Source organism: Ornithorhynchus anatinus, chromosome 13 (genome assembly GCF_004115215.2).
Source record: "Ornithorhynchus anatinus isolate Pmale09 chromosome 13, mOrnAna1.pri.v4, whole genome shotgun sequence".
Classification (NCBI taxonomy): domain Eukaryota; kingdom Metazoa; phylum Chordata; class Mammalia; order Monotremata; family Ornithorhynchidae; genus Ornithorhynchus; species Ornithorhynchus anatinus.
In genome coordinates, this window is record NC_041740.1 from 4,273,594 (window position 1) to 4,345,682 (window position 72,089).

A 72,089-nucleotide genomic window follows, 5' to 3' on the forward strand; every position below is an offset into this window, starting at 1 on the left:
ATCCCATTGGAATAGTTCTGGAAATGAATGTTCTTTTAGGATCCTTTTTTATTAGGCTCTCTTTCCCACCTATCATCACTTGACAATAAGGAAAGATATGGAATCTTTATTTGCCAGGTGAAATAATGCTGAAATAATGCTACTCTGATGAATAAGTCATTAAGATTGGTTGTCAACACAAATAGCTGAGAGATCATCGCGGAGCAAAGTACCGAAGGAAAGGTTTTCAGGGAAAATTTCTAGGAACCATTTTCTAACCTGAACAAAGTGTAAAGGAATAAAATTCAAGGGTTTTAAAAATGAGTTAAAATCTCAGTTTTGCTCTCGGCGGGTCACAGCACTTTCTGAATAGCATTTCTTTCTTTGGAAAGTTTCATTTTTTCAATCTGGCAAACTTGTGCTGCGGAGCTTTTTTCCTTTTCTTTTTTTAAGTTTCCTAACTCAGCTTCAAATAACATGATTTTAAAAAATCCCTTCCTTGCAAGTAGAAATATCGCATGAAAAAGAACTAGTCTATAAGATTAAAGAAAGGCTAAAGTAGAGGAGATCTCATGTCATTTAGAATCATTACCTTGTATTGGACAAATAGTCAGCACTTAACCAATACCGTAGTCATCATCATAAAAACTTTAAGTCCTATTGTCTTTTTTTAGGCGTTCCATCCATCATTTTTTTTAATGTTATTTGTTAAGCGCTTATTACGTGCCAGGCACTGTGCTAAGCACTGGGGGAGATCCGAGGTAACCAGGTTGGACACCGTCTTTGTCCCACATGGGGCTCAGTGCTGTAATCCCCATTTTATGGATGAGGTAACTATAGCACAGAGAAGCTGAGGTACAGAGAATTTAAATGACTTGCCCAGGGTCACACAGCAAAGTGAGCAGAGACTAGAACCCAGGCCCATGCTCCATTCATTCATTCATTTATTCATTCAATCGTATTTATTGAGGGCTTACTGTGCGGAGCACTGTACTAAACTCTCTATCCACTAGGCCATACTGCTTCCCATCATCCGTCACCCAGCCATCATCATCAAAAAGATCTAATGTGTAGCTACCTTGCAAAGAATACTGTAAAAGGTGTTTGGGGATATTCAGAGAAAAATTAGAGATTGTCATAGCCTTACATATTTGGAATTTTTAAGCTATGTGCTCTGTACTAAGTGCCGGAGTAGATACAAGTTAATCAGGTCGGACACAGTCCATGTCCCACATGGGGCTCACAGTCTTCATCCCCATTTCACAAATGAGGTAACTGAGGCACAGAGATGTTAAGTGACTTCTCCAACGTCACACGGCCAAAACGTGGCAGAGCCAGGATTAGAACCCAGGTTCTTCTGATTCCCAGGCCCGGGCTCTATCCACTAGGCCACTCAAGGCTTTTCTAAGAAGCTGAAGGAGTTCACAATCCAAGGAGGATGACAAATGTAGAGACAATTGGGAGTTTGACATTGTATACTCAAAATTCAACATTTAAATACACCTAAGAAAAAGTGTGGACACAAAGGCAACCAGTGCTGAATTGTCCTAGACAGGGGTTAAACCAGCTGAAAACTGAACCGCCTCATCTATAACTGGATGAATGGCTAGCCTCATGTGGGGTGGTAAGTTAGACCCCCTTACAATAATAATAATAATGTTGGTATTTGTTAAGTACTTACTATGTGCAGAGCACTGTTCTAAGTGCTGGGGGAGATACAGGGTAATCAGGTTGTCCCACGTGAGGCTCACGGTCTTAATCCCCATTGTGCAGATGAGGTAACTGAGGCACAGAGAAGTTAAGTGACTTGCCCACAGTCACACAGCTGACAAGTGGCAGAGGTGACCCGGCTGGGACTAAAACACGTGTCCTCAGCAGGGCTGGGATCCAGGGGGATGCTACTGGGCCTTTTTTTTCTTCTATCATTAAAACCCACAAGAAAGGAAATGCAAGTTGGGTGTAGCTTTCTTTCACCATCTCTGTGGTGATATTCTCCCCCATCCTTTTCCTCCCCCACAGAACAATGTGGTATAATTGGACCTGATTACTTTTTGATGTGGTGATTGTGGATTCAGCACATCAAAATGTTCTAGGCTCTTTCTACACCAAGGTAGTCTCTGAATGCCTTGGTAGCATTGCAGGGTAACTTGATCCCCTGGGGTGTAATTTGAGAATATCTGTCACTGAGGTTGTTGTGAGGCTGGGTTCTTCCACTGAAGAGATAGTTGTGTATGCCATTAGGATGCTCCAGATACCCACGTACCCTTTAATTTTGCATTAAATGAATTTATTCATTCGGTGTTTGTGGGGCTTCAAGTGCTCATCTAAATTTATCTGTGAAAATGTGATCTATTTCAGATTACAGATCGCTTAACCTGCTATTTACATTGCCCAAACCAATATATTTGAAATAAAAGTGAATGAATGGATGAATGAATAAAATAGGCATTTGGAGAAGAACTTAATTTTATGGAACTTCTCATCGGGAATGATGGATGAGCCTCAATTCTGAGACTTCAGGACTGAGAACTTGATTCTGGTGCTAGAAGCCTGTCCGGCACCACTCGCCCGTTCTCATCTTGCCAGTCACTGGGGCACGGAGTGCAACGAGATAGTGGATGCATAGAGTCGCAGCACATCGCAAAGTGCGTATGAGGTCTCCATCCATGTTAATCAGCAACCGGAATTAGAACCCAGGTCTTCTAATTCCCAGAGTAGTGCTCGGTCCCCTGCACAAAGAACAAGGCTGAGACAATCATGTACGAGGGTTAGAGAGGAAGCCAAAAGAGAGCAGTAAGTGCACACTAAGCAGAGAGTAAGCCTTTAATAAATAGCACCGATTGATTATCGGAAAAAGGAAAGGGAAAAGGAAAAGTACTGAGGACCAGAGGGATGGGAGGATGGGATCGGTGTCCTAAGCAAAGAAAGGGAAATGGATGGCAGTTGAACCAGGAGGGGATTGGAAAGAACGTAGCCTAGTGGATAGAGTACGGGCCTGGGAGTCAGAAGGACCCGGATTCTAATCACCGCTCCGTCACTTTGTCTGCTGTATGACCTTGGGCAAATCGCTTAACTTCTCTGTGCCTCAGTTCCCTCATCTGTAAAATGGAGATTAAGACTGTAAGCAACCTGACTAGCTTATATCTACCTCAGTGCTCAGTACAGTGCCTGGCACACTGTAAGCACTTAACAAATATTAAAAAAAGAGAGAAGAAAGAAAAAGAGGGCAGGGATGGATATTTATTGCTGCCATCCTCCTCATTCAGGATGTGTCAATGGGTTTCTTACTGGACGGCTTGGGATGGTGGGACTCCTGGTAGTAGGACCTGGGTCATGGTGGCTCTCGTGGGGCAGATATAAAGGTTCTCCCTGGCACTGCCATGGCAGTCAGATATCTCCTGGGTGAACTTCTGCCGGGCATTGTGAGCCCGTCATTGGGCAGGGATTGTCTCTGTTGCCAAATTGTCCATTCCAAGCGCTTAGTACAGTGCTCTGCACATAGTGAGCACTCAATAAATACTATTGAATGAATGAATTAGTGGCTGTACTGGAATCCTTTGGGAATTGGCCATTCCAGACAGGGTCATTATTGTGCAAAGAGAAACGGAAGCCTTTTTCTTCACCCATTCCTTTCCTGTGGAGCTCTTGAGGAGCTTGCCACAAAGGCTGTTGGGTGACTGCCTGCCCCTGAGCTGAAAGAGGAATCCTGAAGGGTTTTCAGCAGGAGGGATCCAACCCCCAAATTCGTGGCCTTCTCACCCAACGCACAATGTCTGGTCACGCTAATTTTCCTCATAAGGAAAATGACCCTCCTGGTCCTGGTGCCCATCCCCTTGATTCTATTTATCGTGATTATGTTGTCTTGTTTTTGTCTGTCTCCCCGATTAGACTGTGAGCCCGTCATTGGGCAGGGATTGTCTCTATCTGTTGCCGAACTGTAATTATAATAATAATAATAATAATGACATTTGTTAAGTGCTTACTATGTGCAAAGCACTGTTTTATGCGCTGGGGGGATACAGGGTGATCAGGTTGTCCCATGTGGGGCTCATAGTTTTCATCCCCATTTTACAGATGAGGGAACTGAGGCATTGAGAAGTGAAGTGACTTGCCCAAAGTCACCCAGCTGGCAAGCGGCAGAGTTGGGATTAGAACCCATGACCTCTGACTCCCAAGCCCGGGCTCTTCCCACTGAGCCACACTACACATTCCAAGCGCTTAGTACAGTGCTCTGCACAGAGTAAGTGCTCAATAAATACTATTGAATTAATGAATTTTCCAACCCGGTGAATCATCCTCCATAGCTGCATGGGCAACTGAAGTACGCACTATAATAATCTAACAGTGGCACTGGTTAAGCGCTTACTCTGTGCAAAGCAATATTCTAAGCGCTGGGACGGCCTGCGAACAAGGGCTTAGTACAGTGCTCTGCACACAGTAAGCGCTCAATAAATACGACCGAAGGAATGAATTGAATGAACCACCAGGTAAGGTGGTGTATGGTTGACAGGCCGCTCCCTGGGCCTCCCCCGTCACCTTTCCATGGATCTCAGCGTGGCTCAGTGGAAAGAGTACGGACTAGGGAGTCAGAGGTCATAGGTTCAAATCCCGGCTCCGCTGCTTGTCAGCTGTGTGACTTTGGGCAAGTCACTTAACTTCTCTGTGCCTCAGTTCCCTCATCTGTAAAATGGGGATTAAGACTGTGAGCCCCACGTGGGACAACCTGATGACCTTGTGTCTACCCCAACGCTGAGAATAGTGCTTGGCACATAGTAAGTGCTTAACAAATACCAGCATTATTATTATTATTAGTATTATTATTATTAATCGGGGGAGACAGGCAAGAACAATGGCAATAAATAGAATCAAGGGGATGAACATCTCAATAAAACGATAGCAAATAAATAGAATCAAGGCGATGGACATTTCATTCATTCATTCATTCAATAGTATTTATGGAGAGCTTACTATGTGCAGAGCACTGGACTAAGCGCTTGGAATGGACAAATCGGTAACAGAGAGAGACAGTCCCTGCCCTTCGACGGGCTTACAGTCTAATCGGGGGAGACAGACAAGAACAATGGTAATAAATAGAATCAAGGGGATGAACATCTCATTAAAACGATAGCAAATAAATAAAATCAAGGCGATGTACATTTCATTCATTCAATAGTATTTATTGAGCGCTTACTATGTGCAGAGCACTGTACTAAGCGCTTGGAATGGCCAAATCGGTAACAGAGACAGTCCCTGCCCTTCGACGGGCCTACAGTCTAATCGGGGGAGACAGACAAGAACAGTGGCAATAAATAGAATCAAGGGGATGAACATCTCATTAAAACGATAGCAAATAAATAGAATCAAGGCGATGGACATTTCATTAACAAAATAAAATTGGTTAATGAATTTGGAATTTGTGGAGGTGGCACCCATCCCAGCCGAAACGGGGGACTTCCAGAGACAACAAAACAGAGTCATTTGGATCAAGAGCTGCTCTCCTGGTCCAAACCATAGCCTCCCTGCCGACGCTACAGGGGGTTAGGGTGCTGAGGGGACTGTGGGCAGAGTGCCCGCACTCAAGATGGCGGCGCAGGCCTCGCCTCCTTCTCCTTCTCCTCCTCCCCCCCCCCCCGCGGGGGTCACGTGGTGCCGGCGCACTGCATCCGGGCCCTCGGAGCCGCCCGTGGCGGGGCAGAGGAGGGACCGGCGGTGGCTGCTGCGAGGAGCGCTCCGTCCCCGGCGGCTTCGGAGCCTCCCGAGCATGGCGAGCTCCCTGCCCCCCTGTGTGGTAGATTGTGGCACCGGGTAAGAGTCGCTTTCCTGTCCCTCCACCCTCCCCGGACCCCTCCATCCCCTGCCCAAGGCCTCCTCCACCTTGCCCCTGGCCTCCCCCTGCCCCTCCAGCCGCTGCCCGTCCTTCCCTTCCCGATTCAATCCTCTTCCCCGCTGTCCAGCCTCACAGTGGGCGGCTCAGGCCACCCCCCTGCAGTCCCTTGCCCCCGTTTCAGCCCTTCCCTCCCTCCCACCTGGGGAGGAGAAGGGAGCATCCCCCCCCCCCCCCGCCTTAATCGTGCCCTTGGCTCCAGGTTCCAAGCGCTCAGCCCAGTGCTTCGCACACATCAGCGCTCAGTGATTCTATTTATTTATCCTTGTTTAAATGAGATGTTCTTCCCCTTGATTCTATTTAATGCCATTGTTCTTGTCTGTCCGTCTCCCCCGATTAGACTGTAAGCCCGTCAAAGGGCAGGGACTGTATCTGTTAACGATTTGTCCATTCCAAGCGCTTAGTACAGTGCTCTGCACATAGTAAGCGCTCAATAAATACTATTGAATGAATGAATGACTACCACTGCATGAACCCCCCAGTCCCTGCCACCTCTCCATCCTTCCCTCCTCCGCTCCCCATCTCCCCCTCCTCACCTTGTCAGCCACGAATGAATTCTTCAGCTCTTCCCTGCCCAGGCCAACCAGAAGGGTTAAAAAAATGAATTGGATTCATTCGTTCGTATTGATTGAGCGCTTACTATATGCAGAGCACTGTACTAAGCGCTTGGAATGGACAAGTCGGCAACAGATAGAGACCATCCCTGCCCAATGACGGGCTCACAGTCTAACTTGGGGAGACAGATGGACAAAAACATGACTCGAATTCTGGATTTATAAAACAGCTGATTGATTTATAAAACCATTTATTGATTGGCACAGTGGTTGGCGTGTCTTCCTTCTTCCGTCTCCATCCCTGTTATCCAGTTGTGTAAAATGGGTAATTTTTATTTTTGCCAACACCCTTTCCTTGGATACTTGGAGGGGCCTTGGACTTCCTCGGGCAAACCTACCTTCATTGGGCAGGGATTTGCTCTATCTGTTGCCAAATTGTACAATCCAAGCGCTTAGTACAGTGGTCTGCACAGAGTAAGCACTCAGTAAATACTATTGAATGAATGAACCTGTGGTCTTTTCACCTTCAGCTCTTCATCCCATTTAATAATGTTGGTATTTGTTAAGCCCTTACTATGTGCAGAGCACTCTTCTAAGCGCTGGGGTAGATACAGGGTAATCAGGTTGTCCTACATGAGGCTCATAGTCTCAATCCCCATTTTAAAGATGAGGGAACAGAGGCACAGAGAAGTTAAGTGACTTGCCCACAGTCACACAGCTGACTGACAAGTGGCAGAGCTGGGATTCGAACCCACAACCTGACTCCCAAGCCTGGGCTCTTTCCATTGAGCCACGCCACTTCTCCTTTCCCTCCCCACCATTTCCCTCCTCACCATTCTTCTCCCTATGCAGTAAAGCATTTGCCCCTAGCCAGTCTTCACCTGTCCTGCTCTTTCTCACATCCTGTGTGACTGATTAAGCCTTTTCTATTCACAGCTCGATATTCACCCTCAATTGATCACCCCTCCCTCCACCGCCCTGACTCCTCTTCGTTCCTTCATCCAACCTTCACTGGTGCGGAATTGAACTGCGGTTACATTTTTGCACACCTCACCGTTGTTAAAAGCTTCTTTCGACTTCGGTGGCGGTGGTAAAAATAGCATACTTCATTTCTTGAAGTCTCTAAATTGGAGAAGAGCTTATTCTTTGGTCAGGGGAATGCACTTCTGGAGGTGTGATTGTTTTCTCCTAAAATAGCACAGTTAAGATGATACCATGATGATGCAAGAGACTTCTTCCTTTAGCTGCTGCTAGCAGAGGAGGTATTGGACAACGTGATAGGGGTTGGGAAGGTTAGAGATGATACTTATAAAAAGTAAAGTCGATTCAATTTGTTGATAAAATGTCAACTTCCATACTAAGGCATCTGTAGGCCTGAATTTGGAGGAATTCTTATCTCAAATTACTTAAATTTTTTAGCGTTAAAGTTTATCTAAAAGGGATTTTTATTTTCATTTTTAGTCACACAATACGCCTTCAGAAATTCACCATGGCCGTTATTATTTTCAGAAGAAAAATCCCTTTTGGCACTGTTTTCTTATCCAACATTTTAGGTGTGTTTTTAAATTGGATTATGTGATCGCCAGTCCATCCAATTAAATCTTCATTTCCTGTAGCCACTGAAACCATCCACACCAGAACACTCCATCTTTTCCTCAGAAAAATACTTCAGCAAATTTAGTAGTAGGAGATTGAGGGACTCTCCCTCTCTCTAGACGTTAATTTGATATTTCAACCTAACTCTTAATCGCTATTGTTATCAAGCTGTATTGAAGGAAAAAAGTATTGCCACCTGCACTTTTTTTTTTCAGACTAATTCTTGGTATCTTTTCTTACTGGCAGTCCAACTACTGTATGTCAGGTGGAGAAAACCAGATGGCCCATTTTCCATAATAATTGTTTTTTCTTACTGTGTATAAATTTTGTGTTTGAATTTTTGACTTTTGTTGTATCTCTAAAATTCATTTCTGGGAATCGTAATAAGGTATTTAGCCCCATCTCCAGTGTGATACTTGTTGGCAAAAATTATGGCGTGCGTGTGTTAGACTCAGTTTCTGTTGGTGGTACATGATCCTGATCTCTTGACCTTTCCCAGTATTTGAAGAGATGAATTAGATCTTGTTCCAGAAGATGGCTTTGATGGAAGGACATCCAACTAGATAAAAGAAGTGATTTCAAAGGAGTATATGGTATATCTTCTGTGTTTTTTTTTAAATGGCGTGTCTTCTTTGTTAGATTGTAAGCTCATCGTGGGCAGGGTTCATGTCACTTTGTCTATATTTCCCAATCGCCTAGTATAGTGCATGACACTAAGAGGATGCTCAATAAATGTTACTATAATAATGCTAACTACTATTAGAGTCAAGAGGAAAAGGGCACAGAAAAGCACCAGGTACTCCTAGGATCCGTAATTCAATCAAACAATAGTATTTTTTGAGGACCTACTAACAAACATGAATAATTTCCCCAAATTATCTTCAGATTGCCTCCTCTGAATCACTCTGGCATTAATTCACCCACTTATTCACCCACCTATTGTCTGGGTATTGTGACCAAATCAGAATAATTATTTGGTCTTTAATTTTTCTGTTTGTTTTCAGAACATTGGCATGGATGAGAAGTTGGCTTAAAAATAAAAATCTATCAATAAGGAAAGAAAGAAAGACAGATAGAGGTTCTCGGGTTCTGCAGTTCATTGAAACCACATTTAAAGAAGTTCAGCTTTGGCATCAAAATAGTAATTAATTAACTGAGCCCCCATGAAGTCACCTTCTGCTCAAGGCACATGGTTGTGGGAGGAATCCCAATTGTGCATAAATATGTTGAGTTGACAGCATTCATAACTCCTCCTGACTTTGCAGGATTAAAAAAATCAAGATGCTACTCCTCTTGCAAGGCAATGGCATTTAACGAGAAGAGTAAAATAATTTAGAGGTGGTTGGAATTTTAGAGGGAAGGAGGCATAGGTGGGTAGCCACAGGCATCCTCCTTGGGGTGGTATTCCGGCATGACTTTTAGCTACTGCTGACCTGCTATCGTGTGTGACTAGCTCAAGGGCGTGGGATGGCCTAACCCTAGTTTTGGGGGATCCTGGAACTTGGGAGAGCTCAGTTCTGCTGAGGCTGTTCTTATTAAAAGATTATATTCTTCAGTGTCAACAATTAAAGGCATCCAGACTGTTCAGGTACTCCTAATTATCAGGAGCATTCATTGCCTCCATGTTAGCTTCACTTAGAGATTTTCTTTAAAATCATTGTGCAGCTGTTGATCCAGATCTTCTTGAACATAAGCAAAAGTTGGGGAGAAAATTATTGAAATAAGTACTCAGTTTTGGGAAAAGTGTTGATTTTTGTGCAGATGGGAAGAGGCTTGGGTTTTCTGCTTTCTGAATCTAGATCAGTAGTTCTGGTTATCATTCATTCATTCAATAGTATTTATTGAGCGCTTACTATGTGCAGAGCACTGTACTAAGCGCTTGGGATGAACAAGTCGGCAACAGAGACAGTCCCTGCCGTTTGACGGGCTTACAGTCTAATCGGGGGAGACGGACAGACAAGAACAATCTTTGTGTTGGAGAGAAGTTCAGAGGCATTGCCATCTCTGGGAGTAAAATATAAAATGATTTCCTTGGTCAGATTTTTGATTCTTCATTATCTGTGGATAATTTAGCCAGTTTATTGTTTATGTCCACTATTTTTCTGGCTTCTTCTTGGCTATTTCAGACCTCATTAATGTCTCAATCAGAGCCTGCACAAGGGAAATGGAAAGGTGAACTTTTGGTCAATCATTTTCTCTACTTCTCAGCATTTGAAGAGTCAAAGGTTTGTAGAGCGGTTGTAGTCTTTGCCTCAAAGAGGGTTTTCAATGATCCATCGAATCCCCGTTCCCTCCTCAGTGTTTGGGAGCTAGCTCTAACTTCCTAATGCTAGGCCATGAGACATCTAGGTTTATTATGTAGTTCCCTTTATCTCAAAAAATGAACATTAATACTTGTCATTAAGATGGTCCTAACCAAGAAGAAGAAAAGGTGGTTTTTCTGCTCATTTTTATCCGAGGATTCTTCCTGTCATTTGTTAGAGCTCAAGGGATTTTCATGTTTTCCTCTCTCTATCCTCTTGACACCACCCCACACAGCAGCTGCCTTCTTTGTCACTGAGAGAGAGATTAACATTGAAACTCCAATAGAAGAAATCTTCTGTTTAGAGTGGCTTACTCTTTACCATCCGATTGTGCTCTGAGATCTTAGGTCACTGGCAGCGAGGTTTGAAGTCTAAATATTTCTTGATTCCTTCAACAATGTTCTGATAGAATAAATTTGAAGGGTGGACAATCTAATCTGTGTTTTTGTTTCCTTTCCATTACAAAGCCCTGTAAATACACCCCTCCACCAAACAAAATGAAACCCATATCTTGGAAGATGGGGCATGGAATGTACAAGCTTCAGTATAAAATTACCATGTGTCGGGGTTATTGAACAACTATATTGTCCCTGAATTGGTAGCCAGATCATATAAGATGTCACATTGTTATTTTTCTAATTTTTTTCTCTACTCTTTGAGTGGGAGCTGAGACCTTCCTGAGGTAGAAGGGGAGACCAATTTGATTTTTCACGGAATGTGGATATGAAAGGGAACATGTAGAGATTGCTTTTGTCAGGATTGTCAAATCAGCAAAGGCAATATATTATTGAGCTAATTTCCTTTTCATGGGCTCCATTCTTTTAGTGTTTTTTTTTTAAATTTTGGATTGTCACCTGCCTTTCACTCTTCTTCTCTTGTCATTTCATTTCTCCTAAACTCTTCTCCCAGTTCCATTGTTGTGGTGCTCTTGATAGTGCTATTCTGTGGGCCATTTGGAGTGTTTTTCCCCACTGACCCCTTAACTTTTTAGCCTGAAGTTGCTCAAGCTAATATTGTTCTTTTGGAAAGGGAGCAATAGCCTCTGAAAGATGGAAGATTAAAAGTCAGTCTTGAAACTCTTCTTTTAAATTATCCTATTTTAAATATACAGTTTCTTATCTAACACAAATTTCATTGTTAAAATACCTTAACTAGTAAATCACTGAATCAGAGGACGCCCTACTAATGACATTATCTGTAGAAAAAACACAGGACTTGGAGTCTGGAGATGTGGATTTTAGTCCTATCTCTGCCTCTGGCCTGCTGGCCTGCAAGCAAGTCATTTACGCTATCTGGGCCTCAGTTTTCTCATCTGTAAAACTGGAATAAAATGGACTGTGAGTCATTTGTGGGACAGGGACTGTGTTGGATCTAATAATTGATCTAACTCAGGATTTAGTGAATAATACATATTACAATCATTTTAATAATGGACATTGTGAGTATTCAAAGCAGCAATATGATTAAAGGGCTCGTATTTTTTAAAAAGAAATTAAATATTAGCATAGAGATTATGAAGGGGTATTTGAATAGGGTAAGCTCATTGTCGGCAGTGAACGGGTCTACCACTTCTGTTATATTGTACTCACCCAAGCACTTCGCTCAGTGTTCTATATCCAGAAAGTGCTCAATAAATGCAACTGATTAGTGAATATTTCAGGGATGGTGAGGATGATAATGTAAAGGAAGAATAGTGAAAGCGATATGTAAAAATGATAATGTAAGTGCAAGTTTTAGAAAATTTTTTTGTGAATGTGAGATTGTGCAGTGTTCTTTCAAGAAAGAAACATTCTCTTAATGTGAAACTCCTTGAGATATTGTAGAGAAAGCATTAGAAAGTTTTTAAGGGAGCAACCTCACATTAAACTAAAAAGTTTCTGTTCAGTATTTATGATTTAAAAATCAGTATGCGTGTATAATTAACGGCATTTGCATTGTTGACTTCTTGTAGGTTCCGCAATTGTGGACTTTTGTCTTATTCTGAGGGGTGAGATTTTCTTATATGACCACATCTTTCAGAATAAACTTTCTCAAAGTAAGGTTTGTCTCCGACTGCAACATTACCTGTCTTGTGAGCGGCATTTGAGAAAATCTCACTTGCATTAAGAATGGTTCAGCTCCATTTAGTGTACTTCAAGTTCCCATTTGAAACCCTTGGAAACATCAAACTGTCATTTCCTTAGCTTTCACCACCCTCCCACACCACGGTTCATTATAAAATGCTACGAGTAATCCTATTAATCATAAAATGAGTCAGTTTCGTGAAAGACTCAATCCATTTAGAAACTGTGATCAACGCTTCTTGGAAGCCCTTGCTGATCCATAAGGCACACCAAAACGGAAGCCACAGTTTCTTTACATTGACAAAGTGATTTCCAAAATATTTTCTATCTCCATGTTTTTTTCATTCAAGAAATATGTCAAAAAAAGGAGATTGGTAGCTCTCTATTCAAAATGGGGCTTGAAATATTGAGAAGTGGCATAGCCTAGTGGAAAGAGCACAGGCTCGGGAGTCAGAGGAGCTGGGTTCTAATCCTGGCTCTGCCACTTGTCTGCTGTGTGACCTTGGGCAAATCACTTAACTGCTCTGTGACTCATCTGTAAAATGGGGATCGAGACCATGAGCTCCACTGGGGACATTGTGTCCAACCTAATTAGCTTGGACCTATTGGCACATAGTAAGCGCTTAACAGATACCATAAAAAATATTGAGTAGCTGGGAAGATGATGCAGTGAAAGCAGGGATCCACTTTCCTTGGGTGAAAAGCAGACTTCGAACTTTTGATAGGAAAAATTCAGGAGGATAATTTCATCCTTATTTGGATGTAGTGGAAGGGGCTGGCTTCTTCCTGGATGAGTAAAATCAGGAGGGGGTGATCGTTTCTGCTTCCCCTCCACCAAGCTGTGACCCCGTGCCAGCATCATTGAAAGCCAGAGATGGGACAGAATGACTGAAGGGGCTCCGAAGCCTGCCCCACCTGCAGAGATCCGTAATAATAATAATAAATTTGTGTGATTTATTAAGCGCTTACTCTGTGCCAGGCAGTGAACTTAGTGCTGGGGTAGATAGAAGGTGATCGGGTTAGACACGGTCCCTGTCTCACTTGGGGCTCACAGTCTACTTTTTTCAGATGGAAATAACTGAGGCACAGAGAAATGAAATGACTCGCCGAAGGGTCTCACAGCAGATAAGTGGCAGAGCTGGGATTAGAACTCAGGTCCTTCTGACTCCCAGGCCACGTGCTCCCACTCCTCTGCTTTCTGGGGGGGCTCGTGGTGGAGGCGAAGTTGACACAGTGAGAGAAGGAGTGGCTTCTTGGACCCCCAGCGTATAATACTACTGCCCTTGAAATATTTAGTGCAGTTCATCTTAAAATCAGTCAGTGTGGTATTTATTAAGGGCTTCTTTGCGTGCAGAGCACTGGACTAAATGTTTGAAATTCATGTGGAGAAGCAGCTGGGTCTAGTGGAAAGAGCGTGGGCCTGGAAGTCAGAAGCTCTAGGTTGTAATCCCAGCTCTGTCCTGTGCCTGCTGTGTGACCTTGGACAAGTCATTGAACTTCTCAGTGCCTCCGTTTCCTCACCTACAAAGTGGGAATTCACTATCTGTTCTCCCTCTGCTTAGACTGTGAGCCTGATGAAGGACAGGGAGTGGGTAGACCTGAGCATTTCGCATCTACCCAAGAGCTTAGTACAGGGCTTGGCACATAGTAAGTGCTTATCTAATACTACAGTTGTTATTATCTTGAAATCACTTGTAAGAGGAAATTGCTTGGGTACAATTAGATGCTTTTGTTGTTAAGAAAAAATTAAATCATTCCAAACATTACACAAAGCTCCATTATTAATTACAGTGATCCTTAGAAGAGCAAGGGATTAACCTTTTCCATTTGCCTATTGCCTGCTAATCTCTCAGCTCCAGGAGATAGTTCCTTTTTTTCTGTGAGGCAAATGAACATTTCACAAATGGAGCAGATAATGTTTTTGCTTTTGTCTTAGTCTAGACTCTTGGAATCCACTTTACAAAAAGGTTTGTCAGAAAAATGGAAATGAGCCAGAAAGTAAATATTCCCATTACACATTCCAAGAGCTGCTAATATTTGATTCTGCACATATGCAAGGAACTTTTGAAGGGCATTTGTAGAATTGTTTTGATAGTCAAATGGTCCAGGATAAGATTCAAGGACTTTGTGAAATGAGTGAATTCTAGTTAAGATATAATTCAGAAATGAGGAAGAAAATGTGTGGTGACTTGGTTTTATGATTCCGCATAACTCAGTTTTAGACGTGTAAACCCTAACAAATTGCCAGTAATTATATATTTTTTTAGGATTGACAGGTGAGGGGTAGTGTTAAGGGCTTGCAGATTATGTGATGAAAGGTACTGGATAGGTGTGGAGTAGAGTATTCTTGTCTGACCCCTGTTGATGACTTTGTGCTTTTAGGTATACCAAGCTTGGCTACGCGGGCAACACTGAACCCCAGTTCATTATACCGTCATGTAAGTAGAAGCTTTGAATTCTGACTAAGAAAGTGATGCTTATGTGATCATTCTGAGTGGTCAGATCTTTACTCATGTATGAGACAATTCATTTACTTGTCCATTTCCTCATAAAGACTCTTTTAGTTGCTGATATTTTGTTTGAAATTCGTAACTCAATCAATCAGTGGTATTTATTGTTTATCAAGTGCTTAGAAGAGTGCAATACACCAGAGTCGGTAGGCATGATCCCTCTCCACAAGGGAAGTAGTGTGGCTTAGTGGGAAGAGCTTAGGCTTGGGAAACAGAATTTGGATTCTATTCCCAGCTCCATCATGTACCTGCTGCGTGACCTTGGGCAAGTCATTTAACTTCTCCATGTCTCAGTTCCCTTATTTACAGAATGGGGATTCAGGATCTGTTCTCTGGCCTACTTAGAATCTGAGCCCAGTGTGGGGCCTGATTATTTTCTGTCTACCCTAGCACAGTGCTTGAAAAAAAGTATACATTTAACAAATATCACAGTTATTATCATCATTATTATTATTATTATTATTAAGGAGCTGATAGTCTAGGAGGAGAGACAGACATCAAGATAAATTATGGATATCTGGTACTTTGTCTGGACCTTATAATCAGTCAGTGGTGTTTAATGAGCACTTACTATGTTCAGAGCACTGCACTAATGCTTGGAAAAGTACAATACAACAGAGTTGGTAGATGAAATCCCTGACCACAAGGAGATTACAGACTAGAGGGCTAAAAACTAAACCTAGAAAGACCTGGATTCTGAACCCGGATTTGCCATTTGTCTGCTGTGTGACCACAGTCCAATCACTTAACTTTTCTGTGCCTCCGTTACCTCATCTGTAAAATGGGGATTAAGACTGCGAACTGCAAATGGGGCATGGACTGTTTCTAACCTGATTAGCGTGGCACATGTAAGCGCTTCACAAATACCACTAAAAAAACCCAAACTAAGCCTCCTCTTTAGGAGTTCATGTCCAACACGCCGCGTATTGTAGTGGAAAGAGCACAGGCCTAGGAATCAGAGGCCCTGAGTTCTAATCCTGAGCCTGCCACTTACCTGCTGTGTGACCTTGGGCAAATCACTTTACTTCTGTGAGTCTCAGTTACTTCAACTATAAAATGGGGATTAAAACCTCCAATTCAGACTCTGAGCCCTATGTGGGACAGGTACTGTGACTTACCTGGTTATCTTGTATTTACCCCAGCACTTAGTGTTTGACACATAGTAAGCACTTAACAAATATCATTTAAAAAAAAAATAAAAAACAAATTGAACTATAGAGGGTGTCATCAGTTCCTTTTTTGTTCCTTTTAATACTCTCTCCCTAGTCTGTCTACTCATGCAGATAATAATGTTGGTATTTGTTAAGCGCTTACTATGTGCAGAGCACTGTTCTAAGCACTGGGGGAGATACAGGGTAATCAGGTCATCCCACGTGAGGCTCACAGTTAATCCCCATTTTACAGATGAGGTAACTGAGGCACAGAGAAGTGAAGTGACTTGCCCACAGTCACACAGCTGACAAGCGGCAGAGCTGGGAGTCGAACCCATGACCTCTGAGTCCGAAGCCCGGGCTCTTTCCACTGAGCCACGCAGATACAACCTTCGTCATTGTCAAGAGCGTTGGGGGCAACCGAAGCTACTGAAGTGCAGGGGTCACCCGGGATGAAGTCCATATCCATCTTGAACGGATTTAGCCACTTTATTATACATTTTCTTTAGGCTAAGCCCAGGGCAGTTTCTCTTGAGAGTGGAAGGGCTCTAATCATCCTCTCTGTGCCACTGGTAAGAATGTCTGTGTACAGGTCCTGAGAATTTAATAAAAAGAAACAAATCCCTATATAACATGTAGTCCTCACTAGTACCATATTATGGAAAGTCATCTGACAACCTGGGACAGATGAGGGCTGTTTATTTTTCTGGTTATTTTGTAAGAGCTGCTCACGTCTCAAGAATGTAGATCTATTATGGTGATCCAGGGGCAAAGCCTCGGGCCAGACAGCTATAATTTGCCTTGAAAGCTATGACTGGGCTATGTTGGAGGCAGCACTGTACCTGAAAGAGTCTGTTAAAAATAAACAAAAAACTGGGGAGATTGTTTTTATTTTTGATTGGTGGGTAGATCGATCTAGTTCAAATTTTGGAAGGCATGAAGAATCCTCTTGTTCTGTGGCCCTCCGGTATGTTTTTGCATCATTCCCACTGACTGACTCCAGATATGATTAGGTCTAAGGAGAAGGCAGTGCTCAAGTGAAATCCCCTCTCTCCACTCCAGTCGTATGTGCGTATGTGTCCAGCGTCTCTGTGCAATCGGTTTGACTTGACTGTTAACAAATTTTCATGTGGTGGTGGTGGTAATTCTAGCTGCCTGAGTGGTATATGTGTACACGATCAGGAGAAATAAATTTCCAACATGGACAGTTAATAAAAATAACAATAATAATGATGGTATTAAGTGCTCAAATGCGGCCAGTACTGTGCTAAATGCTGTGGTAGATACAAATAATCTTTTTGGACATAGACTTTGTCCCACAAAGGGATCACAGTCCACGGCAGAAGAACAATTTATAGATGAAGACACTGAGAAACAGTGAGGTTAAGTGACTTGCCCAAGGTTACATAGCAGGTAAGTGGCTGATCTGGGATTAGAACCCCAGTCTCTTTTTGACTTCCACTGCTGAGCAAAACACCAGCCCACACTTCTATTTGCCCCATTTCTGATTTTTTGGATGTAGTTTGGCTTTTAGAACTGCCCCTGTTCTTACTCTCAGAACTTGTGCCACCATAGCCCCAGTCCTACCCACTGTTCCCCTCTTGCCAACTTCCCTTGGCCACATTTTTAAGTTTTAAATCAGTATGTGAAAGAGGCAGGAGAGAAGGACTAGTCTTAGTTCCCTTTATCCTCTCTCCCTTCCGACATCTCCACCTCTGAAGTATTTTGCATCGGCAGTGGGACCCCCACATTACAGTGTCAGTCTGCTTCAGTTAATTGATCACATTTATTGAGTATACTATACTATTTACTATTCTAAGTCCTTGGGAGAGTTGGTAGACATGTTCCCTGCCCACAGTGAGCTTACAGTCTAGAGAGGAAGACAAGTGTGTAAATCAATAAACTTGGATAAGTACAAGAGTGCTTTGGGGCCGAAGTAGTGGGGGTTGGCTGGAAGAGAAGGAGCAAGATCTGAAATTGCTTATTTGTATAGATAATTTCTCCGTTTTCATGTTCTTTTAAGACAGTATTCCATAGGTGATCATTTTGGAGTACATTTTCAATTATTCCATTAGCATTTTTTTGAGGTTTACAGTGCCTTGTCTGTTAACTTTATTCTGCAGTTAGTTGCCTAATATTTGTTTCTTCACCTGCCTTGAAAGCTGTCTGTTTTGGACAGCCGCCATAAGGGTAAGGAAATACCAAGTACCTTGAGGGCTGAGTAGATAACAAGAACAAATAACCAATAAAAACACAGTAAAACTATTTGTTTGTCTTATTTGCTTTTTATTATAGTTTCTGGCATTCACCCAGTGTTACGTTTAGGTTACCAATTTAGAACAAATAATGGAAATTTTGGATCTTTATAGGGGTAACAGAAATGGCTGGTCGTGTTGGCGTCAGGCTTGAATTCAATAAAGAAACGTTTTGCAGCAGCTTACTTGTATGGGCACCAAACTGTTAAGATATAAAGACTTAGGAATCTATGATACTCAGAAAGTTTGGGTCCGTCACACTGTGTGCTTCCCTTTCCATTAGAAGTACAGTAGAGTGGCAATGAAATTCCGTGACCGTATTTAGGATTCGAGTTTTAAAACAGAGGAGTTTATGCAGGTGCAAGAATTTTAAACGGACAACATTTTAAAGGGGAAGGAAAAATGAAAGGAATAATAGGCCACACTTTGCAAACCTAATGTACATGTCTTTTCATGGAAAAGGAGAATCTTTCAGGAGGCCTGGTACAAATTAAGAAAAAAAATCAAATCCTGGATTAGTAACTTTTCCATACAGTATTAGCAGGTCCATCTGCCAGGTCTGGGGTGACTGGCCTATTATGGGACCCCATCAGGGATTGCTAAAAGTTCTTTTTTTGTGGTATTTGTTAAGCACTTACTACCTGCCAGGCACTTCACTAAGCACTCGGGTAGGTACAAGCTAATTGGGTTGGACACAGTCCATGTTCCATTTGGGGCTACAGACTTAATCCCCATTTTACAGATAAGGTAACTGAGCTACAAAGAAGTGAAGTGACTTGCCCAAGGTCACACAGCAGATAAGTGGAGGAATCAGGATTAGAACCCAGATACTCCTGACTCCCAAGCCCTGGCTCTCTCCATTAAGTCATATTGCTTCCCTTTCAAAGGTCAGGAGTTCCACCCTTCAGTTCTTTCCCTCTCCCCTCGATGGGCACTGCGCTCCGGTACCACTTCCAGGAGAGTCGCCAAGCCCATCGTTTCTTTGCTCCTCCTGGTGCATGAGTTTTGGCAGCTCCCTTGTAGCCTCCCCACCTCCTGCTACTGTACGATGGTAGTTCTTTGGGAGGGGCAAGACTCAATCTATCCATGGTATTTATCGGACGCTTACAGTGTGCAGTGCACTGTTCTAAGCGTTTGGGGGAGTATAATAGAAAAGCGTTGGTAGACCTTGTTCCCTGCCCTCAAGGAGCTTACCCTGGCACAAAGGCCCAGGGCTTTCTGAGTGGCTCCAGGAGGCGATGGCGCATCAGCCTCCCCACTCAGTAGGATGCTTGGCAGCTCCAGGCCTTCCCTCTCCTGGAGAGCGGGACTCTGGAAAGCCATCAGGGCACAGGGAGACAGGTGGGGAGGGCACCAGAGACTCTAACTTAGTCTCTGGTACAGTTCCTGCCAATCCCCCGCTGTCCTGTTGGGCATCAGGTGTTGCCAGGTAGGGCTGGGCCCTGGGGCCCAGGGCATTTATCACAATTGGCCTACCCTAGAGATGGTCCAGATTATTTATAGATTTTATTCTCCAGCGTAGAGGCTGAGCGTGTGGTGATGACAGTTACTAGCCGAAAGACCCTATTGGGTGAAGGAGTAGCAGCTGTGTTGAGGCTAGGAGGCTCCACCGTGGGGGATGTGGCAGGATGAGGACGAGGGAAAAGAGAGCGAGAGAATTGGCGTGGGAGAGAGACCCGTCTCTCTTAACTCCCCCCCCCCCCCCCCCCCAGTTGTCCAAGATAGATGGACGGATTCTTCCTGGACCATTGGGCTGCTTGTCTTTGGATGATGCTCTTGGCCAAGTTTATCAGAACTACCTCTCCACCCCACCCCACCCCTAGGTAGCATTGATGTCAGTTTTTCAGTTTCTGATAACTAACGTTGGTGCGGTCTGCACACTGTGTATATGTCAGGAAGCAGACTGCACTTTGTGTTAGTGTTTCTCATTTTTGTTTGGTTTGATTACTGAAATTCTCTCTTAGCTCATGATGCCATGACATTCTTCTCCCCCTTCAGTTGCTTATTTGCCAAGTCTATTATTAGCACCCAGGTTCTTTTTACTTAGCATATTCAATTTGTTTTCAGAGAGATATATTTGTTGCATTTGACTGGGTGGCTTCTAGTGATGCTATAATAGAGTCTCGACGGGTAAAATCCACTTGTGGTGTACTGAAAATGAGCCTCACTGTTTTTCATATTGTTTAAATAGCCCTCTGAAGCGGTTTTTCAAAACTTCCCATTTTTCATTGTTGGGGGAGAAAGATGAAACCCACTCATTCGGGGAAAACTTCTCACCATCAACATGTCATGCTTTCTTACCGTTGCCTTATATAAAACTCTTCCGTAATGGAAACTCTTGTTCCTTTTCTATTGAAGGCATTGCCATCAGGGAGTCAGCAAAGGTGGTGGACCAGGCCCAGAGGAGAGTACTGAGAGGAGTTGATGACCTTGACTTTTTTATAGGAGATGAAGCCATAGATAAGCCTACGTATTCTACGAAGGTAACATTCATTCATTCATTCATATTTATTGAGCTCTTACTATGTGCCGAGCACTGTTTCTGAGGGTACTTTTCTGCTGTAGTTTTCCTTCTCTCTCGAAGTACTGGCGGCCAGCCAAAGGGGCCTGAGGATCAGGAGGAGGCAAGGGTTGCCCTGCTTGGCAAAGCTATGGGTTCCGCACACATCCAGGCATCTCCTGTTTTATTGCGTCCTCATCCCTGGGGCCATTTTGGGCTCTCTGGTACTCGGCCCTTCCTGCCATCGTGGCACAGTAGAAGGAGCCTGGGCTTGAGAGTCAGAGGCTGTGGGTTCTAATCCCGACTCCTCCACTTGTCAGCTGTGTGACCTTGGACAAGTCACTTCCCTTCTCTGTGCCTCAGTTACCTCATCTGGAAAATGGGGATGAAAAACTGTGAGCCCCACAACCTGGTTGCCTTGCATCTACCCGGTGCTTAGAACAGTACTTGGCACATAGTAAAGCTTAACAAATACCAACATTATTATTATTATTATTACTAGTGGCACTGTGTGAGTGGCAGAGACATCAAGAGCCGCTTGGGGCCTTGGAGTCAGTAGCAGAGCACAGGTGGTGGGAGAAGTGGTCCAGTCGATCAATCAGTGGCATTTATCGAGTGCTTACTGTGTGCACAACATTGTATTAAATTCTTAGGAGAGTACACTACAACAGAGTTGGTAGGCCTGATCCTTTCCTTCAAGAAGCTTACAGTCTGGTGGGGAGACAGTCATAAAAATAAATTACAGTTAGGGGAAGTGGCAGAGTAGAAGTGCTATGGGGTGGGAGAAGCCAGAACTTGTGGGAGACGCAGCCACTGAAAATCACTCGATTAATGGTTTATTGTCACTGTGTGCACAGCACTGGACTAAACATTTGGGAAAGTACAGTATAGCTGAGTTGGTAGACATGTTCCCTGCCAACAAGGAGCATACAACACTGAAGCTCCTCGGAAAACACCCTTTTCATCCCTTTTCCCTTTGGCCCCTACAAATGGCAAAATACAGAAATGGTTTAACTAAACCCTGTCCTGGGCCATTCTACCCATATCCTCCAGAAAATTATAGTCATTCTTTTCAAACGAGAACCTCCCACCACCCGACTGAAAAAAAAAATCCAAAAGTCATACCAAACACAAGATAAACTTTCTGAAAAGCAGAACATCTAAACCTAATTATTCTGTTAGATGACTGAGTTGTGTGCTGTCAGGTTCTTCAGCTGCTATTTCAGAGTGTGGTATTACTTGTCTCGAGCCCGACATGCCTCAACTTGAGTGTTTCCTTTTTTTCCCCACATTCAGTCAGTTAAAAATACAGCATTGTCAGCTGGTGCTAATCGTAATGGTCCATACTTTATTGTTTTAAAATGTATTGTTTGTGTCCGATTTGCTTTTTGAAGATGATACTATTATCATTGAAATCCCATCTGTGAGTGTCATGTGTGACCCACTGATTCTGTTTGCCTTGTGCACAGCTATACGTCGTCCCTTGGTCTGGGGCTTTGGCTGCTGCTTGCTGTATCGACACTTTTCTGTTCTGCCTCCTTCCTTGACTTGCGTCTGAAACCTTTACTGTTGCAGGACTAGTTGATTCTTGTCAGCAAAACGTTCAATATGTTTATGTTTATCAACTGTCACGCGAAGTCATTTATGTCTCAGTAAACAGTCGGGATACCTTGCCCTTATAGATTGTTCCCCATAAGCAGTTACTGCCGTTTGGCTGGAAAACCCTTTCCTGCCTGGAGTACCCTGGTGGCCCACACACGTGACTTTTTCTCACCTTTGACTTGGAGTTCTGTCATTTCCCTTGCTGAGGTGGTCAATATGTATTCTTACCTCGAGAAGGCTTAAAAAGACTACGTGAGGACACATGCACGTTTCTCTGATTTGAAACATCATCTTAACCATTAAGGGGAGATAAATGTCTTAAAAAATTATAGAATCAGTCATTTGTATTTTCTGAATGCTTCTGTGTGCAGAGCACTGTACTAAGTGCTTGGGAGAGTACAATATTAACAGAGTTGGTAACACATTCCCTGCCCGCAAGCTCACGATCTAGAGGGGAGACAGACATATATATAAATAAATTATGGATATGTGCATAATCAGTGGTATATATATCGAGCACTTATTGTGTGCAGAGCACTATTCTAAGCACCTGGGCGAGTACAATGCAACAGCATTCGCACACACAGTTACCTGCCCATAATGAGTTTATAGCCCGGGGGGGAGAATGACATTAATACAAATGAATAGCATGAATACATAAGTGCTGTTGGGTTGAGGGAGGGGTGAATAAAGGGAGCAAAAACAAGAGCAAGAGTGACACAGAAGGAAGTGGGAGAAGAGGAAATGAGGGCTTAGTCAGGGATGGCCTCTTGAAGAAGATGTGCCTTCACTGAGGCTTTCAAAATGGAGAAAGTAATCGTATGTCGGATGTGAAGAAGGAAGATGCTCCAGGCCAGAGGCAGGATGTGGGTGAGAGGTCGGCAGTGTGATAGGATCGAGGTACAGTGAGTAGGTTGGCTTAGGAGAAGCCAAGCGTGTGGGCTGGGTTGGAATAGAACAGCGAGGTAAGGTGAGGTAGGAGGTTCCTTTGATAACACAGTTCCATTTCTCAGCCCTTATAATCATGAAAGTTCATCCTACTGTCCACCAAATTTTCTTTTTTGCTGCCGTACTATGTTCCAAGCACTCTATTAAATGCTAGGGTTAGATACAAGTTAAAAAGGTCAGACAATCTAAATACAAACTCATTCTTCCTTATTCTCCCTGGAAATGGACAATAGCTGTTCTTCATTGTACAGTGGCCTTTCATAACCATCAATAGCAGTTATTTGAACATCGACTATATCCGACTTACTAGCTTTGACAGCATCTTTTGGCCTAACTTTTTAGCGATAGAAGCTTACAAAATTTGGTTTCTCTTTTGCCAGTGGCCAATAAGACATGGCATTATTGAAGACTGGGACCTCATGGAGAGATTCATGGAACAAGTGATTTTTAAATATCTCCGCGCCGAGCCTGAGGATCACTATTTTTTAATGGTGAGTATCGAAAATGAGGAGTCTTTTTTCTTGCAAGGTGAAGATTGTTGAATTTCTAAATGGAATTTTTTTTATATACATACCTTTCTCCCAAGGAGAGATGACAGTAGTTTATGGGCCTCATATAATTGATTGTCAGTATATTCTGATAAGTTGGATGGGCAGCAGAAATTATCTCTTATTGTACAGTAAGAGAGACTGAGGTCTGGAGAGGTTAGTGGTTTCCCGGGGTCACGTAGTGGCTGGATCTTCATAAGGCAAACCTAAGGAAAACTTCATGCAACACGTATATGTTTTAATGGCACTAAAGGGAGTCTGACTCCAGTTAATTATAGAGGTGTTTTCTGCTTCAGGAAAAAACCCTGAAAACACAGATGCCAAGACTTAGACCCTTAAGAGAGAGGAGACAGCAGCATTTTCATTTAATGTGTGGCTCTGTGAATGTCTTTTGTTTAAGCATTGTTCCTCCTAATAGGTACGTTTTAGACTCTTACCAGCTCTCCTTATTTCAGTGTTAGACCAATAGTACACTTTGAGGGTGTTCAGCAGATAGGATTTGAAAACGATAGGTTGTAATGCGTGGACGGGGTAGTTGGGTCTTTGCAATGCGTCCTTGGGTATGTCTCCTAATTTGCCTACAAGTCTATTCAGAAGACAGCTGTTGCCCAGGTTTGCTGGTGGCTTCTTCTCCCCACATAATTCCTCCCATTAGCCTCTTTGGATTCTGGAAATTGCCCTGAGGGCACCAGAAAATTCAGGTGTTGGGGTAATAGTGTTACATGGTTGGAAAAGTTGGATCTGTTGTCTCAGATGGATGTGATGAAATCAGGGCTCCAGGGGCAGGCTTATTTGGGCTTAAAAAAAAAAAAAGTCAGAAAATAAGCTCTGGGTGGTTAGATCAAGTTATATATTCTGCTCAAAGTAATTGGCTGATTTTATTTCAACAAAATAAAATGTTACAATGAAATGAATGAGAGGAAATGCCACGTTAGCAACGTGCTGCATAACAGCAGTCGGGTGCAAAATGATGTATTACCGTCCATGAAATGTTTTTGTGACAATAAAATTAGTCAAATAATGCAGAATGCTTACCTTAAAGAGAGCGATTTTATGTAACTGCAGATGAATATCAAAGGTGTATAATTCAGCAATGGTTCACTGTCAAATATTTCAAGTTCAATTTTTTTCCCCCTACTTTGAAATGTTAGATTTCACAAAATTTCTCTAGAACATATTTTTAAATGGGTTGCCTACAGGGATATTGCAGTGATTGATGAAATCAGGATACTTTATTAAGTAGTGGATTTAAAACCCTGCAAAGTAATCAGCTTTTTAATGTCTAGATAAATTATTCTCTCTCTTGTTGTTCTGCTTGGTTGTCCTGATTCTCATTTCCTCCAAGATGACAATCACTTTTATGGAAGGTGAGGAAAAACTTAGAGTAGGTTACATTTCTTTTGGTGTCAAGTTTATTAAGGTGAATTTTGTAACACTTAGAGCCAGATCATGACACTAGTGCTTAATTGCTTCATTGGAAACTTCACACCTACCTTGTAACTTACTTTTTAGACAAAACTAAGTGTGTTTTGCAACCTCCTTGAGAGCGGGGAACATGTCTACCAAATCTGTGATCTTCTACTCTCCCAAATGCTTGGGACAGTGCTCTGTATACAGTAAGCTCTCAGTAAATATAATTGATTGAAGAATAACTCAGTAGCTTTTAGATTTGTAACTGAAATTTGGCATGACTTCCTTTTGTCATTAGAGGTTGGCCATTTCTCCCTTCACCAAAGGATAAATCACTTAGACACCATTTTTGATGAATAACCTTACCTAGGTACTATATGGGACTTTAGCTAGACACCAAACGTGGAACTTGAATCTGGGATTAGCCAAGTACCACATTAGCTTATAATCATATCTTTCACTTTATTCAATTACATGTGACTTAAGGGTGATGTAAAGTGATTTTCCATCCAGAAATTTAATTTGTTTTAATTTCCTTACAGACAGAACCTCCCCTGAACACACCAGAAAATAGAGAATATCTTGCAGAAATCATGTTTGAATCATTTAATGTACCGGGACTCTACATTGCAGTTCAGGTAAAGAAAAAAAAGATAATAAACTATTTGTGATAGTTTCTTAAGGCACATGGTAGCAAACAGAGAAGCAGCGTAACTCAGGGGAAAGAGCACGGGCTTGGGAGTCAGAGGTCATGGGTTCAAGGTCCGGCTCTGCCACGTCAGCTGTGTGACTGTGGGAAAGTCACTTAACTTCTCTGTACCTGAGTTCCCTCATCTATAAAATGGGGATTAAGACTGTGAGCCTCACGTGGGACAACCTGATTACCCTGTATCTACCCAAGCACTTAGAACAGTGCTCTGCACATAGTAAGCACTTAATAAATACCAAACAGTTTGCAATTCTGGGATTTCAGAAAGTCCTGGGTCTCTATCTTCAGAGTAGAAGTAAAAGACTATGATGATGGAGGGTCATTTTCTACGATCATACATATACAGCTATATAAAATTTAGATTTTTAAAAATACAGGGGCATATATGAGGTGCCATCTTGCAGTCCTTCCCCATCTTGTGATTTTATAATGAAAAAAGAAGAGGAGAGAAAATGGTGTAAGACACTGTTTGTGTCCATCTTAATTGCGTGACTAAAGATGCATATTACCAAATTGTGACATCTCAGAACTTTGGAAATATTGGCCATTAACCAAAGCCAGAATCTAGGTTCTGAGCTTCCTGTTGTTGGTTGGCCCGACTGGAATGGAAAAGCTTGGGAAATTGGAAAATCAAGAAGGAAGACAAAGAAAATTTAATGTTTGACTTTCAAATGAGAAGGCACTTGGTGATTAATCCGGGAATGAACAATGTAAATGTGTTCCTTCCCGCTAAGCTGTGTGTTATTCATTGTTTTCCCTTCTCTTTCCTAGGCAGTGTTAGCTCTGGCAGCATCTTGGACTTCACGGCAGGTTGGAGAACGTACATTAACAGGAATAGTCATAGACAGTGGAGATGGAGTAACCCACGTTATTCCAGTGGTAGGTATATTATTTTAGTTCATCATTTCTTTATGGGCTCTTGACTGTTTACCATTTCTTTATAGGCTCTTGACTGTTTAAAGGTGAGAAGAGAAAAACGAAATGCCCCCAATCTCTTAGGTATAAGGCCAGGCTACTTTTGTGTTTGGCTTGAGTTAATGACTGAAGTAAATGGGTTTTAAAGTAATGCCACAATTATTATTCTTATTATTGCCAAGTCCTCTTTTGTGCTGTTAAGAAACACGCATAATTTTTTGTTCTAATGTAGCCACATTGAATGTGTGTATTTACTGCCCAGAAAGAAGTCATCATTTCTTAGCATTAGATGGCATACTGGGTTTTGCTTTTATCCCCACAGGGAAATTTCTGTGCTTTCTTTGTTCTTTCACTGGGAGTCCTAATACTATATTAATACATTTTGCTTTCGTGTCTCTATGAGAGTCCATTTTTGCAGCCATTTTTCCATCAGGGTGATAGTTTTGTACTTGCAATCCCTCTGTTACTGCAAAATTGTGGTGTCAGCAGTAGTTTTCAATGGGGAATAAGGTGTTGGAGGAGGTTGGTTCAAAAACAGTTGAAATAATCTTGGCTTTCGTCACACAAGGTGAAATTCAAGAAGGTTGTGGAAGATGAAAAAGCTTTATAAAGCTTCCTTCATGCTTTATCAGACAAAGCTATAGTGAATTATTACATTTATAATTATTGCACTTATCTTTGGTCATTAGCAATCTCAGGACAACCAATTTGCACTTCTTAATATCAGATTCTAATAACTGGTGAATTCAGATGCACCCAGTTCTGCCAGATCATACGCTTTCAAGAAGTGTTTCGGCTAAAGTCTCATCAGGGAATTAGAGGAATGCTTTTCCGACAACACTGAAGTTGTTTTGGATACACAGTGCCATGGTGGTGGAAGAAACGGCTTGTGTGTAGTGGCTCGTGTGTATGCATGAGACATTGGGTACCATGAGTACCACACTACACTACAGTGTATTTTCCTTGATGCAGGGTTTTGTGAGAAAGCAACCCCTACATTTATGGAGAACTGGATTACAGTTGTCTCCCTTTGAAATGCTAATGAACCAATTACAGGGTTGTCACATGATCATGATATTTGTCAGAAACAGCAGTCAGTCATTTGATCATATTTATTGAGTTGTTTTCTCTATGCAGGACACTTTACTAAGCTTTTGGGAGAGTACAGTATAACAGAGTTGGTAGACGTGTTCCCTGTCCACGACGAGTTTATAGTCTAGAGGGGGAGCAATCCTGGTATTGCCCTATCGTCTTAAAACTAATTCACGGTCCCATTATGTTAGTCTTCTATTGTGTTCATTCATTCATTCATTCATCCATTCATTCATTCATTAATATTTACTGAGCGCTTACTATGTGCAGAGCACTGTACTAAGCGCTTGGAATGTACAAATCGGTAACAGATACAGTCCCTGCCCTCTGACGGGCTTACAGTCCAATTGGAGGAGACGGACAGACAAGAACAATAGCAATAAATAGAATCAAGGGGATAAACATCTCATTAAAACAATAGCAAATAAATAGAATCAAGGTGATGAACATCTCATTAACAAAATGAGAAGCAGCGTGGCTCAGTGGAAAGAGCACGGGCTTTGGAGTCAGAGGTCATGGGTTCGAATCCTGGCTCGGCCACTTGTCAGCTGGGTGACTTTGGGCAAGTCACTTTACTTCTCGGTGCCTCAGTTACCTCATCTGTAAAATGGGGATTAAGACTGTGAGCCCCATGTGGGACAGCCTGATTCCCCTGTGTCTACCCCAGCGCTTAGAACAGTGCTCGGCACATAGTAAGCGCTTAACGAATACCAACATTATTATTATTATTATTAATAAAATAAATAGGATAATGACAAAATATACAGTTGAGCGGATGAGTACAGTGCTGAGGGGAGGGAAAGGGAGAGGGGGAGGAGCAGAGGGAAAGGGGGGAAAAGAGGGCTTAGCTGAGGAGAGGTAAGGGGGGAATAGAGGGGGAGCAGAGGGAGCAGAGGGAAAAGGGGGAGCTCAGTCTGGGAAGGCCTCTTGGAAGAGGTGAGCTCTCAGTAGGGCTTTGAAGAGGGGAAGAGAGTTAGTTTGGCAGAGGTGAGGGAGGGCATTCCAGGACAGCGGGAGGTCGTGGGCCGGGGGTCGACAGCGGGACAGGCAAGAATGGGGGACGGTGAGGAGGTGGGCGGCAGAGGAGCGGAGCGGGCAGTAGAAAGAGTGAAGGGAGGAGAGGTAGGAGGGGGCGAGGTGATGGACAGCCTTGAAGCCTAGAGTGAGAAGTTTTTGTTTCATGTATTGTGCTCTTTCATTTCTGTTGTAGCATAAATGGCTGTATTTATAATTGTTTACTAACTGACTGACACATTAGAAATAAATAAGTTTTTCTAACTACCAGGATTTCTCATACCAGTTCCTTTCTTTTGCCTCTAGGCAGAAGGTTATGTAATTGGAAGCTGCATCAAACACATCCCAATTGCAGGTAGAGATATTACATATTTCATTCAACAGCTCCTAAGGGAGAGGGAGGTGGGAATTCCTCCTGAGCAATCACTGGAGACAGCAAAAGCCATTAAGGTAAAAATTGATATGAAATTGGTCAGTTTGGGGTTGAGGCTTATATGATTTTCTTTCTCTTTCCTTTATTTCCCCCCACTCCCCTTTCCCACCCTTTTTTTCCCTTTGGCAATGGGCAAACATATATGTTGGTACGCGGTGTCTACCACCTGGGCAAAGGTACATCCTGTTCTTAATAAATTGGCTATCTGACCAGAATAATAAAATTAAGAAGTTTGAAAACAGTGTTGCAATAGAGATAAAATTGTAAATCTCAAGACAGTTTATTGAATAAAGCTCATGTGGGTATGTGCATGTGTATTTGATAGTGTGAGACGGCTGAATTATTTGAAGTACCCAGAGCATCCAACTTTACTTTTATGCTGGGATAGGCATTACTTATTTATCTTTAAAGCTTCTCAAATTTAGGAACAGTCCCTTTTCTCCTATTAATAAGATGGTATTTGTTAAGCGCTTACTATGCGCCAAGCCCCTGAATCTCTCTAGATTGAAGAAAGCATTTTGAAGGAAGCATGAGGAATCAAAAATTACTTTGAGGATGTTTCCTTTAGGCTGATACTGTTTCTTCAGTCCAGTTTAATTGCCCTCTGAACCCTCCCCGCCATCCCCATCTCCCAGTACAATTAAGCCAAATACAGATGAACTTTTCATTTGAATCACAGGCCGATTATGTGAGATGCATCTGGTCGGGTGGCGGTATGTGACTCGGCCGCACCATTTGGGGCTGTTCACGTCTGTTGTCCTTTTCTCCTTTTTTGTAAACAGGAGAAGTACTGTTACATCTGCCCTGACATAGTAAAAGAGTTTGCCAAGTATGATGTAGACCCACGTAAATGGATCAAGCAGTACACAGGCATTAATGCAATCAACCAGAAGAAGTTTGTTATAGACGTTGGTTACGAAAGGTTCCTTGGACCAGAAATTTTCTTTCATCCTGAGGTGGGAATATTTTCTTTTCCAGTGAACGCGGACCAATAGCACCATCTAAAGTAAACATTGAGAAGTTACTCAACAGAGCTTAAACTGAGAAAGTTTAAAGACTTATATAGAATCACCCAGGGATTTTGCCAGATTGACAGAGCACATTACTCGTTCAAATTTCTCTCCCCAGCTATGCCCCCCGATTGGCTTTAGACAGGCTCCTCACTTTCTCTTGCTTTCCCAATTTCACAACTGAAAAATCAAGATTATTTAGATTGTTTTTGCATGATTAAATCCCGGGATCTTTGCACGATGACGGGTGTGTCTTTTATGCATTCAGTTTTCCTGCAACACAGGGGTTATGACTTGAAGAATCCTGTATTGAGGAAAATTTGTGTTCTAGTAAGTGCTCTCCATAATCCCCAGATGCATGCACACAAATTTCTCTTCAGACATAGATGTTCTTTCTAGACACGTGAGGGGAGTGTTTCCTAATTCTCCAACAGTGCTCTATCCAAAATGTGTAGTGCAAAAAGCATGTATTGTGGAAGAACTGAGGGTATTTGAAAAAGTTAGCATAACCATAGTTTTGCTAGAAAGCTGTTTTTTAAAGTTATTTTATTATGTGAAATGTCTATAAATGGTTTACCGAGTGTTCCCTCTTTGGGCAGATTCCATCCTTTATTTCCATAAATTTCGGTGATGTTTGCTTATTCCTGACTCAGTCTGGGACTGTTACCGTTCTGGAATTTTTTTTTCCTCCTCTCTACATCATGTATATAATCTCGCCCAGAATTTAAAGATCTTAATCAGGAATTTAATTAACTCCAACTGCCTATTCTAAATCATCACATAGGATGAACTTACTGTCAAATCAAGCCTTGAAAATTTAGTATTTTTATTCAAGCCACTTTAGGATTTTAAAAATGGTGTGTCGTTTCCTCTTTCTCAAGTGGTAGCTAATCTGCCTTCCATTCTTTCAGTTTGCCAATCCAGATTTTATGGAGTCCATTTCAGATGTTGTTGATGAAGTGATACAGAACTGTCCCATTGATGTTCGTCGCCCCCTGTATAAGGTAGAACTTGTCTGGACCAGGTGCTTTTATTTCAATTGAAATCTAAAGGCCCACACCTTTAGTATGAACTGTTTAGTGTACACATTCTGCTTCACTCCACTAGGAATGGCTAGACCTCGGATACTAACACGACTGGAAATTCCTTGGTCAGGAGAAGCGGCATGGCCTAGTGGAAAGAACATGACTTGGGAGTCAGAAGGACCTGGGTTCTAATCTCGACTCTGTCATCTTTCTCCTGTGTGACCTTGAACAATAATAACGATATTGGTATTTGTTAAGCGCTTACTATGGGCCGAGCTGGAGTAGATACAGGGTAATCAGGTTGTCCCACGTGAGGCTCACAGTCTTAACCCCCATTTTACAGATGAGGGAACTGAGGCACCGTGAAGTGAAGTGACTTGCCCAAAGTCGCACAGCTGACAGGTGGTGGAGCCGGGATTAGAACCCATGACCTCCGACTCCTAAGCCCGGGCTCTTTCCACTGAGGCACGCTGCTTCTCTGAAGTCATTTCACTTCTCTAGGCTTAGGTTCCCTCATTTGCAATTGGAAGTAAAGATTCTTAATCCCATGTGGGCCATGGACTGTGATGTGTCCAACCTGATTAACTTATGTCTACCCCAGTGCTTAGTATAGTGCCTGGCACATAGTAAGTGCTTAACAGATGCTATTAAGTAAAAAAGAGAGAACGATTGACTGTCACATTGATTGGAAGATACTAAACTGGGCTATTCCTTACCATTACTTAGAAACTTGTTACTTTCAAAGTTAACTTAAATTTTGTTTCCTTTCCCCTTGAAAGCTAATATTTTTAAACAGACAATTTTTGAAAAATATTCAGAGCTAAATGGATATTTAGAAGGACAGTTTTAATGCTAGTAATAGTGTTCAGGGCTTACTATATGCAAAGCACCAAGTGCTGGGGAAGAAATTCACGGATGAGATATAGTCAAGAGGCTCACAATTTAAAAAGTGGAGAGAGGCTTGGAGATGGGCACATAAGGAAACGCAAAAAAACATAAAAGACAAGGATAATTATGAATAAGAAAGGAACAGTGGGATAATAATTGTGTCTAACTGCTTACCGGTGCCAGGCTCTGTACTGAGCACTGGGGTAGGTACAGGATAATCAGGGCAGACACAGTCCCTGTCCCAGAGGGTTCACAGTCTAAGTAGGAGGGAAAGCAGCTACTGAATCCCCAATTTACAGATGAGGAAACTGAGGCATAGAGAAATTAATCTGGCTGAGGTCACACAGCAGACAAGTAACAGAATTGGAGTTAGAACTCAAGTCTCTGACTCTACGGCCTGCGCTCTTCCCACTATGCCGCTCTGCTAGGGGATTTCAGTCTCCTCACAGCTCAGACCTGCAGTCACAGAAATCATAGCTGAGTTTTGCTAAGAATTTCTTGCACTCTGTATGTGCACAATAAATGCCATTGGGTTCAGTGTCATGGATTTTTTGCTCAAATAGAACTAGACCAGAGACTATGGTTTCCATAGCTTTAACTGAACTTTCAAGTAGGAAACATTTAATTTTGGCTTCGCTCTCCCCGCTAAACTTTCAGATTCCAACATGAGATTAGGGTGGAGACAGTCCCTGTCCCGCATGGGGCTCACAGTCTAAAAAGGAGGGAAAACTCTCCTCCAAGAAGCCTTCCCTGACTAAGCCCACCTCTCCTCTTCTCCCACTCCCTTCTGCGTCACCCTGACTTGCTCCCTTCATTCACCCTCCCTCCCATCCCCACAGCACATATGTATATATCTGTAATTCATTCATTTATCTATATCACTGTCTGTTTCTCCCTCTAGAATATGAGCTCGTTTTGGGCAGGGCATATGCTTGGTGCAGTGCTTTGCACACAGTAAGCGCTCAATAAATGCGGTTGAATGAATGAAAGAAAGTACAGGAGAACTGAGGCACGGGGAAGTTAAGTGACTTGTCCTAGGTCACCCAGCAAGCAATTGGCAGAGCTGGCATTAGATTAGAACCCAGGTCCTCTGACTCCCAGGTCCGTACTCTTTCCACTAGGCTATACTGCTTCTATACTAGGCCAAGCTGCTTCTCTATGTGGCACCTCTTTCCCCTTTTCTCATTCCGTCATATTTATTGAGCTCTTACTGTGTGCAGAGCACTGTACTAAGCAGCATGGAAAGTACAATACAGTCATAAAGAGTAAGTGCTTCCCTCATCTTTGTCTGGTTTAAGAGAAGAGTTAAGAGAAGCGGCGTGGCTCAGTGGAAAGAGCCCGGGCTTGGGAGTCAGAGGTCATGGGTTCAAATTCCGGCTCCGCCGCTTGTCATCTGTGTGACTGTGGGCAAGTCACTTAACTTCTCTGTGCCTCAGTTACCTCATCTGTAAAATGGGGATTAACTGTGAGCCTCACATGGGACAACCTGATTGCCCTGTATCTACCCCAGCGCTTAGAACAGTGATCTGCACATAGTAAGCGCTTAACAAATACCAACATTATTATTATTATTTTGTCCTTAACCTCACTCTTGATTTGCTGTGTAATGTGACTGGTATGCAGTGTCATTTCCTCTCATTCTCTATCCTGTTCATTTTCTTTGAGACCAGTAGAGAGAACCAAGGGGTGTGATCTACCATGCCGCTTCAGGGAATTAAAAGAATGAATTCTGTGTAAGAGACCAAAGAAATGCTTCAATGGTGAAATGTCTGGAAATTTGGCTCCATTTAGTGCTTTCTCAATCAGGTTAATGCAAAACATGACACAGGTTTCGTGAACTTCATTTTACTGACAGCTTATCATTTGCATAAAGCTTCCTTCAGGTAAAAAATAGAAAAGTGGAAAATAATAGGATGGCTTGATCTTCTAGTTAATTGGAGGACTTCTTGTTGTAGACATAAAGGAATGATTCCCAGATAATTTTCACCAAAATTTCCTTTTGGATGACCTTGGTCAAGTCACTGAAACACTCTGGGCCTAACATTCCTCATTTGCAAAATGGAGATAAGATATCTGCTCTCTCTGCCTCTTAGGGTGGGGGGTACTCAGTGAGAAAGGGATTGTTTTTTACTAATCATTCATTCAGTCAAATTTATTGAGCACTTATGTAACCCATTGCTTAGCATGGCACAGGGCACATAATATTAATAATAATTTTGGTATCTGTTAGGCACTTATACGCCAAGCATTGTACTGAGCGATGAGTAAGATACAAGGTAATTGGGCCAGACCTAGTCCCCATTCCACATGGGACTCACAGTCCAGGGAGGAGAGACAAATGGTATTTAACCCCATCTGAGGAAACTGAGGCACTGGAAAGTTGTGACTTTCCCAAAATCACACAAAAGCCAGGTGGTAGATCTGGGATTAGAACTCAGGTCTCTTGACTCCCCTACCTTGGCTCGTTCCACTAGGCCACGCTACTTCCTTAAGTAATAACATCGCCCTTCAGTTTGAAGATGGCGTGATGGATGGTGAGGCGGCATCCCTGAATGTGAGGGGAATCACTCGCACGCCTGGTCCATGAAAATGGTCGTGTACCTTTTCTGGCCCTTCACTTGGGTGAGCGTTGCTCAGCCACCCTACTGATGACAAGTCAGGAGTGAGAGTGGCCGCAGGACACGCACTTGTGTTGTTTTTGCACTCGTTTGTATTGAACCATTCAGGCTCTCGCCCCATCTCCCTATGCCAAGTGACCCGCACGGTGAGGCGGTGGCGAGGGAGAACAGGTGCAGTTTAGCCACAGAACAGGTAGTCTGTGAGCCCTCAACAGCATCAGATTCCACTGTACTAACTCCTGTTTGGTAAACCAGTATGGAGTAAGGTATTCAGGTTGACTTAGAATGGTTTGGTGGGTCTTTTCCACACTCTTGATAAAAACGGGAGAAGGGCAAAAGACAAAAACAGCAATAACAAAAATTACACTTATGTGCTGCATGATTACTATAACTATTATCGGGTGTCGATTATCGATTAGACTGTAAGCCCGTCAAACGGCAGGGACTGTCTCTATCTGTTGCCGACTTGTTCATCCCAAGCGCTTAGTACAGTGCTCTGCACATAATAAGCGCTCAACAAATACTATTGAATGAATGAAAAGGTGCCCTGGTTTGAGCTTTTTTTTTAGGTGAGGAATGCCGCAGAGGTTGCGACTCATATCTTCGGAATGTCTTCCCATTAGGGACGTAGTAATAGTAGAATTTATTGGGCGCTTGCTATGGGCAGTGTCGGAGGCGGGGGTGATGCCAGGAAGGCAAGGTGTCCGTGTCCGCTCCAGGCAGAACAGGAAATGACTAATTGGCCCGGAGGAGCTTTTTGGGCTTGCTCCGTGCCAGGCTGTTCGGCATCTGAATCCGACTCCTAGTCATGGGTGGTTCATGAGTAAAACGAACGTGTTTATTACTTTCTCATCAGATCCCTTGGGTTAACAGGCAGTGATCAAGCAGGGTAGCTGGGGAGAGAAGAATTTTTTTTTTTTTAAATGTAAACACCAGGCCTGAAATGAAAATGTTTAAAGTTGTAGTGAATGGCTGATAGGTGGCAGTGTGTGTCTGTCTAACCGAGCTCTTTGAGTTTTCCAGAGTCAAAGATGGAAGCCACAGGGCCACATTATGTCCGATTGCAGGGATTGTTGGAACTTGAGCCTTCTTAGTCTGGCTGTTGGACAGCATTTTATGTTGTGCTAGATATTTGAAATAGGATTTTGGGAAGAAACCTAATCCTAAATGATCATCTTCAGGATCGCGAGCCTCAGGTATGCAGAAAACTGAACTGACTGCTCGGGAACACAGGCTCCTGCCTTCCAGGAGCTGACAAACTTAAGGGAGGGACAAGCAGAACCAGATTACCAGAACAAGAGTAAAAGCAGAGATACCAATGACGAAAGAAGACAAATAATATAAATTAGCAGCCTTGACATGGGGAATGCTTTCTGGGGGAGTTGACTTTTTAGGGGGAATTTGAAGGTGAGAAGGGGTATGATTTGGTACAATACAGAGTTGGTAGACACATTTCCTGCCCTCAAGGAGCTCCCACTCTAGAGAATAAACCTACTTCAGTGCTGAAACTGGGTGCAAAAACTGTAAGCGTTAGAAGTGGCTGGTGAGATTACCCAGTTTGAAGTGTAGAAATTAGATAGGGAAAGTTTGTTGAAGGAGCGTTTGTTTTAGGAGGGTTTTGAGTGTGGGGAGGATGTAGTCTGACAGATTTGGGAAGGGAGGGAGTTCCAAGCTTGGGGAACAATGTGAGTGAGGAGATGGAGAAAGGAGACTCAAGAGTGAGATAGAGTCAGGAGGTTAGTGTGGAAGGAATGGAGAGAGCGAGGTGGGTAAAAAGATGAGATAAGTAGGATGAGGAGAGTTGATGGAAAGTCTCGAAGCCAACCATGAGGAATTTTTGTTTGATGGGGAAGGAAATGGGAAATCATTGTAGAATTTTGAGGAGTGGAGGGATACGCTCTGCAAGATCTTTCAAGAAGATCATGAAAGACCGAGTCCCGAAGGTATTCGGTACCACGGCATGGTTTAGATTAGGTGGAGAGGAGTTGGAGGTAGAGAGACCAGTGAGGAGTCCTGTAGAGTCTACGATGAAGGCTTCGACCAGAGCGGCTCCTTCTCTGGAAATGAGGCTGGACCCCTCTGGGGCTTCAGCCTAAATTCTGTCTCTCAGATTGAGCCAGGCTTGAGAATTTCAGCTGTAATAATAATAATAATTATGGTATTTGTTAAGCGCTTACTATATGCCAAGCGCGGTTCTAAGCACAGGGGTAGATACAAGGTAATCAGGTTGTCCCATGTGAGGCTCACAGTCCCCATTTTACAGATAAGGTAACTGAGGCACAGAGAAGTTAAGTGGCTCGCCCGAGGTCACACAGCAGACAGGTGGCAGAGCCGGAATTACAACCCGTGTCCTCTGACTTCCAAGCCCGTGCTCTTTCCACTAAGCCACGCTGCTTCTCCATTCACCTTATAGATTCTTCATGTGGGAAAACCAATTTGGGGAAAACTGTCTAAGCTCCCCGCCCCTCACACGGTGAGTTATTGCTGTAGGTTTTGGGACCTTTAAGTCCTCTTTAGCTTTTCAGATTCCTTTTCTCCCTACAGTCACTTGTCAGGTCCGAGGATTGTTCCTCTAGGGAGTCTCAGGGACTGTTCCTTTTTTGCAGCCAAATCTCTGGCTTAGGCCTGGAGGAATAGTGCTTGCTCATGTCTGCAAGCCTCCATTAATTAGTTAGGGAATGTGATGGGATCAGTCGATCAGCGGTATGTATCGAGTGCTTACTATGGGAGGTGGAGCAGGGGTCGGATGCCGGGGTACCAGGGAGGCCACGTGGGGACTGTGGTACTCCTAGGAGCGGGGAGCATGGAGAAGTTTTGCAAGAATCAATCGGTGGTTTTTATGGAATGCTTACTGTGTGCAGAGCACTGTACTAAGTGCTTTGGAGAGTCCAGTATAACACAGTTGGTAGAAACACCCCCTGCCCACCAGGAGCTAACAGTCTAGAGGGAAGAAGCAGGGATTAGTGGGGAAATTACTAATGAGAAGCAAGTGGGCTCGTGGAAAGAGCACGGGGCTGGGAGGTGGGTGTGGGTTCTAATCCCAGCTCTGCTACTTGCCTGCTATGTCCACTTGAGCAAGGCACTTATCTGTGTGCCTCAGTTTCCTCATCAGTGTACTGGGGATGTAATACCTTCTCTTCTTCTATTTAGACTTTGAGCCCCATGGGATTGGGCCCGATGAGATCATCTTGTATCTATCCCTCGCTTGATACAGTGCTTGGCCCATTGTAAACGTTTAACAAATTCTAAAAGTATTATTATTAATGATATTGATTCATGATCTACTGAATGCAGTGCATCGTATTAAGCACTTGGCCGCCACATGCGGTCACATCGAGGCTCACTGAACAGTCTCTTTTGAATTAGAGAACAGGCCTGGGAGTCAGAAGGACCTAGGTTCTAGTTCTGGCTCTGCCACTTGTCTGCTGGCTGATCTTGGGCAAGTCACTTCAATTCTCTGTCCCTCAGTTACCTCAGCTGTAAAATAATAATAATGATGATGGTATTTGTTAAGCATTTACTATGTCCCAACCGCTGTTCTAAGCGCTGGGGTAGATATAAGATAATGAGGTTGTCCCATGTTGGGCTCGCAATCTTTCTCCCCATTTTACAGATGAGGAAACTGAGGCCCAGACAAGCGAAATGACTTGCCCAGAGTCACAAAGCTGACACGTGGCAAAGCTGGGATTAGAACCCATGACCTCTGACTCATAAACCCGTGCTCTTTCCACTAAGCCCCATGCTTCTCAACAGCGTAAAGTGGGATTAAGATTGTGAGCCCCATGTGGGACAGGGGCTGAGTCCAACCCGATTTGCTTATGTCCACCCCGGGTCTTTGCACAGTGCCTGACACTCCGTAAGCGGTTAACAAACACCATTATTATTATTATTTTTGTCTAATCTGCTCTTTGCCGGATGCACTTGAACAGTTTCGTGATCCCAGATCTCCAGTCTGCCCGCAGCTTCCTTTCCACCCCGGTCCTGGATTCCCTGTGCTCCCGATCACACCCCGCTGGCCCCGGTTCTCCCATTTTGAACAGTGGGAACGGCAATCACATCAGTCTTGCTGTCCCCAAGTTAAAATTGGAAATAAACATCTCTCCCCGTGAAATATTAGTGCTCAGAACCACTGGCACTCTCCTAATGGGGTGGCGGAAGCATGTAAAAATTATTTATAGCGTTTATGTAGGCAGTTTATTTAAACTGGATATTTTGGGGTATCGCATTAACTCATATTAAGCATTTGCTTTTCATATCTTTCTAGCTGAAGTATTCCGTCTCAGGGTGGGGCAGGTGTGAGCTCTCTCTCCCTCTTTCTCTCTCTCTGTCTCTCCCTCTCTCCTATAACTTAATGTGGAACTCATGCCTGTATTTTGGTGCTGCCCCTGAGATGGATGAATCGCTCTGATTATAGAACTTGCTGACATATGTAAAGTAGGTATTCTCTGGCTACATTCAAGATTGGGTAAGCATTTCTTTAGGTATTTTTCTTGTGGATTTCCAGTGAGAATCGCAAGTTGACTTGTGAAAGGGAATGACACTGGATATCGAGGAAATGTCTCTGTAAGAGTTATGCTGACTGATGGAACTTGGTGCTGTAACTGACAGATTTTACCGATGGTGCAGATTTCGTATGATGAAGAATCACTTAGCTTGGGACTAAAAAGCAGTCACTTGTGGAATAAAGCACATTGCCTGTTTTTAAAAACAAATTTACTGTTAGGCCTGTTCCCCAAGTATCTCAAACAGCCAGTACTTCACCCTACTTATGGGCATTTATAGGCCCAATAAAATCTTCACTCTCTCAATCTATGCGTTTGTGGGTATTATACATGCATATGCAGTCTCGTGTATGTACTAAACTGGATACGTATTCCCTGGTATGTTTTTTATTCTTTCGTTCTTAATATTTGATTGTCTTAACTCTCCTCTCTTAACCACAAGTTTCTTAAGAACAAGCTATCCTTGAATATCTGGATACTCTGAAGCTATATGGGCAGTCCTCTTCCTCTTAAGTTCCTTTAAGCAGAATGCACGTAAAGCTCGTTGTGGGCAGGGAATGTATCTGTTTTTTGTTCTGTCATATTCTCCCAAGCCCTTCGTTCAGGGCTTTGCACACAGTTAGTGCTAAATAAACACGATTGAATAAATGAAAGAATGAATGAAAAAGGGCCCCCAGAGCTCTGTTCCCTCTTGCAACTTGTGAACTGGCTGGCTGCTCTCTGTTGGATTTTGGTGGGGGTGAGAGGAGGAAGGAGAAAGTCAGGTGGATCAGGTGGAAGATGGTGGTTGGCAGTAGAAAGACTTTTTAGTCTTTGCTATTTAACCTAGTAGTTACAGCCACTGTTCTGCTTCTGGTTCGTGAGTCTAGTGTGGCACGATGAAAGTTGTTTTAATGATGCAGCTGTTGAATTTTTTTCCCATGATATTGGTTCCTTTTTGCATAGCATTTTTAAGGGGCTTTGCCTTTGGGGGCTTTTTCTGTGTATGATGTTTGGATCCTGGGGTTTTTCTCTAATTACAGACAGTTTCAGAGCTATCAGAAGCATCGCAACATAACTATGGTATTTAAAAGTGTTTAGTATGTACTTGGTGGTGGGGTTGGACACAGTCCCTGACCTGCATCGGGTTTAAAGTCTAAGAGGGAGGGAGAACAGGTATTTAATATCCATTTTGTAGTTAAGAAAACTGAGGCTAAGAGAGGTTAAGTGACTTGCTGAAGGGCACACAGCAAGCAAGTGTTGGAGTCAGGATCAGAGCCCATGTCCTGACTCCCTGGATCGTGTTCTTTCAACTAGGTCACTAGTCCGTGCAGTGCCTAAGGCCCCATGCGTAGGGTGGGTCAGCCCTGGTGTCTAGGTGACCTGCAGGGCTGAGGGGGCTTCAGCCTGGCTTAGAGACAGCCCCGGCTGCGGGGGAGACTTGAGGAGAGAAAGAATGGTTCAGCTGGTGCCCTTTGGGGATTGAGGATAAAAAAATAGACCTTGAGGTGCAGGAAATACTGACTGTTGAACTTTAGGGAAGGGAAAATACAGGCATTAAAATTGAAAGGTTGGTGAGATTCAGTCAAATGCTAACGAGGGTCCAGATGTAGTTGTGGAAAATGGCACCCCCACAAAACAACAGCCAACGATGTAAAGCTTCAGTTTCTTTTGAATTGTGCAGTTTCTGGATTAGAGTGCTACATTTCAGTGGGCAGTTCTTCCTGGACAGTTGGGATGGTCACTAGATTTCCTTTCTTTTTCTTAAATAGCTAATGCACTTGGTGTGAAGGGTGAAAATGAATGCATTATCCACAAGAACCCCTGTGTCTGTCCCTTTTAAAGAAAAGGAACTATTATTAGTATTATGGTTACTAGTGATAGTAATAATAATAGTTCCTTGTTGTTTTTAATGGCAATAATAATAATAATAACAATAATGAAGTTCCGGCAGTCTTCTGAGGATCATGCTTGCGACAACAAAGTTGAAGGAAGAACTCTGGCATATCGTCCTGCTGCGTCTTAGTTATTATAAGGCAACATGTAGAAGGCAGTCAGGATGAGCTCAAACGGGCCCACCAACCAATTCTCAGGTCGAGATGCTCAGTGTATTCTAACAAGTAAGACCTGACTCGTTACCTTGGGTCAAGAGCGCTGCTTTCCCATCAGCACCCTTTCATGCGTGTCTCTGCTGGCATCATTCATGACTACGATTTGGTGGTTTGGTGGAAATTGGGACCCTTGGTCCGGGAAAAGTTTTTAGGGTGTGGTGCAAGTATCAACTATGCCCCTTTTGCCAGGCAGTCAATATTTAGTAAAACTGCAGTAGTCTGGTTTTAAGATTCCAATTTTCCAGTACTTTTATAAACATACGATGGGGAATAGCTGTTGATTTGAATTACCTGTTAATTTAAATAAACCAATATCAGTTTAACAAGGTTTTACCATATGTTAATTACCATTTTATCATGGCCGCTAAACCTGCTCAGACTAGTGGGGATCCTCTCCTGGCAGAACCTGGGAGGAAATGTGCAGGTGACTCTTCGTGAGGAAAACCAAGACTCATGTAGGAAAAGAATCAAGATCTTTAATTGGAAGATTACCCCTGCAAAAAGTATACTGCATTTTATGATTGAACAAGAACAGTACTAAAACCAAGCCAAAAAAAAGTAAACTTTTGAAATTTGTGGGGTTTTTTTTTTTTGTTATTTTGCCTAAGGTTTCTTTTCCGAGGAAAGATAGAAAGGTACATCTGTCTTGAAGGATTCTGCAGTGTAGGTTATTGTCTATGAGACTGGCAGGAGACTTTTGGCCCCATAACTAGAGCCTCCTTTATTTTGCCCCAGGTAAAGCTATTCTAATGCCCAGTGGATGAATCCTGCCTGGTCCAGACGGTCGCACTAATAAATAAAGATTGAAAATTCAGATTTCAAATTCACCCAGCATGTCCTTTTAGAGTGCAGCAGACAGAATGGCAATAAGCTCCATCTCAAGCTGAGAGTAGTGATTTTTGTCCCGACTATTGAGTACAAAGCTTGAACTTGCTAAAGGCATCAGTGCAAATCCAGACCACTTTCAGTATGGTCAGATTATAGATGCTGTGTATAGTTTTGTAATCCTGTCAATCTTGTTCCTGGTTATTTCCCAGTTTGGGGGAGATAAGGAGAGTGAGCCCTAAAAATTGCGAGGCTAAAACAGTCCCAGGGGAAGCAGCATGGCCTAATGGAAAGAACACGGACCTGGGATTTAGAGGACCTGGATTCTAATCACCTGTCTGCAATGTGACCTTGGACAAGTCACTTAGTTTTTCAGTGCCCAAGTTTCCTCATCTGTAAAATGGGGATTAAATAACTGCACTCCCTCTACTTTAGTCCCTGAGCTCCATGTGGGACAGAAACTGTGTCTGACCTGATTATTGTGGATCTATCCCAGCACTTAGTACAGTACTTGGCACTTAGTAAGTGCTTAACAAATCCTATTATTGTTGTTGTTGATGCTATTATTAGTAGTATTGTTACTATCAACAGACTCTGACATGGTCAGGTGACCAGAGGCAATAAAAACCCCTACAATCCTCAAACCGAGAAAACAGAAAACACTGAAGATGAGGTACTCGTGAATAGACCAACTAGCATATGGCAGTTTTTTTTTTTAAAAAAAAGATATTTGTTAAGCATTTACTGACAGGCACTGTACTAACAGCTGGGATAAATACAGACTAATTCAGTTAGACACAGGCCAGGTCCCACATGGGGTTCACGGTCTTAATCCCCATTTTACAGATGAGGAAACTGGGGCACAGAGAAATTAAGTGATTTGCCCAAGGTCACATAGCGGTCAAGTGGCGGAATTGGGAGTAGAACCCAGCTCCTTCTGACGCGCAGCCCCACGCTCTATCCACTAGACCATGCTGTTTCTCAGTCATGAAATGTAAATTGGCTCAGAAATATTAGCTGGAATTTTGAGCATTGTTTTATATGACTTGAAAGTAGAATGCAAACAGATTCTATTGTATATATGCTATATCCCTTTGTGTTCAAAACAATGTTTTCCTTCTGGGAAGTGGACTCCTTCTTTGATTTAATGAGTTTTTCTCTGTTTTTGCTTGTAGAATGTAGTTCTTTCAGGAGGATCCACAATGTTCAGGGATTTTGGACGCCGCCTACAGCGAGATTTGAAAAGAGTGGTGGATGCCAGATTGAAACTGAGTGAGGAACTCAGTGGTGGAAGGATAAAGGTGAGCACGATTGAGAAGTAGTGAATACCTGGAATGAAACCTCTGCGTCGTAAATGAAATGGCTCTTCCTCTTGTGTGGTTCAAAGGGAAAGAGCTGAAAGAAAGAAGGAGAAGGGGGCTAGCACGAAATAAAAGGAAGTTTTTATTCTTTTTTTAGCTACACTGTGAAATTACCTTCAGAGGTTTGTTGCCTGAATGAGTTCCAAGTGTGCAGTTAAGAGAGATATACCTAGTGGTGCAGTCACAGCAATTCCATGCAGTCATTGACCCAAGATGGGAGGCAATTTCCTTTCTGAATTCTAGGAAAGCAAACACGCACCGGTAATGGCTAATGCCCCAAGAAGAAGGGATTCACTTAATAAATGGTTCTTTAATGTCTTTTGTAGCATACTCATTGGATTAGAATAACAAACGTTAGAGAGGAGATGATATGTTGTCTCCCTGTAAGCGTGTGGGAGGCCACTGGATTTGCAGCCGGGATTGGCCTTGCATGGAGCAGATGGAAACCCAGACCCTTGGGCCTGCAGTTGAGGAGGGGAGCCCCTTGGCCAATTTTTGCTGTGGCTGCTCTGTGGCTCCCTTAGTTCTGTAGTGGCCTTCCTCTGGCCCTGTGGCTGTCCTCAAAGGAGTTCCCCCTCAGAGGAGAGTGGAGAAAGATGAGTAGGAGCAATCCCAGCTGATCTCTCGTGCTCACACTCATGGACCTCTCTCATCGCTAAACTTGCCCTGGATGCTAATTTTTCAAAGACCAGCCCCCGTGGCCACATCCATTTGTCATTGCGAGGTGCTCAAAATCATGAGGTAAAATGGTGGTTTTGGTTTCCTAGAGAAAGCAAAGCAAAAAAGTTACTTCAGACAGGCGGTTCGTGCCCCATCGTCCCTTCATCAGCCCTGGGGGATTTGGGGATTCTGAAGGGAAAGGGTTTCTTAGGCTAGAGGACCCCTGGAATTGCATTCTCCAGAAATTTTCAGTCCTGTCCTAAGAGGTAGGATACGTTGAATCATGAATGCAGTGACGGGTGAAGGATAAAATGAAGGACAATAATTTGTCATATTTGTTAAGTGTTTAGTAAGTGCAAAGCACTGTACTAAGCACTGGGGTAGATGCAAGATAGTCAGGTAGGACACGGTTCCTGTCCAATCCCTAAGCCACAGAGATCACAGTCTAAGTAGAGGGGAGAATGGATATTTAATCCCCAGTTTACAGATGAGGTAAATGGGGCAGAGAGAAGTCAGTTGGCTGATTAAGAATTAGATCACAGGTCTTCTGACTTCCTAGTCAGTGCTCTATCCACTCTGCTTCTCCTTAATATCTTGATCTTCCCTTCTTTAGGCATCCATTCTCTTTCCAAGCCATACCCAGTGATGTTGGGTTGTAATGAACTTTGTTCCAGGGCTAGTAAATTGGCTGTGTTCCAGTATCTCACTTCCTGGTGGTCTGCCTTCCCATCTGTAAAGTCAGCCAGTCAGTGGCATTTGTTTAGCACTTACTGTGTGCAGAGCACTGTACTAATCGCTTGGGTAAGTACAATTCAGCAGAGTTGGCAGATACATTCCCTGCCCAGTGTAGAGAGGAAGATAGACAATGTAAATAGTTTATGATATATAATTTAACATATTGTAAGTGTTTAATAAGCCATTGATAATGATAGTATTAAGCGTTTGCAATGTGCAAAGCAAAGTGTTAAGGACTGGGCTGTGAAAGTGTTGCAACAGTCTGTGGAGGGGATCCAAAACACTGTAGTTCATTTCTTACACAGAACATGAAGCATCTCGCTTGGTCAGAAAAAGAGTTTGTGGGAAGAACAATCCACAGTGCTTGAATAAAAACTAAAACTGCAATACTTTTATTCCCCAGCCTAAGCCAGTGGAAGTGCAGGTGATAACACACCACATGCAACGTTATGCTGTGTGGTTTGGTGGCTCCATGCTTGCTTCAACAGTAAGTCTCTCTCTCTCTCTTATGGTATTTGTTAATGATAATAATAATATTAATTGTGGTATTTAAGTACTTACTATGTGCCAGACACTGTACAACAATAAGTCTCTTCAACAGTAAGTCTCTCTCTCATGGTATTTCTTAATGATAATAATAATAACTGTGGTATTTGTTAAGGGCTTACTGTGTGTCAGACACTCTACTGACTGCTTGGGTAGATAGAAGCAAATCAGGTTGGTCAGAGTACATGTCCTACCTGGGACTCACGGTCTTAATCCCCCTTTTATAGATGAGGTAACTGAGGCCCAGAGAAGTCAAGTGACTCGCCCAGGGTCATAGAGCAGACAAGTTGCAGAGCCGGAATTAGAATCCCGGTTCTTCTCACTCCCGGGCCTGTTCTCTATCGACTGGGCCACACTGCTTCTCTCCATTTCTGGGCGCCGTTTCTGAATTTGAAAGTATTTTGTCTGTCAGGAGTTGATGACTCCGTACAACTCTGTTATAAAGACTCCGAGTCTGTCTTACCCATGTAGAGTACCAGTGGACCTGGGAGACAGATTCATTTTCTGTCCCTCCCCAGTGTGACTCCGTTAATAAACCATCCCGAGGAGCCGTTGCAGTGGAGCCGTGGCAGCCACCTCGGGGACAGAATTTCAAGCAGCCATGCCCAGTGCTCCATTTCCAGCCCATTCCTCCTCAAATCTATTTAGGCTTCCCTTATGTAGACTCAAGGCAACAGAATTGGACTTGAGACGAGCAGTTGCCACACTTTACATTATAAATCATACAAATCCATCACGAACTTTAATCCTGTGTAGTTGTAAGACCAATTTTCAATCCCCCATGCTTCGCCGGAGAGGGATAGCATGGCTAAATTAAATCCACTGAAAATCCATCCCCATGAGCTCTATAAATTTCAGACATCTTTTGAAATTAAACCTTTTTCCAGAGCCTTACCAACAGCTATTAAAATGGCAAGCTCAAATTTCTCCTTGCCCACTCCACTATGCCCTCTGCGTGAACTTTGCTGTCGAGTGACATCATCATTTAGAGAAGCAGCGTGGCTCAGTGGCAAGAGCCCAGGCTTGGGAGTCAGAGGTCGTGGGTTCTAATCCCGGCTCCGCCACTCATCAGCTGTGTGACTTTGGGCAAGTCACTTCGCTTCTCTGCGCCTCAGTTCCTTCATCAGAAAAATGGGGATTAAGACCATGAGCCCCACTTGTATCTACCCCAGTGCTTAGAACAGTGCTTGGCACATAGTAAGCGCTTAACAAATACCATCATCGTCGTCAGTTACAAGGGATACTGCGTGTATGTGTGTATGTGTACAGTGAAGATGCCACAGGAAGTTCTCCTTGTCTGCGAAGGCCATACCCCGATCACACTGTACCTATACAAATATTATTATTTGCTTGCTAGCAACTAATGAGATCATCTCCCATAACAAGGAGGAGAGATGATAATCCACAAACCGATGTCAGCCTCTGAATAATTGAGTTGGCTGTATTGCTCCATGATTTATAAGTTAGCTGTCTTTTAAGCTTCTCCTTATTGATCACCGTTCTGTGGTCTGGTTTTTTTCTTCTTTCGCAGCCGGAGTTTTTTCAAGTGTGTCACACCAAGAAAGACTACGAAGAATACGGCCCTAGCATTTGTCGGCACAATCCCGTCTTCGGAGTCATGTCCTAGTGTTTGCCTTTGGAAACATCATTCAGGTAGTGTCTTGTAGGTGAAGAAGTGTCCTTCTGAGTCTGGAGGCGGCGGCAGTTACTGTACATAGTGACGCAAGATGTGGACGTCTGTGTGTTCCGGGAGGGCTTGGATCTCGTAGGAAGGGCCCGAAGCACTAAATCTCCATTCAGCCCAGAATAATTTCAGTAAAAGCCATTTATGTGCCGACTGTTTTAAACCCCTCCCTTCCTTCTTCTGCTTCTTCCTTTCTTCCTCCTAGTTAGCAGGCAGATCTCAGTTCCGAGAACGGGCGAACACCACTGGAGAAATCGCTAGAACAAAACAGGGTATTGGCAGTATCTTGCCCTTACCGGGAAAGGAAATTAGGATGTGAGCCCGGCCTCTCCCTCCCTATTTTTGTAAATAAAATGTTGTTCTAAACTTGCAATACAAATTGATGTTTATATTTCATATCATTTTGTATTTTATGGTCTTTGGTACAACCGACTGACAAGTCCTAAGCACGAGTAAATATTGATGTCATAGAGTGGTGTTCTAAAGAGTTTCCAGTCGTGAGGCATGTACTGATATTTTCTGTGGACAAAGAAACCCAACAGAACAAAAACGTTCTGCCACATGTGTGCTAGAAGACGGTTCCTTTGGTTTGGAATGACATGAAGTTTAAACACTTAACAGTATTGTATGAGAGTTACCGCAGCTGATATTTATTTTAGTTTTTATGTTTTCTGAAGCTGTTTTATAGAAGACAACGTTTTGGTGGTGTTGAGCGGTGGATGAAATGCCTCCTTGCCCCAGTGTAATAAAAACGGTTAACATCTTTCCGGTCTTGCTACCGTAGCGTGTTTGACTTCTTTTCTCTGTGCATGTGTCCTCAGTTATTTATTCTGATTACTCTAGTTGTAAATATGTTTATGTTTGTCTCCTCTCTCTCTCCCGACAAGTTCTTAGCGGGCAGGGGACAGGTCACTTCTTTAGTCTGTACTTTTCAGCATCTAGTGCAGTGCACAGCACCAAATAGTGAATAACACCACCACCATCACTGACACCATCCCTACCACTTAACACTATTGCCGCTGCTAGCATGCTCCTTTCTTAAAGCTGTCTTTCACCGTCACGGAGAATTCTGCAATTCCCTCCCCAAGTTCGCAGAAGGTTCGAAAAATCGTTCTGGCCTTTACTTCTTAAAGTTGTTAGTCTGGAGTTAATCTATCAACCTCTATCCCTTTGAGTCCCAGCCCACCCACCCAGCACATGTGTACATATCCTTATAATCTGTTGCTTCCTCTACCTGTAGTTTATGTGAATGTCTGTCTCTCCCAGTAGACGGTAAGCTCCGCGAGAGCGGGGATCGTATCCACTAACTCTGTTTTACTCTCCAAAATAGTGTAGTGCTCTGTACGCAGTAGGTGCTTAATGATTACCATTGATTAACTGGAAGATTTCTATCCAGAAAGGGTGAACTTGTCCCATCTCAGAACCTTTAGGCCATAAATGGCAAAGGCATTCTTCACTCTTCTCCAGTGGTGCCCTTTTTTTCAGGGAAATGGTGATAATGGGGGACAAGAGCAATTCTTCTTCTTCAATAGTATTTATTGAGTGCTTACTATATGCAGAGCACTGTACTAAGCGCTTGGAATGTACAATTCGGCAACAGCTAGAGACAACCCCTGCCCAATGATGGGCTTACAGTCTAAACGGGGGAAACAGACAGCAAAGCAAAACAGAACCAACAAAAACCAGACATCATCAAGATAAATAAAATCAAGGAGATATACACCTTATTAACAAAATAAATAGGGTAATAAATAATATATACAAATGTGCACAGTACTGGGCGGAGGGGAAGGGGGAAGAGCAGAGGGTGGGGGGAGGGGAAGGAGAGGGAAAGGGGGGACTCAGTTTGGGAAGGCCTCCTGGAGGAGGTGAACTCTCATTCAATTCATTCTCTGGACCAGTAATGACCCTTTTCTGTTTGGAAGCCAGCCTCCCCTGGAAATTCTGCTGTAATTTTGGAGTGAGTGGGAGGAGAAGATTCAGTGGGAGAATTAAGGATCTCGTTTGGAGATGTAAAACTTAAGGTGTCACATTTTGTTAGTATTCATTCTCGTAATATCAAGATTGAGTGTGTATTAAATAATTGAGACGGTTTGGTATGTTTTCCTTGGTTGATATTTTTCCATTCTGAGGTAGAAGATTTGGGAAGGGTGGCCTTAAATTGGGAATGTGTTTATCAATTCTGTTGTATCATAATAATAATAATAGTCATATTTGTTAAGTGTTTATTATGCATCAGGCACTGTTCTGAGCTCTGGGGCCGTTACGAGCTAATCAGGGTGGTTACGATCCTTGACTCACAATCTTATTGTACTCATTGTACTTTCCCAAGTGCTTAGTACAGTACTCTGCACACAGTAAATGCTCACTAAATACCATCTATGATGGTGTAAGTTCTTAGTTTTACAGGAACAGGTGGCATTCTTTTTTTTTTTTTTAATGGGATTCAGTAAGTGCTTACTATGTGCCAAACACTGTAACAAGTACTGGGGTAAATACAAGCTAATCAGTTTGTCAGTTTGGACACAGCCCCTGTCCCACATGGGACTAACAGTCTAAGTACTGGTGTGATGGTGAACCCCATATGGGACGAGGCTTGTGTCCGATTTGATTTCCTTTTTATTTACCCCAGGGCTTGGACTCTGTTAAGTGCTTAATAAATGCCATTATTAATATTATCACTATCATCATCCTCCTGGTATTTCAATAAATAAAATAGGAAGAAGGTTGACTATATAAACCTCTTTTCAAAGCCAGATCTGCCTGATTCTGTGGCCTGGGGTAAGCATGGATTTTGAAATGGACATTTTCAGGAGAAAATTTGGTTTCCACCTGAATCTGGCTGGGCCCCACTGAACAGGAAATGTTGACCTGAAGTCATTGGTGGTAGTTTGAGGGGTGGGGTGGCAGGCGGGGACGGTCATACCCTGCAGATGTGCCCCAGAGCCAGTCAGCCTCTGAATCCATCCCACTAATCTTGGCTCCGGATGAACGCCTGGCTCAGAAAGGTCCCCGAGGGGTCTGTGGGAGAGCGTGGGAACAGCAGCAGGGCTTCCGGACGGCAACTGCCCTTGGGGTGGACTCGCAGGCCCTGCAGGAGACATGCGTGAAGACCCGCCTCACAGCAAAAATACCCATCTGCATCAGCTCAATCTAATGTCTTTCTTTCCTATCAGGCTGCAGTATGAGGAAAGAAAATCCCAGGAGCAAATTCCTCTTTTCAGCTGGCTGAGGAGTCAGGTCACGTTAGGGCCGTTGAGACACTGTTGGGTTCTGTGAAAAATTTTTCAGCCTGCTGATCATTTCGTCACATACTAATCAAGAAATTAGGCCAGCAGAAGAAACGATCCTTTGGGAACCTTGAAGACACAGGTATACCTTGAGGACAGCAATATTGCCTATTCACTCTGTAGTTTTCAGCCAGTTACAAGTAATGAAGCTCTTATGTGAGCTGAAGTGCAGAACGTTTTGTGACTAATTCATTCTTTATGATCATTCTTAGCCATCTCATTTGTAAAAAATACGGTTATGCCAAACAAGCATGTGAGGTTGATAGAGTGAACAGCTTATTTAAAACCACCAGAGATCCCCATTAAGAATATTTATCTATTAAATAACTCTCTACTTAATTGAAGAATATTTCATAATGTTAAAAAATGATCCTCAGTGCCTGCTAAATAGAGGATGTAAATTGTAGAGGCAAAATAATTGTGCTATACCTTAATTGGCAATTATGTCAATCTTAGATTGGAATAACTTTTTTTAGGAAGGAGGGAAGACACTGCTCGTGGCCTCTTGACCCAGTTCTAAACAGATTTTGCTGAAATGAAGGTATTAGAGAGTTACTTTAGAGAGCAGATTCTTTTGAAAGAAGAACAAGTAAGAACTGAGTGGAAGAAGAAATTATGAAATTTATTCCCCACGAGTTAGCTGCTATGATATAGATTTTCTCATAGGGTGGAATGCTACAACTTGTTTCACTTGTAAAGTCATTCTTTCCCAGTCTGGGCATTTTGAAACGATCAATCAATCAACTTTCTCACTGTAACTCGGTTTCATCTTTCTCACCACCGACCTCTTGCTCACATTTTACCTCCGGCCTGGAACACCCTCCCTCCTCCTCATATCAGACAGGTAATTGCTCCCTCCCAATTCAAAGCCTTATTGAAGGCACATCTCCAAGAAGCCTTCCCTGACTAAACCCTCCTCTCTTCTTTTCCCACGCATCACCCTGACTTGCACTCTTCATTCATCCTCTCGCCCATTCCCACAGCACCTGTGTACATATCTGTGATTTATTTATTGATGTATTTATGTTTGTATTTTAATGTCTGTTTCCCCCTTTAGACTGTGAGCTCGCTGTGGGCAGGGAATGTGTCTGTTGTTGTATTGTACTTTCCCAAGTGCTTAGTATAGTGCTTTGCACACAGTAAGTGCTCAATAAATACAATTGAATGAATGAATGACTCAAGAAATCAATGGTATTTATGGAGCACTTACTATGTCCAGAGTATTGTACTAAGTGCTTGGGAGAGTACAACAGAATTAGTGGACAAGTTCCCTGCCCAAAATAAGTTTGCAGTCTAAAGGGAGAGACAGACATGAAAGTAAATTGTGTGTATATATATCTATATATATATTCCATATGTAATAATGATGGCATTTTTAAGCACTTACTATGTGCCAAGTACTGCTCTAAGTACTTGAAGGTAGGTAGATAAGTGCTGTGGAGTGGAGAAATGGGTTTAAATTCAAGCAGGAGGGTTGTTGATTGTGGATAATCATTATGCGGAAACTCTGGGATTGACAAGCAAGGAAGATGTGGGGTCTCCAGACTTGGGTGTCCAGAGGTCTCTGCCTGACCTGAAAGGCTTAATGTGACCACAGCTTGGAGGCGGGGGACTGGTCACGTGATCTCTGGAGGTCCCTTCTGGCTTTAGGATCCTCTGATTTTTTAAAAGTTATTTGCAGGAAGGAAAAGTGCTAGGGCAAGATGGACAGGTTGGTCCCAAAGCGGAATTGTCCGGAAGTCATCAAGGGCTAAATTCTCTGTAATTCTGTGGGGATTGGCATGTTAGTCTGGCCTGTTGTGAAATGTAGTTGCATAATATGTCATCTAATAAAAGAAGCTTCTCCCCTTACATGCAGATTGTGTGTAATGAGGCCCTCTCCAGGGGAAGTAAGAGACCCTGATGAATTTACAGCACCCCAGTGGTGCCAATCCAGTAGCAGGGACTGTCTCTATCTGTTGCCAACTTGTTCATCCCAAGTGCTTAGTACAGTGCTCTGCACATAGTAAGCGCTCAATAAATACTATTGAATGAATGAATTCTTGGTACTTAAATATCCACTTCTATACATTTATATGTATATATATTTATACACTCAGTTATTCAGCTTTGCATCCTGAAAGATTTTTACAACTCTCTGTAATAGTGATAATAATTATGGTATTGGTTAAGCATTAAATGCCGGAGTAGATCCTACAGGGGCTTCACTGTCAAAGATGTAGGGAGAATGGTTATTTTTATCCCCATTTTTACAGAGAGGAAACAGGCCCAGAGAAGTGACTTTTCCAAGGTCACACAGCATCACGGGGCAGAGTCGGGATTAGAATCCAGATCTCTTGACTCTCAGTTCTGTCCTCTTTCTCTTGGGCCACATCTTTCTCTTGTTTCCACTATTTTTAATAATTTGTGAATGGCTGTCTACCCCATTATATTGCAAGGTCCTCAGGGACAGGCAACATGGGTCTTGCTTCTCTCGTGCTTTCCTAAGAATTTAGTACAGTGATTAGCACCAAGTAAGACCTCAAAAACATCACTGATTGAGAGTTCAGAGCATGCCCAGGAGACTACAGAGCTCTGCCTCTGCCCCATCCTTGCTCTCACTCACTTTGGACTGCTTGCCCCAGGGGCTGTAAAGGGGTATATTTGTCACTAGACAGAGCCACTCTGCTTGTGCTTGGTAGAAGAATGAATCCTTCTGTTCTCTTGTCTGTAATAATGATCACCATGGCACTTGGTAAACACTTGTGCCTTGCCAAAAACTGTTATAGGGACTGGGGTAGAAAAAAGGTAATCCGGGGCTCACAGTCTTAAGAAGGAAGGAGAACAGGTATCGAATGCCCATTTTGCATAAGAAAACCTGAGGCACAGAGGACCCTAAGTGACTTACCCAAGGTCACAGGACCGATAAATGGCGGAGCTGGATTTAGAACCGTGGCCCATGCTCTTTCCACCAGGCCACGCTACTTCTCAAGAATTGGGCAGAATATTCATCAGTAATAAATACCCGCTCTCCTGGTGTATATCATTACTTGGCCAGGGTAACTGGTTATTTGGAAGGCCAATGACTTCCATTTGGAATGTGCTCTGTAATTCTTCTGTCAGACACATTAATGATGTAACTATAAAAGGAAGGGACAAATGTCTAATTTAAAATTTTGGGACAACTAAATTTCCATTTCTGACTAATATTTCCTTAGCTGAACTGGGAGGCTTTAATATATTTGCTTAGTAGGTTTTACATTCACAATAAATTAAGTGAGATAGGTAATCAAAGGGTCATTGCCTTGCGTGATATAATTACATTTCCCGCAATAGAGTTTAAAAAATATTTTTGCTGTAGTAAATGTAACCAAAACAACTCCTTATATGGCATATACATATTGAAATAATTCTACACTGTTGGATAATATGCAGATTCATGTCTTAGTACATTTTTAATTTCTTGACTTTCAAGAGCTGACCACACTCTGTGGGGAGTGTGTTTCCAAGTGGGAGTGTAGACTACTCTCAACTGTAAGCTCGTTGTGAGCCAGAAACACGTCCACCAACTCTGTTGAATTGTACTCTCCCAAGTGCTTAGTACAGTGATCTGCCCACAGTATATGCTCAATAAATACCATTGATTGATTATCTTCTGAAATTCAGTGATATTCACTAAATTCATCCCAATAAATTGGTAAAAAGCTTAATGAGTTAAAGGTAGAAGTTATACTTATGAAACTGTAAATGGTAGAAGGTTCGAGAGCCTCATTGAGATCTTGATTCATTCAATAGTATTGAGCGCTTACTATGTGCAGACACTGTACTAAGCGCTTGGAATGTACAGTTCGGCAACAGATAGAGACAATCCCTGCCCAATGACGGGCTCACAGTCTAAACCGGACAGCAAAGCAAATCAGAACAAAACAAAAATAGTCTCATAGTAACTGAGATTAAATCTGTTTAGTAGCCTACAAAGGGCATCTCTCTGGGGGAATTTTATTCTTTAAAAATCAGCGGCATGTAGAGGGGCTATATGTTTTTAAGGATATTTCTTGCAATTTAGGGGAGGCAAGGGTATTTTGATATTAAGAAGGAGGTTTAGAGTCTGTATGAGGAATAGCCCCCAGTTAAATCCACTCGAGGAGTAATTGATCTTCTAGTATGTAGTAACACATTTAGGGCATTTTGAAGGCCATCCAGGCCCAAAGCGGGTTCTTGGAGAAAGGTGCTTTACGTTTTTTCTCTTAACCCAAACAAAATTCAAAGTCGTAGTAATAGTTGTCATAATAGCAGTAGGAGTTTCTTCAGATTGTAATCCCTTTGAGGGACAGAGACTCTGTCCAATTCCCACCTGTATGTTCTTTCCCAGCACTCAGCACAGTGCTCTGCAGACAGCCGGAGAAGCAAGGTGGCCTAGTGGAAAGAACATGGTCCTGGGAGACAAAGGACCTGGGTTCTAATTCCAGCTCTGTCATGTACCTGTTGTGTCACCTTGGATGGGACACACCATTTTTCTGGGCCTCAGTTTCTTCATCTACAGAATTCAATACCTGTTCTCCCTCCTACCTAGTCTGTGGACCCCGTATGGGACCTGATTATCTTGTATCTACCCCAGTGCTTAGTACAGTACTTGGCACAGAGTAAGTGCTTAACAAATGTCAGCCAATCAGTCGTGTTTATTGAGTGTTTACTGTGCACAGCGCACTGTACTAAGCACGTGGGAGAGTACAATATAACAATATAAGAGTTGGTAAACACGTTCCCTGCTCACAATGAGCGTACAGACTAGAGGAGTCAGTGCTGTGGGATTGAGGTGGGTTGTGAATAAAGGGAGAAAATCAAGGTGATGTATTGTTATTACCATTATTATTAATAGTAAGTATTATTACTAGTAATAGTAGTGATGGTGGTATTTATTGAGCATCTACTGAGTTCAAAGCACTGAACTAAATGCTTGGGAAGTACCACAGAGCACAAAAGACAGTTTCCGTTCACGAGGAACTTAAAGTCTTAGGAAGTAAAGTAGTTGTGGTGGTAAATGGTTGAGTATCCACCAGGTACATCTCATCTAGTCCAAGGGTATGTACGTGTTGGGGAAAGTACAGACAGACAAGGCCTGTTTCCTGTCCATGGGTACTTCCGGTGTAATGGGGAGAACAGACATTAAAATATTAACAAGTGGAATCAGAGAGGCAAGACTGGGACTTGAACAAAGTTGGAATTTCACAAAATGAAATCCTTTGACTTTTTTGGCCACTGCCAGCAGAAGAGGGAGAATAATTGCTCTTCTGGGGACTTGGAGGCTAAATAATTAATGGGAATCTAGAGTTACAGATGGTGTTTTTGTACTTTGCTAAGGGATAATAATGAGGCTAATGGACACCAATTGCAGTGCGGCTTTCCTTTTTGTGAATTCTCTTTTTGCCTTTCTCATAAACGTCATCTGATTTGATGGGAACTGGTCTTTTTTTTTTGGTCACTGTATTCAGATTGTATTTTTCTGCATTTTTTTCATAATTTCCATGTATTGAAAGTTTATTTCTTGTATAAATAAAATGCCCAAAGTAAAGGAATTAAAAGTGGTAGTGATTTGTTAGGGGCTAATTAGATGGTTATTTGTATTGTGCTAATCACTGTGGCATCCAGTTCCTATTTTTAAGTAAAACAAACTACTTGGTGGAGCATGACTGCTTCTCTCCAAATAAGTTCATGTCTCAAGAGAGGTAGGGTTTGAGAACTGAAGCCAATCCATCTTTTTCTTTGGAATGGAACTACTGATTTAGGAAATGTTAATCCTCATTTCGGTGACGGATATGCTTTTGGAATTTCCCAGCAGTAGCAAATGGTTTATCTTAACAGTTTCAATATCCATAACGCTTGGATGCAAATAGGCTAATGAGTTGATTTCTTAATGCCACCTAGTTCCAGCTCATTTCTGACTCTTTGCTTTGGGCAGGGAACGTGACTTGGCCTTCTGTTGTGTTTTTCCAATCTTTTCAGTTCAGCGCCTTGCATCCGGGGGTGCTCAATAAAAGCATTACCACTTGCCGGGTTTAGAGTTGAAAGGATTTGGTCAGCTTTCCGGGCTTTTGTTTCCTTGTTTCTCCTCTTCCTTCATCTCTTTTCTCCATTATTCCTTCCTCCACAAAATTGTAGAGGCAGATGTGCTCTAAAGAGGAGTGTCTGGGTCTCATCCTTGGCTAGTGGAGGCCAAGACCCAACTGTCCATTGATGCAAGATCCTTGGGGGCAGGGATCAGGCTTATCCACTCTGGAAAAAAATGGCATTTGTTAATAATAATAATAATAATAATAATAGTAATGATGATGTTGATGATGATATTTAAGTGCTTACTATGTGGCAAGCACTGTTCTTAGAGCTGGGGTAGATACAAGGTAATCAGGTTGTCCCACTTGGGGCTCACAGTCTTAATCCCCATTTTACAGATGAGGTAACTGAGGCACAGAGAAGTTAAGTAACATGCCCAAAGACATACAGCTAAGTGGCAGAGCTGGGATGAGACCCCACAACCTCACAACCCACAACATAATTAAGGGTTTACCATGTGCCAGTCACTGTGCACATAGATAATCAGGTTGAAGCAGTCCATGTCTCCCAGTGGGCTCATACTTAATCCCCATTTTACAGATGAGATAACTGAGGCTCAGAGAAGTGAAGTGACTTGTTCAGAGTCACACACCAGACAAGATGCAGTGCTGGGATTAGAACCCAGATTCTCTGACTCCTATACCCGTGCTCTTTCCACTAGGTCATACTGTTTCTCATTTATATTGTACTTTATTCATTTAATAGTATTTCATTCAATAGTATTTATTGAGCGCTTACTATGTGCAGAGCACTGTACTAAGCGCTTGGAATGTACAAATCGGTAACAGATAGAGACGGTCCCTGCCCTTTGACGGGCTTACAGTCTAATCGGGGGAGACGGACAGACAAGAACAATGGCAATACATAGAATCAAGGGGAAGAACACTTAGTGCAGTGCCCTGCACACAGTAATCGCTCAATAAATGCCATTGGTCGATTGATTTAAGCAAATGTCAAAATTATTATTCTAACATCTCCCAGGAGCCAACCAGTTTGTTTCTGATGCTCTGGACCCTGCAGGAGTTTATAGCTTTTAGAAAGGTAGAGAGAAGGGGCTAAAGTCGTCGGCCTTGTCCTAACTACAGACCAAGACTGCTTTCTGCAAATGAATCCAAATGAATTCATCCTTGGAGGGAAATAACCTTTCAGCATCTCCCCTAATTTCCTTTCAATTTGTTCTTAATGACACACCCTATTAAAAGCGCTCTACTCCTCCCAGAGGGGTGGACGGTGAGACAAATATTCCATGGACAAATTTGCTGCAGGACATCCAAGTTGTGGTAATTATTGATTCATGAGTCTTCTCATAAGGAAGAGGGGGAAAAAAATTACATGCTGAAAAATGTTTTAACTTTTTAAGTGGGGCCATTAAACATTTATACCTAAATAATAAATTAAGACCCAGATTGGCCCTCGGGAGCCTTCCAGTTTTCCTGCCTCGTTGGCACCTTGTGTATGTGCGTTGGTTTGACAGGGACTTGGATTTCTCTTCCTCCATAGTAGAAGGGGTGGGTAGTTTTGCACCATTTGTTCTTTCAGGTTTCTGACCCTGGAATGGGACTAGAATTGCCCAGACTCTGCCTTCTCCTCTTGGCAGAAGCAGAGGTTTTGTGTCAGGAGCCGTGGAACCTGGTGTTCTGCACTATAAGAAGCTGAGGTCTGCAGACCCTTGTCCCAAAGCTGCCCTCTTCATTAATTCTTGGTGACGATGAATATTTCCAGGCAGGGGTGCCAGTTTTCACTGGGAGTGCAGGAGCCTACAGGTAGTCAAGAGATTTTAGTGGAGATGGGGGACTAATAATAATAATAATACTAATGGTATTTAAGCACTTACTACGTGCCAGGTGATGTACAAAGCACTGCAATAAGTACAAGCTAATTAGATTGGACACAGTCCCTGACCCACGTGGGGCTCACAGTCTCAATCCCCATTTTACGGCGGAGGTAACTGAGGCCCAGAGAAGTAAAGTGACTTGCCCAAGGTTACACAGCAAACAAGAGGCAGAGCTGGCATTAGAAGCCATGAACCTCTGACTCCCAGGCCTGTACTCTAGCCACTAGGCCAGGCTGTTTCTCAAGGGTACAGGTTTAGGGGCCCCACGTTTCATTTTACTGTCCTTATCTGGGTTCATAAACAGAGTCTCTTTGACCACAGGATTCTCTCCCTACAGAGGAGATCATTCATCCCCACCCATGTCATGAACTGGACTGGGAGTGAGCATTGGAAAGAGACCAGCAGGATGAGTGGAACTATTTCCAGCACTCCCAACAACAACAAGAACCGGGAAGCCTGGTTGTTTGGGGGGGCTTATGCACCACGCTGCATGGTCACGACTGGTTGTGCAGTCGATGGGAAGCCAATCGTCTTCTCTTCGTCTCAGTTTCCCCATCTGACCAAAAATGCACCTCCACTGTTCAGAGCAACGTCCGAGGGATCAGTTCTGGATGGGAATTGATCTGGGTGTGAGAATTGAGACTAAACACAGGCATTCCTCTCTTGACAGTTTTAATTGGTCCTAAAAAATGTTAGGCCAAAGCAGTATTAAGAATGTAAATAGGCGTGTCCATTTGTATTCCATTGGAGGTTAAGGGCTCTTGTGAATGGCAGACTGTAATCACCATCAACTAAACAAACAATTCAATTGCTCTCATAAAGCATGCCAAGTAAGGAAATCCATAAAAAACAAATTACAGTAGGGCTTACATTACATCCAATTAGATATGAGGTGTTTGTCTCAGAATGGTTCCGGGACAGCAGGTGACTTTCGTTTCTATGCAAAGTAAATTTAGGAGGGGATGGTGCTTCCCGCCTCCATCCTCCCTGCCAGTTCGGCCTGGCCCCATGGCTTTGGGGAGCCCAGAATCGGGGTTGCAAGCTGGGGCGGGGGCCAGCCGTCACGGTGAAAGAAGTATCGCTGTTTTTTTTTCTGCGTAGTTCGCCAGGAATGGAGGCCCCAGATTCCCTTGTTGATATTTGCTTTCAAACTATTCCAGACTGCAGCCCTCTCTACCTTCGCTTGTCAGTCCCCCTGCCTCCAAGCCCTTGTGTCGAGGGGTTGATCGTATTACTATTTCATGCTTTGTTGTACCAGAAGTTTGACTCAGAGTCATTTCAGACAGTGCCATGCCATGCCAGTCTGGAGCACGAGATGGAAAGTGTGTGGTTGTAGCTTTCAGATCCAAATCCTAAGAAATTAGTTGCAAAGTCATGAAGAGTGTGACTATTTCTTTAGGGGACACAAGAGCTGAGTGAATGAAAAATGGAGTGGAAAAAATGGAGGGAGTATTAATAACTGTGGTATTTAAGCGCGTACTCTGTGCCAGGCACTATACTAAGCACTGGAGGGGATAATAATGTTGGTATTTGTTAAGCGCTTACTATGTGCAGAGCACTGTTCTAAGCACTGGAGTAGATACAGGGTCATCAGGCTGCCCCACGTGAGGCTCACAGTCTTAATCCCCATTTTACAGATGAGGTAACTGAGGCACAGAGAAGTGAAGTGACTTGCCCACAGTCACACAGCTGACAAGTGGCAGAGCCGGGATTCGAACCCATGACCTCTGACTCCCAAGCCCCGGCTCTTTCCGCCCAGAGAAGTGAAGTGACTACCCTTTGTGTTGGACTGTGGACACGGTCTGCCGTGCTTTATGCCCCCAAATCAGAAGATACAATGGCCCAGTTTAGTTGCACCCTCATGCAGAAGTACACATCATATAAGAAAGACTGAGGAGGGTAAAGTTAAAATAATTTAAATGTTTTGCAAAGAGCCATAGACCCACCATCCAGGATGAGCAGTGATTTTTCCTAGGGGAATAAGAAAGTGTGCTCCTTTAATGTATTTCAGGGTCTCTTGGGGAACCTCCTCTTGGGCGGGAGTGATTGGTAACAATTGGGTAATGCTGGAATTTATTTTCAAAGCTGATTTAAACCACGATATTGGGCTGAGTCATATTAAAAAAAAAATGACCTCTCTTTGATCTAGGATACCTATCTTGAATGTCCTCAATTTCACTGCCCTACAAACTGGGACGTGATCATCAGTAAGTGCTTAGTCCAGTGTTCAAAGGGTTCTCAATAAACGTTATTGAATCATCATTAGTAATATGTACTGAGCATCTACTAGGTCATCTAATAGGTCAAACTCTAGTAAATAAATCAATGACATTTATTGAGTGCCTCCTGGGTGCAGAGCACTATACTAAGCACTTAGGAGAGTGCAGTACGGTTGGCAGACGCGATCCTTGCCCTCGAGGAGCTTACAGGAGAGTTCTCTCGATTCACTAGTTTTAAAAAACAATCTTTAAGGGTGTTTGTAATGGCTCAGATTTTCTCCCGTGCACAATCATTATTTAGTATTTTCAGTGCACTTCTGCCTTTTCCAAGTAGTTTAGACTGAGCGGTTGAGTACCTTTGCAACCCTATTGAGAGACAGATGGGAGGGCAAAACATTATCCCCCTTTCTCAGGTGGGAAAATTGAGAAGGCGTGATTGTGCCACCAGCCACACGGCACAGTGTCGGGATGAGAACGCACGAGTTTCTGACGCTCAGCGGAACAATGTTACATTCTCTCTCCTCAGGAACTGGCTCTCCGGCCACGAAGACTCTTCACGCCGCAGGTCAACTTGGGGTAAGACCACCAGACTTTGTTTACTTATGGATGCCAACAACAAGATACAATTTGCATATTGTTTTCATCAATCAACAAGGTGAATTCTAGTGGCCTTTATACTCCAGGTGTATAAAGGTGTATCCCCCCCGAATTGTGGGGAGGGAAATTCCCCTCTACTGCTTCACCCTCCTTGTCCCCTGATATCTGGAACAAACAGGTCCAAGGACAAGCTGCTGCTGAAAACCGAAGGCCAAAATTAGGGACTCTTCCGTGCCTCCTGAAAATGGAGTCCCCGAATGCTCGTCTCTAGATCTCCTTACCCGTCTGGGAGGGACTGTTGATCGCTAAGCTTCCCACTCTATTTGTTCTGCTGCTCCTGTTATTCAAACAGTTCAGCCCTTGCTACCGTCCACTTCTTCCTTAGGGCAGTCCATGAAGGTGCCCCATCAGTCCCTCAGTGAGGCTGGGCAATCCCTTGTACAGGCTTCCTGTGGTTTGGGTTCTTTCCTCCTTTATATTTCGATGTATCCCCGCACACCATTTCAGTTTTTTATGACTGCCGTTCCCTGCCCGATAGCTTCAAAGACTTATCTGCAATAAAGGCCAGCTCCTTTTTCCCGGCTAGCCAGCAGCAAGGCTGTTTGGATTAATGTGCGCTCCCAGTTTCATTTTATTGGCCCCCGCCCTACAGTTTCACATATGTCTTCGTAAAACTCCACTCATGGGCCAGCCAGTCGGTTTAAGAGAGAAGAGCCCCGGTTTCTATCATTGTCTCCGTCAGCTCTCTCTGATTCCAACATGGGTGTCCGGGCATAGTTTGTATTTGTCATTGAAGTCGAGGGCTATGAATAGACAAGGCAGTGGGGAAGGGGGGCACAAGTATTTACTGTCTATGAATGTGTTCCCTGGTTTGGTCTGATTCCATCCTACCATCTTGGGATTGATTCAAGACTGGTCTCTTTCCCCAACACCAGGCTGGAGGAGGGAAGGGACTGGTCCGGCCTGAGACCCACGGAACCATTCTCCCAGTGGGAACAGGTCGGCCAGGTGACAGTGGCCGTTGGACTTTACTCGTCAAGCACCTCGTTGATCGGCGGTTGAGAAAAAAGAAACGTGGAAGGGGAGAGGCACAGGGCCCTAAGCTCAAACCATGAGTAACTGAGGGTTGAGTCTGTGGCCACATATGCGTGAGGAGGGTGAAGTGCCCGATGAGCTAAAGCCTTGCTGATGAGTAACCACAGTAGCCATTGTAAGCACAGCCAGTGTTGGGATGCAGCCAACTAGGGCCCAACCCCGTCCTAGCCCCCATCTGTGGCTGAGCCAGAAGGGAAGTGCTTTCTGGCATCGTCTCTGTCGCATTTCTCTCTTCTCCCTGTTGGGGTTGGCTGTGGTACATCTGCAGTTTCTTCACAAATGGCAGGGAACTGTCATCTCTCAGGGTCCTCTCCCTTCTGGTCTGCTGGCATCTAAGCCATTCCCCCATCATCTTCCTTGCAGTAGAGTAGGCAGGGGACAGCGAGAAGCAGTGTGGCCTAGTGGATAAAGTACGGGCCTGGGAGTCAGAAGGACCTGGGTTCTAGTCCCGGCTCCATCACTTGTCTGCTGGGTGACCTTGGGCAAGTCACTTAACTTCTCTGTGTCTCAGTTACCTCATCTGTAAGATGGAGATTGAGACTGGAGCACTATGTGGGACAGGGACTGTGTCCAACCCGATTATCTTCTATCTACTCCAGCATTTAGTACGGTCCCTGGTCCATAGTAAACACTTAACACATACCACAGTTATTATTATTTTTATTGTATCGAGTGGTCATCCAAGTGGCACAAAGAGAAGTCACCTTGGCACCAACCTGGACAGGCCCCAGTGGTCTGGTCTGCCCTATGCTCTGTCTGTGACTAACAGAGGTGGAGCCATTTAACTGCAAAGCTTGAGGCACAGCCTAGAGTATGTGTCTACAGTGGGGCAGACAGAGCCCTGGCCTGAGATTAAGAAGTCTAACCGGGGTTTCCAGTGCTAATTTGCTCTGCAGTGTTTAGGAGATCACAGATGACGCAGAGCCTTGGCTTTTGGGGATGGCGGTGTGGAATGGCGTGTTCCACTGATGGCGTGGATGGAACAAGAGGAGTCAGGATTAGCCTTCCGGCGGGAGTTAGGGTCCAATTAGAAGGAGGGTGATTTTACCCTGGAAGGACACTTTTCCAAAGGTAGCTGTGAAATCCCTTACCCTAGCGACCTGTAGGATGGGATCTCACTGACTCATAATGCCCTTTTCAGACTTTAATGTTCTCTGTTTAAGTTCTCGCCAGAGGGTAAGGGAAGCAATGTTCCCTCTTTTAGGATAGGCCTGATCTAAGCTGACATGGAGAGGTTTAAGTGCATTGCTTGGGGGCGGGAGATAATGAAGATGACCTCTGAAGATCCGGTCCAGCCCCAGGCAAGCTCACAAATGATACTTAGAAATCATCTGGTCAACACAATCCTATTCAGACTGAAAATTCTGTCTTGCTCCATGTACTTGTACCAGCCTCCACTCCCGCCCACCTGCACCTCCTTCTACAGTCCCCAGGATCCTAACTGAAAACACACACATCTTCCTCAGCGTGGCTCAGTGGAAAGAGCCTGGGCTTGGGAGTCAGAGTTCATGAGTTCGAATCCCGGCTCTGCCACTTGTCAGCTGTGTGACTGTGGGCAAGTCACTTAACTTCTCTGTGCCTCAGTTCCCTCATCTGTAAAATGGGGATCAACTGTGAGTCTCACGTGGGACAACCTGACTACCTTGTATCTCCCCCAGCACTTAGAACAGTGCTCTGCACATAGTAAGCGCTTAACAAATACCAACATTATTATTCCTCCACTCCAGGAAAATCAGACAAACAGGAAATTGGAAAGGATAGACAGAACAGGTTCAATGTGTTTTAGGCCTGGTGCCAGGTTTTCATTAGACCCTCTACCTAATTTTTATCAGGGGTTGGCCCCATAAACATAGGCTCATTTATTTGGATACTTAAAAGCCTGGAAAGAAACAGCTTTCCCTTTTTGGAGAAAGAGGACTCCTAAATTCAAAGTTTAACACGCTCAAGGAGAGGCAGAAGCAGGTCTCTTGAGAGATGCCCTTAAGCTGATTCCTGCATCTCTCCCTCTCCAGGAGTTATCTCCTGAGTTTACTGATTTTCTGGGCTAGAGAGATTAACACCCTGTTTTCCTCCAGATTATCAAATTGCCAGCAGTGTTTTTTCAGACAAAGGCAAGAGCCACAGGGACACTGAAGCAAAACAGGTTCAATACTGAAATTATACCTGCTTGGCAGCCCTAAGCTCCTAATATTAAAGGAAGGAATTTGGTGGCCTAACTATTAGATGCTCCTTAGGGATGACTTGCTGTTGAGGAAAATGAGGGTGGTCCAGCCCCTGAAAAATCGGGGTGTCCAAGGATGACACTGAGCAGGGTTGATCCTCAGGCCCGAAAGCTCACATGGCCTTGACTCAGCCCAAGTTCATTAGGGAAGGGAGCCTTAGAGCCTGACAGAACCAGATGGAAAAACAAGGGCAGAAGGCTATCTAAGTCTGAATCTGCCGCAGTGAGACTTGGGTGTGTTTATCTCTGGGCCACGACTAGGGTGGTTGATTGTCCTGCACACAGTTGCTGAGGATAGCCGTGAGGGACTGGGGTGTGTTTGAGGGGTTTTTTCATCTGAGCGTTGCTCCTTAACCACCCCAACCCCCAACCCTTTGGCCTTGGCACAAATTTGGGCCAAGAGCATGGGGGAGAGCATGTGAGCATCTCAGAAGGCTGCAGGGAAGGTGAGCTTGAGGGGGTGTTGGAAGGTGGTCTCAGGGGAGAGCCACCATCACATGGGGCCTGCAAGCATCCTTTGTTGTCAGTGCCGGAGAAAGAATCTGGAACTGGGTAGGCCTTTGGTCTTCCCCGGGATGACAACACTAATGTCTTTTTTTCCTCTTTAATGGTATTTGTTAAGTGCTTCCTATGTTCCAGGTACCGTTAAAGTCCTGGGGTAGATACAAGCTAATCGGGTTGGACACAGTCCATGCCCCACATGGGACTCACAGCCGTAATCCCACTTTTTCAGATGAGGGAACTGAGGCACAGAGAAGTTTAGTGAGTTGCCCAAGGTCACACGGCAGACAGGTGGTGGAGTGGGGATTGGAACCCAGGTCCTTCTGACTCCCAGGCCTGTGTTGTATCGACTAGGCCAAGCTGCTTCTCGTTCCATCTGAAAGGAGATGGACTAGATGATCCGTCAAGGCCTTCTGACCCTTGGATTCAGTATGGCACCTCGCACTCAGTACACACTCAATAAAGCAAGGATGTCGATGGCGATCTAGCAATTCCCAGGTCACCATTTCAGTTGGCTCCAATGTTCATTTTTTCCAAGTCGGGCAGTGCAGACCTCACACAAGTTGAAGCTCGGTTCCAAATGATGGAAGGGGGTATTAGGCCGTTGGGGTGAGGTATTTATTTACCGGGATTGCTGGGAGCTGCCCGAGGGAGCTAGCGATCTGTTTTCCCCATGGTGTCATCGGAAATGCTCATTAGCGATACCAATTGGATTTTCAGGGTTTTTTTTCCCCTATGCTGTCTGAACAACAGCAACACAAAACCAATTAACTTTCTTATTGCACCTATACATTACTGGGAACATGGGCTATAAGTGAGAGAAAACATTTGTATTCTAACTGTTGTCTTTTGGCCTTTAATGGAAAATCAATTAGTTGCAGCTTATTAAACTATTAGTCCATATAGGATATTAACTTCTACTCTTCTCTCCCCTCTCCCCTTTCCATCCCTTCCCCTCTTCACCCCTCGGCCCTCTCTTCTGTTTACCAGAGGCAAGAAAGCATCATTTTAGATAGATTTGGGGGATTCTTGACCAACTCTGTGATCCCATTTCTTGGTGGTTGTCTAGGGTTTTTTTGTTATCGTTTCTTTGTATAATGAAGCTTTTCTACATGAAAAATTAGTAATTTCCATTTCTAGCCTTACCTAGAGCTGAGATTACACTGAGACTTCGGGGGCACCTGCTCCGGGCTCCAGGGAGAAGAAAAATACAAAGCATCCCTGGGACTATCCCATTTTCTGTGTTGGGGCTCGACGCTCTCTGTGTGACTCTGTAAATGCTGGAACTGCCATTTCCAAGTGCCCTTTTAACCCTGAACTCCATCCCCCACTCTTAGGTTCACCTTGGGGATCTTATGACTGTGGGCAGGATGCTCTCTCCTGAGGAAGGCAAATCTGAGAGCTGGGAGCCCAGAACCTCATGAGGCTTTCCAGATAAAGGCTGGAACCGAGACTCTGAACCATGGGGGATCTCTAATTTTGCATTTCGGGGGGATGATGGTGGGTAGAAATAAAGGCCTTTTCAAGGGGCCAAGATTCCTCCCCCCTGCCGAATCTCCCCCTCAGATTCTCCCCCTGAGTACTTGGACTATGAGGCAGTGGGTTATGGTGTCAGTCTGGCCCCGTGGAAAGAGCACAGTGGCTCTGTCTCTCATTTTCTGTGTGACTTGGAGAATGTCACTTAACCGCTCTGGTTTCCTCATTTGTAATTGTATTTAATTCGATTAACCCTATTTTACAGAAATGTTTTGAGGACAAATGAGAAAACGAGCTAGAAATCATTTGGGAAAATACAGGTGCTTTATACATCAAGGTCGTATTCGTATTACGACCATTTTATCCGGAAGGAATTGAGAGCTAATGCTCTCCCCAGTTTGTGCTGACGGGCGATAGGCACAGCTGTGGAGAAAGACTTCTTAACGTATATGATGTGGAGGAGTTAGAGTGGTTGATTTTGCCTGTTGGCCGTTCCTTCTTAAGGAGGGTTCCCTCAATTCATTCTTTCATTCAATAGTTTTTATTGAGAGCTTACTATGTGCAGAGCGCTGTACTAAGTGCTTGGAATAAACAATTAGGCAATAGATAGAGTCAATCTCTGCCCAGTGACGGGCTCACAGTCCAATCGGGGGAGACAGGCAGACAAAAACAAGACAACATAATCACGATAAATAGAATCAAGGGGATCCGATCCTCCATCCTGTCCCACAAGACATGCCCGGCAGCTTTTCCACGACCTCGTTCAGGGCAGGGAGAGCATCATTTTCTAACCGTGAAATGTCACCGGGGTGATTTATTGAAGGTCACTCTGGAGGGGCGAGACCTGGGAATTCAGCATTCCTGCTTGTTTCAGGCTGGACTATCTAGAGTCCCAGAAAATGAGGCAGGCTGCTAGAGGGAGCTCTTCCATTGTCTCACCGTGGGCCACTCCTGCTTGCTCATTTTAGGGCTGTTGCAATTTCAGAGGACTTGAAGGCTAACAGAGAAGAGCGCTGAGCGCCCTGTGGGTTCAGCCTCGGCATTTCCAACAAGCCAAACATTAGTCTTCCCTGTAGAAGATCGTCCCCCGTCTCGATCCTTATCGGCCTGCCGTTAAAAGGTTTCTTCTTACGAGAGACGCAGAGAGCTCTGCAGAATTTCCGGTGTCCCCATCCCTCCCCCGGGGACGGCGGTCTAATGAACCTGCATGGTTAGTTTGTCGCCTGGTTTTGACAGCGGTATCTGTCGCCTGGGATTTTTAAAGGCAGAAATGGCTGGAGGGTAAGCATCAGCGGGAAGAACAACAGAAGCGTGTTAATGACATGCCCCCTCCCCAGATCCCCTCCTTTTAGTGGGGCGTACACTGCACTGCTTCTACCTGGTTGGCCAAAGAGGGTGCCGGGGTGGCCGGCCTCCTTGGTGCCAGAGCTGGTCTTTGAGAGCCAGGACAAAAAGGGCAGGTAGCCCCACTTTTAGAAATGTCACTCCCTGCCTTTACGTTTTCTTGTAGCTCCAAAGTCATCTGACGATCCGTCCTGCGCTGCACAGCTTTAAAGATTAAATTACCTGTCTAAGTTCCATAATTTAGTGATCCAGACTGTGTGTTTTGCTTTCAAGGTTTTCTTTCAGGAATAATTTATTTTGAGAGGAATGTGGTTCCCCGTTTTCCTCCCTTTCTCCTCCAGCCCTGAACAAAAAGAGCCACTAAGTGACTGGACCTGGGGCTCTCTGTGCAAATTAATGAAATCTACAATGAATATTCTCTTGGCTGCAGCTTCTACATGTCACTCTTATGCTTCCAGGGACCAAGTAGCCTCTCAACAAAATCAATTCTGTAGCTCCTTCAGAGGGTCTTTAAAGGCTCTGGGACTCTAAAGGCCTTGTAAACAAGTACCAGCCCACAAAGTTCACCAGCCTAAACTTTGCTTCATAGCAGCTTCCCCTTCCCTGCTAGGAAGTTCTTGGATGGCCAGATGAATGAACTCCTCTCTGGGCATCAATTGATGCCAGGCAAGAGGCGAGTGAAGGACCGAGTGGTGGGCAAGAGGAAACTGCACTGCCGGGCCGGGGGGGAATCCAAGTGGCAGTGACTCCACTGCCTAAAGTGCTGCCAATCCCGAATCACAAAATTCTCTTCACTAGTTTCTCTACGAGGGGCCATCTATGTAGGAAAATCATCCCCAAACTGTTCTAATTTGCCAGCATGTGGTCCCAGGGAAGGGGTTACTCTGTGCCCCCCTGCAGGTTTTGTGGATAAACTCCAGGAAATGGGACTGCAGAATCCCAACCATGAGCCCCAGCTCTGGTCACCAATTCAAGTGAGTGGTAACTTGTTCAGTGGTGTCGCTGCGGTGACGCTGATAAGAGTGGGATTTCGCTGGTTAGAAAATGGCAGGACCAGTGGTTCTGGGAAAAGGATGGGGCAGGAGAGAGGAGCCTTCGTCAGAGTCTTCTTCCCCAGGACGGAGTCCTTCCCTTTTGGACCCTCCTGGGTAAGAGGGTGATGGTCAACCTCCATGTTGCCATTGCCTTGACCCCACTCCCGAGAAGAGCACCCTGGAAGTCACCACTGCTCTTTCTTTCCCTGATCTTCAGCCACACAGTGAATTCGGCAAATGTTTTCCAGTTCTAGGCTTGGTGGTGCAGGGCTGAACCCCAGCAGGGACTCTAGGGGCCAGTGGGACTAGAATTGCAGCTCTCCTTTGGGCTTTGAGCTGACATCACTTCCTGGGTGGCAGAACATCCCTCCCACAGGCTCTTGGGTCTCTTGGAAGAAGCTGTACCTGCCCCTGGCCATTGTCCAACCTTATTTCTCCAGCCTCCCTTTCTCTTTTAACTTATTTATGGTGACACTTGATGGTATCTAACTGCTCTAGACACGATTAAATAAGTAAAGGAGAGAGAAGGAGAGCATATCCAGCACTCTGGGGTCCTTCAGGGTGGAGAATTGAATGCATAAAAAATAATGAGCCCTCTTATTGCATAACTGTAGTCCCACAGGGAAGAGGAAGGGGTGGAAGCTAGCAAATGGTCAACAGGGAGCAGTTAGGGGACCTCAAGAGGGCTGCTTAATAATAATTGTGGTATTTGTTAAGCACTTACTATGTGCCAGGCACTGTACTAAGCACTAAATACAAAATAATCGGGTTGAACACAGTCCTTGGCCCACACAGGGCTCCCGGTCTTAATCCCCATTTTGCAGATGAGGAAACTAAGACCCAGAGAAGTGAAGTGACTCTCCCATGGTCAGACAGCAGAGTCGGGATCACAGAGCACAAGAGGCAGAATTGGGATTTGAACCCAGGTCCTCTGATTCCCAGGCCTGTGCTCTTTCCACTAGGCCACGTTCACTCTCCGCTGCTGGGTCCACCCCTGCTTATCTCGAGCCAAGGTACCTTCACCTTCACCTGTTGAGTTCAATCCCAGTTCCTTTCTAACCAAACTGCTCAGCTCACTGCTGGGGAACTCAGTCTCCACCCCAACCGCTGTCACATGTCACTCTACTCCCCACCACTCTCCTGTGGCCAAACTCTGCCCTCTGGATTTAGGGCCAACATCTGACCGGGGCTTTCAGAGCTCTCCATCGCCTCCCCTTTCGGCTCCAGGCTCCTGCTGCCTCTCTATCCACTCCTGGGTTCCATCTTGCTACTACCGTAGCTCATCCCTCCGTCGTACCTCTGTGCATGAACTGAACCAAACCTTGGAATCGTCTCCGCAGAAATAAGGCAAGTCACACAGGTAGCTGGAGGTAGCTTGAGGTAGCTGGAATAGGTAACTTAGTAATATGATAATAATAATAGTACAGTTTCCTGGAAAGACCCTGGGTCTGGAAATCAAAAGACCCAGGTCCTGGACCCAGCTTGGCTTCTAGCCTCCTGTGTGACTTTTGGTAAGTCACTTAACCTCTCTGGGCCTTAGATCCTTCATCTGTAAAATGGGAATGTGCTACCTCCTCTTCTACTTACTTTAACTCTGAGCCTCTTGTGCAACAGGGACTTTCTAACTTATCTCATATCTACCCGAGCCCTTAGTAATAATAATAATGATGTTGGTATTTGTTAAGCACTTACTATGTGCCGAGCACCGTTCTAAGCGCTGGGGTAGATACGGGGTAATCAGATTGTCCCACCCGAGGCTCAGTCTTCATCCCCATTTTACAGATGAGGGAACTGAGGCCCAGAGAAGTGAAGTGACTTGCCCACAGTCACGCAGCTGACAAGTGGCAGAGCCGGGGTTCGAACCCATGACCTCTGACTCCCAAGCCCATGCTCTTTCCACTGAGCCAAGCTGCTTCCCCAGGCACAGTCCTTGGCATAGAGTAAGCACTTAACAAATATCATTATTATTATTATTATATCTACCCTGGGATTTAGCACCTAGCGAGCGCTTGATAAATATAATTAATAAGCACCATAATTAGGAAAAAAACCCCAAAGATCTTGGCACATAGCGCGGCCTCAGTGGAGAGTGCTGAAGCAGCACAACTGTTTGGAACTTCCTCCTCTGGTATACATAGCAGCGGGGCCCTATATTTCCACGGCGGTGTTATCTTTGACAAGATTGAGTGCATTCTCGACATGCAGGATCTCCCAGTGAAGATTTCATTGTCTCATTCCCGTGTAAGAAGTGATAAGTGAACTTGGTATTTCTCTGTCCAACCTTTATCGATAAAAATTGTTCTGGTTGGGTTATTCCTGTTGATTCTTAATGAAGTGGCATTTTATGAGCTGCCGTTCAGTTCCAAAATTCCGAAAGAGAGTGGATATATGGCCTGTTAAAATGGATACATTAAATGTCGAGATGTATATTAATGGCCCCGTGCATACGGAGCGTGATGAAATAAATACACAGTTATCGGGGATTGAATATTCCTCATCCAGTAAAGGATATATCACCCATTAAAAAATAATTACTCACTGGAAATGGAAATAGATCACCTGCTAAACCAGATTCAGCACCTTGACTCAGATCCATCATCCCCTGAACCAGATATAGGGCCTATTGAATCTGACTTATCACCTCCTCAAGGAGACGCATCGCAGTTGATTTAAATACGAGGACTAACGGTCTAAATCAGTTGCCACCACCCCAGACCAAAATGTATCGCCCCCTGTGAAGAACGCCACTGGGACAGAATCCATCATGGAAAAGTGAAATGTTCCGAGCAGACAGAAAGCCAGTTTGACCAGCATAACTCCTCAGAAGGGTGTGGAACTTCAGGTCCCATGGGAATCGGATCCGGGCCTGCGGCTGTCTGGATTATGGAAGTCGAAGGTGGCCGTAAGGGTGGCCCTTCTACTGAAGAGCCAACAGCGGGATGACACAGGACGAAGGGGGAGAATAGGGCTTGACCTTA

At 43.8% G+C, this 72,089-nt stretch overlaps 1 protein-coding gene across 1 annotated transcript; it reads left to right on the top strand.

The window, feature by feature from the left end:
- The first annotated feature begins 5,651 nt into the window (after positions 1-5,651).
- Positions 5,652-48,189, top strand: ACTR3B (actin related protein 3B). The gene is made up of 12 exons (XM_029077979.2): positions 5,652-5,784; positions 14,762-14,817; positions 20,654-20,778; positions 23,726-23,836; positions 25,846-25,941; positions 26,784-26,891; positions 29,340-29,483; positions 30,249-30,422; positions 31,388-31,480; positions 43,600-43,725; positions 45,584-45,667; positions 47,258-48,189. The coding sequence occupies exons 1-12, from the start codon at positions 5,741-5,743 to the stop codon at positions 47,351-47,353; spliced, it is 1,257 nt and encodes a 418-aa protein (XP_028933812.1). The 5' UTR covers positions 5,652-5,740; the 3' UTR covers positions 47,354-48,189.
- The last annotated feature ends 23,900 nt before the right edge of the window (positions 48,190-72,089 follow it).

Excerpts from the sequence above, each read along its gene's own strand:
- ACTR3B (XM_029077979.2), top strand. The coding sequence starts at position 5,741 with ATGGCGAGCTCCCTGCCCCCCTGTGTGGTAGATTGTGGCACCGG. Across the intron at positions 23,837-25,845 it reads AGGATCACTATTTTTTAATG|ACAGAACCTCCCCTGAACAC; the intron begins GTGAGTATCGAA and ends ATTTCCTTACAG. Across the intron at positions 25,942-26,783 it reads GACTCTACATTGCAGTTCAG|GCAGTGTTAGCTCTGGCAGC; the intron begins GTAAAGAAAAAA and ends TCTCTTTCCTAG.